The sequence below is a fragment of the Erythrolamprus reginae genome, chromosome 11 (genome assembly GCF_031021105.1).
Source record: "Erythrolamprus reginae isolate rEryReg1 chromosome 11, rEryReg1.hap1, whole genome shotgun sequence".
Classification (NCBI taxonomy): Eukaryota; Metazoa; Chordata; class Lepidosauria; order Squamata; family Dipsadidae; genus Erythrolamprus; species Erythrolamprus reginae.
In genome coordinates this window covers 8,546,483-8,606,432 of record NC_091960.1, presented here as the reverse complement: position 1 = coordinate 8,606,432, position 59,950 = coordinate 8,546,483, and the positions used below count along the sequence as shown (strand labels likewise).

The 59,950-nt window shown below is 41.0% G+C and overlaps 2 protein-coding genes across 5 annotated transcripts; one reads left to right on the top strand and one right to left on the bottom strand.

The window, feature by feature from the left end:
- The first annotated feature begins 17,141 nt into the window (after positions 1–17,141).
- LOC139174375 (hepcidin-1-like) lies at positions 17,142–22,408 on the top strand. The gene is made up of 3 exons (XM_070764692.1): positions 17,142–17,384; positions 19,810–19,872; positions 22,094–22,408. The coding sequence occupies exons 1-3, from the start codon at positions 17,307–17,309 to the stop codon at positions 22,196–22,198; spliced, it is 246 nt and encodes an 81-aa protein (XP_070620793.1). The 5' UTR covers positions 17,142–17,306; the 3' UTR covers positions 22,199–22,408.
- Positions 22,409–23,925: 1,517 nt separating this feature from the next.
- LOC139173975 (B-cell receptor CD22-like) lies at positions 23,926–58,509 on the bottom strand. Of its 4 annotated transcripts, none has more exons than XM_070763954.1 (9): positions 58,403–58,509; positions 44,949–45,087; positions 42,819–43,193; positions 39,782–40,075; positions 35,906–36,178; positions 34,547–34,837; positions 33,216–33,315; positions 28,544–28,724; positions 23,926–25,766 (listed from the first exon to the last, which is right to left on the bottom strand). In XM_070763954.1, the coding sequence occupies exons 2-9, from the start codon at positions 44,989–44,991 to the stop codon at positions 25,623–25,625; spliced, it is 1,701 nt and encodes a 566-aa protein (XP_070620055.1). In that variant the 5' UTR covers positions 44,992–45,087; positions 58,403–58,509; the 3' UTR covers positions 23,926–25,622. The 4 variants fall into 4 exon arrangements, with proteins under 4 accessions (XP_070620055.1, XP_070620054.1, XP_070620056.1 ...); XM_070763953.1 differs by lacking the exon at positions 58,403–58,509 and adding an exon at positions 57,285–57,432; XM_070763955.1 differs by lacking the exon at positions 58,403–58,509 and adding an exon at positions 57,285–57,420 and having other exon boundaries at positions 44,949–45,131.
- Between the last annotated feature and the right edge of the window lie 1,441 nt (positions 58,510–59,950).

The following is a 59,950-nucleotide window of genomic DNA, read 5'->3' as shown; positions in this document are numbered from 1 at the left end:
CCCCTTCACTCTATTTCTTTCTCCCTCTTTCTCTCCCTTCCTCTTTCTTTCTCCATCCCTCTTTCTTTCTCTTCCTTCCTCTCTTTTTTGCTCTCTTTCTCTCTCCCTCCCTACCTCCCTCTATGCCTTTCTCTCTCTCTCCTTCCCTCCCTCTCTTTCTCTTGCTTTCTTTCTCTCTCTTGCTCTCTCTCTCTTGTTTTCTCTCTCTCTTGCTTTCTTTCTCTTGTTCTCTTTCTCTTGCTTTCTCTCTCTCTCTTGCTTGCTTTCTCTTTCTCTTTCTCTCTCTCTTGCTTTCTTTCTCTCTGAGCTTCGCGGCACACCTGACCATGTCTCGCGGCACACTGGTTGAAAAACACTGCACTAGTGCATTGTATGGTTCCAAACATACGGTATATATTCCAATCACCTGGCCTTCCCTTTAAAAGGGGGGGGGGCGGATACCTTAAAACTAGCAGCTGAATTTGTACTATTTGATCCTGTGGACATCTCCGTCAATAGGAAGAGGGGGGGGGGGGAGAAGGCAAAATCAAGCAGGAGAAAAAATGTGTGTGTGTGTATGTGTATAAAATATATGAGAGTTGGCTTGCAGACTTTGTTGCAAAGTAGGAAATAATTCTGTTTATATATAAAAGGAAAAAAACTGCACAAAAAAAATTACTGCTATCGGATCATTGCTTGGGGTTGGTTGCGAGGGTGGAATGAAATTACTGCAGTGATCCACTTAACGGCGGTGGCAAGAAAGGTCATGAAATGGGGCAAAACTCGCCTAACACGGTTGCCAAGCAAATCCGGCTTCCCCATCGATTTTGCTTTAATGTCAGAAGGTTGCCAAAGAGGATCGCATGAGTCCGGGACAGTACAACTCACATAAATATGAACTCTCTGCCAAATGTCCAAATTCACGTGACTATAGAGCGGGGGTGGGCTACTGCCCGGATTGGGGAGGGGGGAACGCAGTGGGGTAGCGAAAATGGAGCTCCACCCCAGAGCACCCAATTTGCACTGAGATGTTGAAAGAAAATGCATGAGCCACGCCCACAGTGTGGCAGTAAAAATTTTGGTAGCCCTTCACTGCTATAGAGATACAGTGTTCCCTCGATTTTTGCGGGGGATGCGTTCCGAGACCGCCCGCGAAAGTCGAATTTCCGCGAAGTAGCGATGCGGAAGTAAATACACCATGTTTTGGCTATGGACAGTATCACAAGCCTTCCCTTAACACTTTAAACCCCTAAATTACCATTTCCTATTCCCTTAACAACCATTTACTCACCATTATTACTGGTACTCACCATTGAATAAGACACTTAGTGATCCTGATATTTATAAACATAGTTATTTATTAACAATATATATATATATATATTTGCAAAAATTATTAGTTTGGCGATGATGTATGATGTCATCAGGCGGGAAAAACCATGGTATAGAAAAAAAAACCCGTGAAGTGTTTTTTAATTAATATTTTTTGAAAAACCGTGGTATAGGCTATTCGCGAAGTTTGAACCCGCGAAAATCGAGGGAACACTGTATAATAACGGTGGTAAGCAGGTGGGTTTGCACTTACTGGCTGCTTCCGGTGAGCGCTAAGGGACTGTTGTGGGTGCACACACATCCAGCAGGCGCCTCGGTGCAAGATTTGGCTTTGCACCTGCACAGCAAGCAAAATCTCAGGCGACGACACTCATGCGTGAGAGATTTTGCCATTTTTGGGTGATTTCTTTGCTCCTGCACATGCGCAGAAGCAAACGCTGAAAAATCAGCGAAATCTCATACACGGGAGCATTCTGTTGCAAGATTTCTCTTGCTATGCATGCGCAGAAGCCAAATCTCACGTGTGCAATGCATCAGGTGCAGGGATTCATACGCATCTCAATTTCTGCTACCGGAACCCCGATCCCAGCCATACCGGCTGCAACCCTCTATTGGTGGTAAGCACAAAAAATGTCGTAAGTCTATTTTTTTTTCAATGCCATTGTAACTTTGGTTGCTAAGCAGAAGTGGTATTCCGCCAGTTTAAACAGTTCAGACAAACCAGTAGCGGTGACTGTAGATAAGCACAGACATAATGCCATCCTATTTAGCCACGTTTTTGTGGCTGTGTACATGCATGTGCGGGTAAAGCACATGTGTCGGAGGCATGCGTGGTTTCACATTTTTGAACCAGTAGGGAAGGTAAGTGATTACCAACTCTGTTGCTAACAGATGGTTCTAAATTGAGGGCTATCTGGCCAAATAAGACAACTGCATTTGATTTTAAATCCTGTAGATCGAAGTGGAACATCAACAGTACAGCAATGAAGCAATTATTATTCTGATTAGAAACAGCATTCAGTTTATATTCTCCGTTTCGTTCAGAGCTCATGCTGATGTATGTAACCATTCCTCACCACAACTATGATGCCAATCAGTTTTAGTGGCTGAAGTTGGAATAGTTTTTCCAGGTCAATATCATTTCCATTATGCCATACTGGAACTTGAGCTTGGAAGAATGGAATGGAATAGAATAAAATTCTTTATTGGCCAAGTGTGATTGGACACACAAGGAATTTGCCTTTGGTGCAGATGCTCTTATTTATTTATTTATTTATTTATTTATTTATTTATTTATTTATTTATTTATTTATTGTTAGAGTTGAAAGGGACCATGAAGGCCAAAAAGTTCAACCCCCTGCCCAAGCAGGAACCCTATAGCACACCAGTTCAATCTTCTCTTAAAAATGTCCAGAGTGTTGGAGTTCACAACGTCCACTGGTAGGTTGTTGCATTGGTTGACCGCTCTGACCATCAGGAAGTTCCTCCTTATCTCCGTGTTGAATCTCTCCTTGGTCAGCTTCCAGCCGTTGTTCCTCATCCAGCCCTCTGGTGCCCTGGAGAATAAAGTGATCCCCTCCTCTCTGTGACATCCCCACATATACTTGTAGACTGCTATCGTGTCCGCTCTGGCCCTCCTTTTCTCTAGGCTATCCATGCCCAGTTCCCTCAGTCTCTCTTCGTAAGTCTTGGTTTCCAGTCCCTTAATCATCTTGGTTGCTCTTTTTTGCACCTTCTCCAGAGTTTCAATATCTCTTTTGAAGTGTGACCAGAACTGAATACAGTACTCCAGGTGTGGTCGGACCAGGGCGTATGTTCCATTCATCAGCAGGGGCTGATGTCTAATGTCCCCAGGCCTGTCGGCATAAGTGGGTCTTCAAACTCTTGCAGAAGGCAAGGTGGAAGGAGGGAGGGGGAAGTACAAATCTCTGGGGGAGCTGGTTCCAGAGGACCGGAGCCCCCACAGAGAAGGCTCTTCCCCTAGGCCCCGCCAAGCGACATTGTCTAGTTGATGGAACATGGAGAAAGCCGACTAAGTGGGACCTGTCTGGTCGCTGGGACTCATGTGGCAGAAACTCTGTTGCTTGTATTTTTACTACCCCAGAAAATAGTATAAGGGCAGACTAGATGGACCATGAGGTCTTTTTCTGCCGTCAGACTTCTATGTTTCTATGTTTCTATTGTCATAGGGGTCAAATAAGCAATGAGGAAACAAGAATTGCAGGGAGCAACATCTGAAGACCACGGGTTGCTTATATCCTGAAAGGTGCTGTGTTATCACCCATTTGTGGACATGGCTTTCCTTGACCACTTGCAAAAGAATGTTTTGTGCTTTCTTTTACAACAACAACAACACTGTGAACTTTCTGGACACATTTACAAGGGTCTGCCCAGAATTGGGAGAGAGTGGAGGTAAATGTTGTGTTTTGCCCGTAGTAATGTTGCCCTTGAGCTGCTGTGACCAGGAGGTGACCATACCTGCCTCACCCCCACCCAACCAAGGACACTGGTGGCACCAGTTGGATAAACGAATGGTGGCGCTTAGAGGCGCCTTGGCCAGCCTGCCTGTCGCCTGTTCGTTTTTGTGCTCGGCGCCACCTGTAATCTGTGATCTTGTCTGTCCCTAACTGGGGAGGGAGCGAGAGAGAGAGATACACATACCGAGAGGTCAAAGAAGGTGAGGTTGCAAAGTTACTGGATTGTTTGTGGATGGAGCTCCACAGTATTGCGTCCTCTAATCTGTATTTTGGACCAAAAAAGACTCTTATACAAACTAGGAATTGCCGGGAAAGTTCAGATCAAGAAGTTGTGTGTGTATGTGTGTCTTCCTCAGTGGTGGGCAACAGTCGGTCGCTCAGGTGCTCCGTCCCAGTAGGAAATTATTATTATTATTATTATTATTATTATTATTATTATTATTATCATCATCATCATCATCATTATTATTATTATTATTATTATTATGTCAGTACAACACAGCAAACGAGATCACTATGCTGGATTTCGTATTTCATCACCAGTCGGGCGCTTCCCAAGCACCTAGGACTGCGTGATGTAGCGGCGAATTATGTTTGCCGATCCCAGTAAAGCGGCCTTTTGCAATTGACAGATGGAGATTTTGTCAACTCCGATGGTTTTCAAATGTCCACTGAGATCCATTGGTACTGTACCCAGCGTGCCAAGGACCACTGGGACCACTTTCACTGGCTTATGCCAGAGTCGTTGCAGCTCGATTTTTAGATCTTCGTATTTCACTAATTTCTCTAGCTGCTTCTCCTCAATTCTGCTGTCCCCTGGGATTGCGATGTCGATGATCCATACTTTCTTTTTCTCCACAATCAGGATGTCTGGTGTGTTATGCTTCAGAATTCGGTCAGTCTGAAGTCGGAAGTCCCACAGTAGTTTTGCTTGCTCATTTTCGACCCCTTTTTCGGTCTTATGATCCCACCAGTTCTTTGCCACTGGTAAATGGTAGTTCCGGCACAAGTTCCAGTGGATCATCTGTGCCACAGCATCATGTCTATGCTTGTAGTCAGTCTGTGCGATCTTTTTGCAGCAGCTGAGTATGTGATCGATTGTTTCATCTGTTTCTTTATTATTATTATTATTATTATTATTATTATTATTATCATTATTAATTAGATTTGTATGCCGCCCCTCTCCGAGGACTCAGAGCGGCTCTCAACAAGGAAAATAATACAATGAATACAAATCCAATATTTAAAAACAGTTTAAAAACCCTTATAAAAAACAATCATACAAACCATGCATAAACCTCAATAGCTAAAGCAACTGGACTTTCTTTGTTTTTCCTTCAAAACATTTAGCTTCTCCTCCAATAAGAAGAAAAGCTGAAGAAGATTCTTGAATGGGAAGTAAAACATCTTCAAGGGGAAAAACAAAAGTCCAGTTAACTTTTGAAAAAGCACCTTTGGCTTAATAAGTCAACCGGGTTTTGGGTTGCTTGGATGCTGTAGATCAGTGGTTTCCAAACTTGGCAACTTTATGATTTGAGGACTTCAACTCCCAGAATTCTCCAGCCAGCATAGCATAGCATAGCAGAGCTGGCTGGAGAATTCTGGGAGTTGAAGTCCACAAGTCTTAAATTTACCAAGTTTGGGAACCACTGCAAGATAATGGTACATCAAGAGCCACCTGCAAATATGGAGCGAGACAAAAGATGGCACCAATATGAAAACTTTTGTGAAATTATGAAAGAGTGCAAAAATCAGCTACTAAAGCCAGTGAAAGAAAGAAGGAAGAGGATTGACTGTGTTTTGGGGCAGGGTAGATTTGATTCAAATCAAGTCGATTGAAATCACGATTTAAATCACTAGTAAAAAGGCTCGATTTAAATCAACTCGATTTAAATCATAATTTTTAAAGACTGTCATTTCTGTCCTGCAGCCAACTCCTTCTTTGACCCTCTGTTGACTCACCGACCGTCCCAATATTGCAGAATGCACAGCCTCATGATAAATAACTAAGTTCCATTTCATGTTGAATAGATTAAATTATTAATGTAACTATCTTTGGATAGGTTTTTTTTTAATCCCAAAGCATTCTATTAAAATAAATTTGATAAAAAGGTTTTTTTTAAAAATCTTATTTAAATTTTTAAAAATTTAATTTTTTTTTTAATCCTTTAAAAAAAAAATTAAATCATGGATTTTTATCCACCCTGGTTTGACACCCTCCCGCAGCTGTTGACGTTATGGCTGCCAGTTATGGCACCCTGACACTCCACCCTTGGCCATCTTAGCTAGGTAATCTAGGAGTTGTAATAAGTTTGTATGCGTGAGTGAGTGTGTGCATGAGAGAGAGAGAGAAAGCAAGAGAGAGAGAGAAAGAAAGCAAGAGAGAGAAAGAAAGCAAGAGAAAGAGAGCAAGAGAAAGAAAGAAAGAAAGCGAGCGAGAGAGAGAAAGAAAGCGAGCGAGCGAGCGAGAGAAAGAAAGCGAGAGAAAGAAAGCGAGAGAGAGAAAGAAAGCAAGAGAGAGAGAAAGAAAGCGAGCGAGCGAGAGAAAGAAAGCGAGAGAGAGAAAGAAAGCGAGAGAGAGAGAAAGAAAGCGAGAGAGAGAGAAAGAAAGCAAGAGAGAGAGAGAAAGAAAGCGAGAGAGAGAAAGAAAGCGAGAGAGAGAGAAAGAAAGCGAGCGAGAGAGAGAGAGAAAGAAAGCGAGAGAGAGAAAGAAAGCGAGAGAGAGAAAGAAAGCGAGAGAGAGAGAGAGAAAGAAAGCGAGAGAGAGAAAGAAAGCGAGAGAGAGAGAAAGAGAGAGAGAGAAAGCGAGAGAGAGAAAGAAAGCGAGAGAGACAGAAGGAAAGCGAGCGAGCGAGAGAGAGAAAGAAAGCGAGAGAGAGAAAGAGAGCGAGAGAAAGAGAGAGAGAAAGAAAGAGAGAGAGAGAAAGAAAGCGAGCGAGAGAGAAAGAAAGCGAGCGAGTGAGAGAGAAAGAAAGTGAGCGACCGAGAGAGAGAAAGAAAGTGAGAGAGAGAAAGAAAGAGAGAGAGAGAGAAAGAAAGCAAGAGAAAGAGAGAGAGAGAAAGAAAGCGAGAGAGAGAAAGAAAGCGAGAGAGAGAGAAAGAAAGCGAGAGAGAGAAAGAAAGCGAGAGAGAGAAAGAAAGCGAGAGAGAGAGAAAGAAAGAGAAAGAGCAAGAGAGAGAGAGAAAGAAAGCGAGAGAGAGAGGGAAAGAAAGTGTGTGTGTGAGAGAGAGAGAGAAAGAAAGCAAGAGAAAGAGAGAGAGCAAGAGAGAGAGAGAGAAAGAAATCAAGAGAGAGAGAGAAAGAGAGTGAGAGAGAAACAAAGAAATAAGGTATATGCAGTGTGCATAGGAATCTGTTCATAAGGTTTTTTTATAGTCCGGCCCTCCAACCTAAATTGAATGGGGTGAGTAGGTATGAGGTGTTCATCTACTGCAGTTTGGCATTTGCAACAAAAGATAGGATGTAATTCAGCTAAAATATCCTACTTCTTTGGGCAATTTCATCTCTGCTTGTTAACCACTGCTGATTTAGTCGCCTCTTCCTTGGAGAACCTTGGGACTTCTTTCTCCAGTCCAATCCTGCCAGTTCCTGCTGGGGCACCGATGGTTCCTTTTCACATGAGAAGCATTCCTGGGACAGGATTTCTTTCTTTCTTTCTTTCTTTCTTTCTTTCTTTCTTTCTTTCTTTCTTTCTTTCTTTCTTTCCTTTCTTTCTTTCTTTCTTTCTTTCTTTCCTTCTTTCTTTCCTTCCTTCTTCCTTTCTGTTTCTCTATTCCTTCCTCTTTTCTTTCTCTCTCTCTCTCTTTCTTTCTTTCTTTCAACTTCTATGATGCCCAGTCTCGAAGGATTCAGGACAGCTTGCAAATTACAAAAACAATAAAAAGTTGATATAGAATCTAAATTATAAAACCTTAATTAAAAAGCCATTATAAGCTAACACATCAACATACGTACGTGACATTTATACAATTTGGCCGTGATCGTTGTAGATTCATGGCCCCCAGGCCTGCTGCCAAATCCAGGTCTTCGTGGCCTTACGGAAAGCCAATAGGGTGAGAGCAGTATGGACATCGGGGTGGGAGGGTGTTGATTCCACAGAGCTGGGGCTGCAACAGAGAAGGCCCTCCCCTGCAGCCTTGCCAACCTGCATTGCTTAGTCGACGGGACCTGGAGGAGGCCAACTCTGTGTGTTTTCTGGGAGGTATGCAGAATGAGATGATCCCATAAATAGTCTGGCCCTAGGCTCTGTAGGGCTTTTAGGTAATAACCAACACCTTGAATTGTGCCCGGAGACTAATAAGAAGCCAATGCAGCAAGGAGACAGATCTCATTGGCTGCCTTGAACATTATGGACTTCTTGCCTTCAGAAGTCTAGACCAAATTCTCATAATATTTATTTATTTATTTATTGTTAGAGTTGAAAGGGACCATGAAGGCCATCGAGTTCAACCCCCTGCCCAAGCAGGAACCCTATAGTACGCCAGTCAAGTGGCAGTTCAATCTTCTCTTTAAAATGTCCAGAGTGTTGGAGTTCACAACGTCCGCTGGTAGGTTGTTCCATTGGTTGATCGCTCTGACCGTCAGGAAGTTCCTCCTTATCTCCATGTTGAATCTCTCCTTGGTCAGCTTCCAGCCGTTGTTCCTTGTCTGGCCCTCTGGTGCCCTGGAGAATAAAGTGATCCCCTCCTCTCTGTGACATCCCCTCGTATACTTGTAGACTGCTATCATGTCCGCTCTGGCCCTCCTTTTCTCTAGGCTATCCATGCCCAGTTCCCTCAGTTTCTCTTCGTAAGTCTTGGTTTCCAATCCCTTAATCATCTTGGTTGCTCTTTTTTGCACCTTCTCCAGAGTTTCAATGTCTCTTTTGAAGTGTGGTGACCAGAACTGAATACAATTCTGGTCACCACACTTGAAAGGTTTTTGGTTCCGCATTTTTGGAAAGAAGGTAAAAGAAAAAGACAGCTTATCTCCCTCCCCTGTTGGGTATTTGACCTTATGTGGGTGTTATGATTTTGGCTGATTGTTGCTTTAGGTGATTTTGATGTTCTTCTAATTTATTTAGAACTTGGGAGGTTGGATTCCTGAATTTTCATAATAATGAATTATTGTAGGTTGGGTGTCCGGGAAGAGACGCAGATTCTTTTCAGTAAATCAGGAATAGGTCAATAAAGAATGGGCACAATTCAGAAGTGGGACTGGTCCCTTCATCCAGGAAACTGGGATCACATTGGCTTGTCCTCAGAGGAGAGGACCGCCTGGAACTGATGCATCCAAGGTCACTGATCCTGGACAGAGGGCATGGAAGGAAAGGTGTCCTGCCTGGCGCCTGTGGGTCTGTGCTTGGCCCGCCAGAGAGGAGCCATGGGTCTGCTGGAAAACAGCCAAATCCCATCAGGGATGCAAGCAGAATGGAGAAACAGCAAACAAACAGATTTGCTTGGTGCTCTGAACAAATAGATTCCCCGAAACGGGGAAATCTTGTTAGCAGAAGACAGCTGCTCTCTGACTGGGAAGGGGAGTTTCTCACGTCACTCAGAGGTCAGGAAAAGGGTTCCCCCCCCTAACCCCCGGAATATGCCCACTAGCCAGGTTCAAGCAAGCAAAATATGGATCCCTTGCCTGGGCAGAATTGAATTTTATCACTACAAGTTGAGAAGTATGGTTGATGCTTAAGACTATGAAGGTTGTTCTTTTGATGATAGATGTTTGGTAGAAGAGAAAGGAGATTGATGATAGACAGACAGACAGATGATAGATGGATAGATAGATAGATAGATAGATAGATAGATAGATAGATAGACAGACAGACAGACAGACAGACAGACAGATAGATAGACACATAGATACATAGATAGACACATAGATACACAGACAGACAGACAGATACTGTAGATAGATAGATAGATAGATAGATAGATAGATAGATAGATAGATAGATAGATAGATAGATAGATAGATAGATAGATAGATGGATGATAGGTAGGTAGGTAGGTAGATAGATACATAGATACATAGATACATAGATACATAGATACATACATAGACACATAGATAGATACACAGACAGAAAGACAGATACTGTAGATAGATAGATAGATAGATAGATAGATAGATAGAGAGAGAGAGAGAGAGAGAGATACATAGATACATACATAGATACATAGATACATAGATAGACACATAGATACACAGACAGACAGACAGATACTGTAGATAGATGGATGGATGGATGGATGGATGGATGGATGGATGGATGGATGGATGGATGGATGGATAGATGGATAGATAATAGATAGGATAGATGATAGACAGACAGCCAAGTTTTTATCCAAAATTTAAGAGAGGCATGTAGCACATACACTTTTTCAATTTCTCACTATATCCAAGCTGACAGGTCGAAAGAATAGGGGTGGCCTCACAGACAAAAAAGACGCCTAGTGAATTTTCACTGCAAGGGGTGAATTTTAGCCCATCTTTTCCAGGGCTTAGTTCAGCAATGTAATAACTATAAATACATTAATGTCCATATGCGCTGAAAATCCAGCCAGTTCTGACTGGTTTAATACTGAAGCAATCCATGGGAAAGCACATTGGTTGGACACAGCCATACCCTGGTCCTTTTCCTAGAGATGAAAGGAAGAAAGAAATGTCATCTTTTCGGTCATGACATAATGGTAAATATGGCATGGTTTGCATTATTTGTGCAGTGGTGTCATGTCATATATGATGTCTTTGTAGCTCATATTCAGTGTCTATGGAAATTCTCAGTCAACCAGGTCATAGTTGTCCCAAAGGTGCTTTTTCAAGAGGCAACTGGCAACTTTCTGCTTTTTTCTTTGAAGACGTTTTGTTTCTCATCCAAGCTCAGAGAGAAGAAGACTTCTTCAGTTGAAGAAGCTTCTTGGGTTGAGAAGCGAAACGTCTTCAAAGGTGGTGAACTCCCCAACTCTGGACACCTTCAAGAGGAGATTGGACTTCCATTTGGCTGGGGTGCTGTAGGGTTTCCTGCTCAGGCAGGGGGTTGGACTCGATGACCTAACGGTCCCTTTCAACTCTATTAATAAAATAAAATTAAAAAATTAAAAAAAAAACCAGAAAGTCAGTTGTATCTTGAAAAAGCAACTTTGGGACTCATACTCAATTAGTTGGGGGAAAGATCAAAAGCAACAGGAGAAAATATTATTTTCCTGAAAGAGTAGTAGATCCTTGGAACAAACTTCCAGCAGACGTGGTTGATAAATCCACAGTAACTGAATTTAAACATGCCTGGGATAAACATAGATCCATCCTAAGATAAAATACAGGAAATAGTATAAGGGCAGACTAGATGGATGATGAGGTCTTTTTCTGCCGTCAATCTTCTATGTTTCTTTGTTTCTATGTTTCTATGTTTCTATGTTTCTATGTTTCTATATTTCTATGTTTTTTGTTTCTATGTTTCTATGTTTCTATGCTTACATCTACCATTGTTGCGTATTCAATGTACATTTTATATATTAAAAACCTCTCATTTTTGATGATGATGATGTAGCCAAAATGGCATCATTCTGATATAACAGAAAAATAATAGGTTTAGGCCAGGAGTCGGCAACCTTAAACACTCAAAGAGCTATTTGGACCCGTTTCCCACAGAAAAGAAAACACCAGGAGCCACAAAACCCTTTTGATACCTGAGATTAAGATAACATCCCTGATATAATGCTTTACCTTTATGACATCTATTAAAAAAACCTATAGTATTTTGCATTTATGAAATCAATGATCTGCTGCTGAGAAAACACATTTTTATTTCTGCACGCAATAAAAAAGCTCAATAAATCACATACCGGCGGATGTTGCACAGTGGCGGTTATAATGCATATATACAAGGATATAATGGGAGAATTGATAGAAATTGTTGGCTCTTATTTTCAACAACAGAATACTGTACTTCTATTTGTAGGATCAGGGGTGAAGGACAACTATAAAAAGATTTTTTTGTGAAAGATTTGCAAACATTGTATAAGCTTATGTAATATTTTCTTCCAGAATGATAAAAAAGCAACTGGTTTTGGGGGGTCTTGAATTTATATTTGTTTAACATTAACTAAGGAGTTTCCTAAAAAAAAAACCCATTTAATTAGTACTAATAAATCTCAATGAGATGTTTAGCATTTTAATCTTGTTTTTGACAATTGCCTAATTCTTTTTGCACATTTGATGGAGATCATTACAGATTTTCTATTTTCTGATCCCAAACTTTTCAGAAATGAAATGTGTACTGTCAGAGGTTAGTCTTGATAATTCTCTGGAGCGCAAAAGGGAAGTCAACAACCTTTATAAACTTTATTCCATATTTTAACAAAGAGCAACATGTTGATCAACTTTGAGTCGGACATGTACGATGTGCTGGAGGAAAAAAAACCTTAGTTTATTGTTTTAAAAATATGTTTACATTAGGACAGCCAGGTTACAGCCCACATATTCAAAGTTTGTAGAAGGAGTATTAGAATTAAAAAGAAAAGAATTAGAACAATTCACAAAATTTAATAGTTTTCCTTTTATTTAAGAAAATTATTCAAGGAAAGTATTCAGTTGGATAAAAACTAAATGAGTGTTAAAATACTGTAAAATGCATTTGTATAAGAATTCTTAGAAATGACCCAAAAGGGGACTTTTTTCTGGTTTTATTTTTCTACATTTCATTTGCTTTAAAACAACCACCATCACCACCAAAAATGTAGAGTTGTGTTGTATGCTGTTATGTTTTTCTTCCTTTTGTTAGTTTATACTTTATAATAATATATTATTTTTAAAAAGAAAAAAATATGAAATACAGACACACACACACACCAGATTTCAAGATATGGGAGATTTCTTTTTAATTTTAAAATACATTAATTTTGTTATAGTATAGCTTATTGGTATTTGTAGGGAAAACGTAACTCCATTCTAATCCCAGGATAATTTAGAACATATTTTAAATAACTATTAATATGATTCAATAATTTGATAAGGACAGCAAATAAGCTTTTTTCAGGGAAGTATTCACAAGTCATATTTCAGATCATATAATAAAGCAATGATCATTACTCTTAATTCAATTTACAGAGTTTAAAAATCGTTGGTTTTGCTTGCGATACAATTCAGTACTTCGGATATCTTACTGTACCCTAAAACTAAGGGCTACACTTGGTGATTGTATTTGCTTGTATATTAATTCACTTATTTTGTACATTTTTAGCACAATTGTCTGTGCCCATCAAATATGGCCATAAATGGCCACATATACCGTCCTAATTAATATATAAGTCTTGCTTCCTTTTTATAGCCATTTAAGGGACTGGATTAAAAATATTTTTAAAAGCCAAATGTAATGAATACTGTTAAAGTTTAAATGTGTTTTTTTTAATCTCTTCAACAACTTTTTGAAGAAACTCTTCTCAATAGGCATTTGATTTATAATCTATTTGAAATCATATTGTTCATCTGACTTTTTTTCTTTTAAAAAAGATCTAAATTCTGGTAATTGAAAATTCTAAATATTGATCACATTGCGGCTATTAATATTATTGGGTTCAGTAAAAATAATTGATAATAGCTAAGTGATATAAATATACAGACTTTCAAAATACCAAAGAATTCCCAGTACAGTAGTAGGAATAATAGTAATATTAATAAGCTACTTTTTGTACAGATAATTACAGATAATTTTCATACATATAATAGAACTCTTATATTTCTCTTTTCAAAGCTCTACAAAGTACATTAAGTGTTGTATTAAGTAACTTTTCTCTTTAATTTATCTTCAGTCTTTAATTATTTTCTTTTTATCTATATAAATATACAATACGTACACAATACTGTGTATGTATATACAATACATGCACAATACTTGTATTTGCAATCTCAGTACTGTCAAGTATTTACCTTTTACATGGATTTGTTGCTAAATGAATCATAGACAGGAAGTCTTATTTGTCTTTTAAATGAATTGCAATTTCAAAAATACTTACATGTGGAAAAAAGAGAACAGAGTGTTCCAAATCCAGCTTTACTAAGCAAACTGGTCTATCTATCTGTCTATGTCTCTCTCTCTCTCTTAAGAATTCTAGAAAAATGTCGGTTTTAGATTTATTTATATAAATACATTGAAAAGAATGGGTCTCACAATAGTGATAGTAATTGTAAAAAATGTATTACAAAATTGTATTTTGGGACAAGATACTCTAGGCATTCTAGTTTACTATAAGTATAGACCACTTGATATTTTATTCATTGGAATTTATGATTGTTAAAGATTTCACCAAACTTTCTCTAGTCTGCTCAAAATTTATTTTATTTTATTTATTTATTGGATTTGAATGCCGCCCCTCTCCGTGGACTCGTGTTATGAGTGCTTGCAAAAGTCATTTCTCATCCACTGGGTGAGCAGTGTGGTCGGGCGGTAGGAAAAGCAAGTAGGATGCTTGGCTGCATAGCTAGAGGTATAACAAGCAGGAAGAGGGAGATTGTGATCCCCTTATATAGAGCGCTGGTGAGACCACATTTGGAGTACTGTGTTCAGTTCTGGAGACCTCACCTACAAAAAGATATTGACAAAATTGAACGGGTCCAAAGACAGGCTACAAGAATGGTGGAAGGTCTTAAGCATAAAACGTATCAGGAAAGACTTCATGAACTCAATCTGTATAGTCTGGAGGACAGAAGGAAAAGGGGGGACATGATCGAAACATTTAAATATGTTAAAGGGTTAAATGAGGTCCAGGAGGGAAGTGTTTTTAATAGGAAAGTGAACACAAGAACAAGGGGACACAATCTGAGGTTAGTTGGGGGAAAGATCAAAGGCAACATGAGAAAATATTATTTTACTGAAAGAGTAGTAGATCCTTGGAACAAACTTCCAGCAGACGTGGTTGGTAAATCCACAGTAACTGAATTTAAACATGCCTGGGATAAACATATATCCATTGTAAGATAAAATACAGGAAATAGTATAAGGGCAGACTAGATGGACCATGAGGTCTTTTTCTGCCGTCAGTCTTCTATGTTTCTAGGTTTCTATCCATTGAACTTTCTTTTTCCCCCTAGAAAATAAATGGAAGTTTTATGTTGAAGTTTTTCACGATATCCAGAGAAGAAAACACTAATTTTAAGAATGTAATTCAGAAAATAAATTCAAAAATAAGCTGTAAATTATGCAATATAAATGTCTACATAGTTAACTCAATCTCCCTGCATTCAGCAGAATCAATTTCCAAGAAAATGTGGACCTGCATAGAATTTTATGGTGATAATGAATAGAATAGAATAGAATTTTATTGGCCAAGTGTGATTGGACACACAAGGAATTTGTCTTGGTGCATATCCTTTTACTTGGTGCATTTACCTATTACTTTAATAGTGATAATGAAATTTAACCATCACAACTTTTCAGTTTAAATTGAAATTCAATCTATATGTAAATTTGATGTAATTCCTTATAATTATCCACTCAAACATTTATTATAATTTGAGCCAACTAGCCAACGAATCTCTACTTAAAAGAACTCTAGTATTCTTTACCAGAATATAACTCTGAGACCAAGCACCTAACTGACAATACTTCCAATCCAGTGGGGACATTTTAACTCCCTGGAACATTCTACTATTTACCACAATATAGCAAAAAGAACAGGCAAAACCAGGTTTTATTATGAAGTAGCATTAATTAAAAGCATTAACTCCATTTACTCCTAGATTAAAGCGAGACTCACACTTCATGTGTTAACTAATTCTTCATTTCTGTGTTGTACTTTTTCTAATGGTCCTTTTTAGTAATCCCTCCTTCACAAATCTTTTTTCCTTTTCTCCCACTTAAAAAGCCAGTTTTATGTCTAGTCTTTTTTTTTTAAGATTGTGGTCTGTGCAACTATTAAAATGATCTGTGATCCACAATAACTTAGGTGATCAAGAAATGTAACAATAATAGCAACAACAGGGTTGGAAGGGACCTTCCTTGGAGGTTTCTAGGAAACCCTACACTACTTCAGACATCTTCTTAAAAACTTCCAGTGTTGGAGCATTCACAACTTCTTGTGGCAAGCTGTTCCACTGGTTCATTGTGATGTACTTTTTAAAAGATCAGTTAATTCATCGCCTGATCAACACATATTTAAATGATTGCATCTGACTTAATCCAAAAGAGCCAGGGTGGCACAGCAGGTAGAGTGCTGTACTACAGGCCACTGAAGCTGATTGTAGATCTGTAGGTTAGCGGTTCAAATCTCATCACCGGCTCAAGGTTGACTCAGCCTTCCATCCTTCCGAGGTGGGTAAAATGAGGACCCGGATTGTGGGGGCAATAGCTGGCTCTGTTAAAAAGTGCTATTGCTAACATGTTGTAAGCTGCCCTGAGTTTAAAGAGAAGGACAGCATAAAAATTGAGTACATAAATAAATAAATAAACTCCTGTATATCTCTGATAAAAGACAGGTATGTTCTGACCTATTGAGTATTGAATCCAGGTTGAATTAGAACCCGTGGAAGTCAAGACCAGGGGAAGAGCCTTCTCCGTGGTGGCTCCGACCCTCTGGAACCAGCTCCCCCCAGATATTAGGATTGCCCCCACCCTCCTTGCCTTTCGGAAACTCCTTAAAACCCACCTCTGCCATCAGGCATGGGGGAATTGAAACATCTCCCCCTTGCCCATGTAGTTTCTGTGTATGATTCAACTGTTTTTTTATATATTGGGGTTTCTTTTGGATGTTTTAACCTAAAACTGTAATTTAGATGGCTAAATATTAGATTTGTTACTATGCATTGTTTTTTACCATTGTTGTGAGCCGCCCCGAGTCTACGGAGAGGGGCGGCATATAAATCCAATTAATCTAATCTAATCTAGATCTGTTTTCAAAACTCTTCTGCAAATTCCCAAACTTCCCAAAGTTGGGACATCATCTCTTTCTCTGCTGACGTTTCTTCACGGGTTCTTCACATCTGTTTTGCTGACTGGCAGGAGACACGTTGCAAAACGTGGTGAAGGAACGGCTTGTTTCACATCTTGGTTTCCTTATTTTGGATGTGTGCTGATTTGACTGTTTTATTTTTGAATCTCAGCGAAGAAAATGACAGTAAATCTACTGCAATAGTTAGGAAAATCCCAGAAAAGATTAAAGATGGAGCAGAATATACTACCAGTAATAGTTTCTTAACACCGGCCTTGGTTTATTCAGTTTTCTGCACATATAGATGGAACTGACCCAAGGATGTTACGTCAGTTGGGAAATTTGTCTCATTTTCCAGTAGGTCTGAGAGATGTATGTTACCGTTCAAATGTGATAAGTTCTATTGACTTATTTGCTGGCCGTTATCTTTCTTGGAACACAGATCATTGGCTGATCCCAACTAGGGGAGGGATCCTGTGGTCCTTAAAAGTTGCTCCTCTGCTCACTTGCCCACAAAGCAATCTTGGTTTATCCCAGAGAGAGAACGAACAAGGTAGATTTTTATTTAAAAAAATAATAATCGAAGAACACAGCCGTGCTCAAGAAAGAAAGATGAAACTTCAAGTTCTCTGCCTGCTCTTCGTTTTACTTACTGCTGCTACCAGAAACACCTGCGCATTCACCATTCAGGTAAGGACAAAATGGTTAATATTGTGCAAAGATTGGCTTTAACTTATGTTATGACTGTAACTTGTTGCGTATATCCTAAGATTTTTATTAATATTGCTTCTTCATTGCTTATTTGACCCCTATGACAATCATTAAGTGTCGTACCACATGATTCTTGACAAATGTATATTTTATTTTATGTACGCTGAGAGCATATGCACCAAGACAAATTCCTTGTGTGTCCAATCACACTTGGCCAATAAAATTCTATTCTATTCTATTCTATTCTTTTCAATTTCTTGAACGTTTTCTTCCCCTGCTGAAGTAGCTGCTGTTTCGCCCCTTTCACTGTGGCTTCAGTTTTAATATCTTCTCAATATCTTCTCATTATCTCCTTTGGCTTCCTTACCTGGGCTTGAGCTTCTTCTTCTTTTTTTAAATATATTTTTTAAAAAGACAAACAAGGACATACAACATTAAACGCTCAAGGAGCTGCCATTACTCCGCTTATCTTAGACGTCTACTACAAAAAGCAAAAACCTAACTGTGATCAGATCAATACAGAAATAGCACACATTTATATTAAATCCTTGTTGAATTTAACTCTATATTCTTATGTTAATTAAATTTCATTATCTATAAAATACTTATTCAAAAAATATAGAAACATAGAAACAGAAGTCTGATGGCAGAAAAAGACCTCATGGTCCATCTAGTCTGCCCTTATACTATTTTCTGTGTTTTATCTTAGGATGGATCTATGTTTATCCCAGGCATGTTTAAATTCAGTGACTGTGGATTTATCTACCACGTCTGCTGGAAGTTTGCTCCAAGGATCTACTACTCTTTCAGTCAAATAATATTTTCTCATGTTGGTTTTGATCTTTCCCCCAACTAACCTCAGATTGTGTCCCCTTGTTCTTGTGTTCACTTTCCTATTAAAAACACTTCCCTCCTGGACCTTATTTAACCCTTTAATATATTTAAATGTTTCGATCATGTCCCCCCTTTTCCTTCTGTCCTCCAGACTATACAGATTGAGTTCATTAAGTCTTTCCTGATACGTTTTATGCTTAAGACCTTCCACCATTCTTGTAGCCCGTCTTTGGACCCCTTCAATTTTGTCAATATCTTTTTGTAGGTGAGGTCTCCAGAACTGAACACAGTATTCCAAATGTGGTCTCACTAGCATTCTATATAGCGGGATCATAATCTCCCTCTTCTTGCTTGTTATACCTCTAGCTATGCAGCCAAGCATCCTACTTGCTTTCCCTACCGCCTGACTGCACTATAATATAATGAATAGCACATCTAACTTTATCATACTCTAAACATTTTAAAACTGTTTTACTCTATCTTATAAAATTTCAAAACAATAAGCTCAAATGGTTCAAATGGGCTTGAGCTTCTTTCTGGTCAATTAAAGCTGTGTTTTCCCGTTCTCCGCTTTTCTCTGACTTTCCATCCTTTTGTAAACTTGCTGGCAGTCCTTGTTCCCTCCTCTGAGAAAGCCTATGGAAAGCAATATCTCTGGAGATCTTCCTCTAGTATTTATAAGAAGCCAAGAAGGCTGAAGGCTGCTGTAGAGAGGAGGGTTGTAATAAAACTCAGGATGTTTACATCTCTCAGATGCCTCATAATTAATGGACTACCCTTCTAGTGATTCATGGATAATCATTCTAAGTTTTTTCAAAAGCAGAAAGGGGTAGAGGAAGATGCATCTGGTCCCAGTGACTTCTAAAAGAGTTTTGGAGTTGCAGTATTGGGCCAAAATTGGGGAACATTGATTTTTATGACTTCAGTTGATTGTGGAGGCCACCAGATGATTTTGGGGGTCATCACGTAGGGTGGGAGGAAAGATACCATCTTCCACATAGTTATAGCGATAGCATTTAGACTTATATACCATTTCACAATGCTTGACAATGCTCTCTAAGCGGTTTAGATCAAGGCTGGACAGTCTGCAGTTTAATTTCAAAATCTTTCAGACTATTTGTCTGTGATATATCTATTTCTAAGGAGATCAAGAAAAGAGGGAAGGCTAAAAGAAGGTTCCTTCCTTCTTTCTTTCTTTTTTCTTTCCTTCCTTTCTTCCTATTTCTTTCTTTCTTTCTTTCTCCCTTCCTTCCCTTCCTTCCTTCCTTCCTTCTTCACCCTGTCCCATTGCTGATTCAAATTCTTCTAGGGGAATGTGACCCTACACCTTGCTTCATCTTCAACTCACAAAAACTTGACAAAGTCGCACGACATACAATGTCTAAACAAAGTGATTTTAGGTTCATAATCTAAGAGAGTGGCTCATTCTCCAACAGGAAGCTGAACCACAAGCCAGCCAACTTCATTTTAGCTGAGTCTACGATATTCTGCGAACGTATTTTGAAATTTTCTTTTCCTCTTTGAAAATAGAAGACTTGAAAGAAGTGTTTTTGTTTTCTCTTTGTTACAGAGGGATGTCCAGAAAGACTCAGCCAGTTTGGATAACTACAAAACAGAAGCCATGGGACTGCAGGTAAGGCCACAGTAATGCTTGTAATATTCCATAAGCGAGCAGAATGGAGAAGGCATATTATTATTATTATTATTATTATTATTATTATTATTATTATTATTATTATTATTATTATTAATTGGATTTGTATGCCGCCCCTCTCCGGAGACTCGGGGCAGCTAACAGCAATAACAAGACAGTATACAATAATCCAATACTAAAAACAATTAAAAACCCATTATTATAAAAACCAAACATACATACAGACATACCATGCATAAAATTGTAACGGCCTAGGGGGAAAGAGTATCTCAGTTCCCCCATGCCTGGCGGCAGAGGTGGGTTTTAAGTAGCTTACAAAAGGCAAGGAGGGTGGGGGCAATTCTAATCTCTGGGGGGAGTTGGTTCCAGAGGGCCGGGGCCACCACAGAGAAGGCTCTTCCCCTGGGTCCCGCCAAGCGGCACCTAGCTATATGTGCAATTCATTCAAAATACAAATTTGCAGTCGTACGTTCTGAACTTTGCAACTATAGGGAGACGCAAATAAAAGTCCCAGTTGCAACTTCTGTTCTACTTTTGTTTTGGTTTCTTTCATAATTATAGATCTTAAAAAATATATCCAAATCCAATAAGATTAATCTAGACCAGTGATGGCTAACCTATGGCATGGGTGCCACAGGTGGCAAGTGAAGCCATATCTGCTGGCACTCAAGATGTTGCCCTACCTCAGCTCCAATGTGCATGTGTATGTCAGCCAGGTGATTTTTGGCTCGCACAGAGGCTATGGGAGGCCATTCTTGGCTTCCAGAGAGCCTCCAGGAGGATGGGGGAGGGTGTTTTTACTCTCATGTCATCCCTTGTCTTTCTTTTCATTATACTAGATGTACCCAATTCTAGCAACCCTTCTTCGTATGTTTTAGCTTTCAGTCCTCTAGTTGTCAACTAGGTGTGATTTTGAAGTTCATAGGTTTTTTTCCTGAAGGATATGGTCTTCTTCAAAGTACCATTTCCCAGTCACTTATGCCCTCAACACCTCGAGGCTTGACTACTGTAATGCTCTCTACATGGGGCTACCTTTAAAAAGTGTTTGGAAACTTCAGGTCGTGCAGAATGCAGCTGCGAGAGCAATCGTGGGCTTCCCCAAATATGCCCATGTTACACCAACACTCCGCAGTCTGCATTGGTTGCCGATCAGTTTCCGGTCACAAATTCAAAAGTGTTGGTTATGACCTATAAAGCCCTTCATGGCACTGGACTAGATTATCTCAGGGCCCGCCTTCTGCTGCACAAATGCCAGCGACCAGTTAGGTCCCACAGAGTGGGTCTTCTCCGGGTCCCGTCAACTAAACAATGTCGCTTGGCGGGACCCAGGGGAAGAGCCTCCTCTGTGGCGGCCCCGGCCCTCTGGAACCAACTCCCCCCAGAGATTAAAATTGCCCCCACCCTCCTCACCTTTCGTAAGCTTCTTAAAACCCACTTCTACCACCAGGCATGGGGGAACTGAGATACTCTTTCCCCTTAGGCCTTTACAATTTTATGCATGGTATGTCTGTATGTATGTTTGATTTTTATAATAAGGGGTTTTAAACTGTTTTAATATTGGATTGTTATATGCTGTTTTTATTACTGTTGTTAGCCGCCCCGAGTCTACAGAGAGGGGCGGCATACAAATCCAATAAATAAGTAAGTAAGTAAGTAAGTAAGTAAGTAAGTAAGTAAGTAAGTAAGTAATTAAGTAAGTAAGTAAGTAAGTAAGTAAGTAAGTAAGAAAATAAATAAGTAAATAAGTAAATAAATAAATAAATGAATGAATGAATAAATAAATAAGTAAATAAGTAAGTAAGTAAGAAAGAAAATAAATAAATAAATAAATGAATAAATAAGTAAGTAAATAAGTAAGTAAGTAAGAAAGAAAATAAATAAATAAATGAATGAATGAATAAACAAACAAACAGACAAACAAACAAACTAGTGTTTAAGGCTTGGCAGTTAGGAGACACCCATTGCTTGGCTGATCTTCTACTCAAGCCTGTATCAAGCCTTGATTAGAAATGTTCAAATCAGGTGTCAAGAAAAATTAAATAAGAAGAAAAGGGATCGATTGGCAGCCATTTGCCACAGCTACTGGTAGCTAATTCTACGTTCTAGTTACGTTCCATTCTGGTCTCATTGTAAACCCTCCTTCTGAAATCCAAACGTGTTGCGTACCCAGAGAGCAAATTCTTTTTATTTCTCTCCACAGGCATTGCTAGGAAGAGCCAAGCGCCACGTCAGCCACATTGCTCTCTGTAGATATTGCTGGGACTGTTGCGGAAACAAGGGTTTTGGCTACTGCTGTCACACATGAAGAAGACAACGTCCACGAGAGATGACAACTCTGCTATGGAGATGACCCTCTCCTTGGTAGAAACGACCACCTCCCAAAAACACACCTCCTCACATTGGTCTCCAGGTCTCCTGACACATTCTCCTTATTTATTAGTTCGACAATATTTGGTGTTTTTGTTTTGCTTGATGTATTTGTCAGTTCTTGAGAATTAAACGTATTTTTATCTCATATGTGCGCTTATGGATTTGTGATGCTCTACCTCTGGGTGATATTTTCCTGGCTAAGATCTTGCCTTCCCAAACATGGCAAACCACAAATCACTTGATTATCCTTGGTCTTAAGGGTTGCAATGAACAGAAATGCATTTTTTAAAAATCCATATACTGTATTTTTTGGAGTACAGTGATACCTTGTCTTACGAACTTAATTGGTTCCAGGACGAGGTTCGTAAGGTGAAAAGTTTGTAAGACGAAACAATGTTTCCCATAGGAATCAATGGAAAAGTGATTAATGCGTGCAAGCCCAAAATTCACCCCTTTTGCTAACCAAAGCGCCCATTTTCGTGCTGGTGGGATTCCCCTGAGGCTCCCCTCCATGGGAAACCCCACCTCCGGACTTCCGTTGCCAGCAAAGCGCCCGTTTTTGAGATGCTGGAATTCCCCTGCTGGGATTCCCCTGCAGCATCGCAAAAGCGTGGAAGACCGGAGGTAGGGTTTCCCATGGAGGGGAGCCTCAGGGGAATCCCACCAGTGCGAAAAACGGCGCTTCGACCTGGCAATGGAAGTCAGCAGGTTTGTAAGCTGAAAATAGTTCGGAAGAAGAGGCAAAAAAAATCTTAAACCCTGGGTTCGTATCTCGAAAAGTTTGTATGACGAGGGGTTCGTAAGATGAGGTATCACTGTATAAGACATATCGGAGTATAAGATGCACCGAGTCTACAGAGAGGGGCGGCATACAAATCCAATAAATTATTATTATTATTATTATTATTATTATTATTATTATTATTATTATTATTATTATTATTTATTTTGGGGAGAAAAATAGGGAAAAGAATCTGCCTACTAGGTATTCATCTGGCTAGTGTCCTTAGTCTGGTCAGCTTCAGTACATTATTTTATCCCCTGGTTAGGGCTTAAAAAACCTTATTTGGAACAAGAAACAATGAAAAAAAGCCTGCAAAAACTTAGGGCTGGACAAAACCTAATTCAGAGGGAATAACAATGAAAAAAAGTCTGCAAAGACTTAGGGCTAGAAAAAAAATTATTCAGACGGAGTAGCAATGAAAAAGACTGCAAGCCAGGAAGAGTGTTATCGTTTCATTAGGGCTGGTGGGAAAAAACTTCAAAAAAGCTGCATTTAGAGTATAAGACACACCCAAATTTTCAGCTTCTTTGGGGAGGGTGGAGATGCATCTTATACTCTGAAAAATACGGTAATTTTGAATCAAGCCATGGAATACACTCAGCCGACAAGGATATACTGTAGGCCCTCTACCTTATCTATTCCTTTTTGTCCTGCAACTCTGCTTTAAACATCTGCATGTAAGGCAAATGCGGTGCAGATTTTATGTGTCGTGTAGGATCAATTAGCTCTTCAAGACCTAGGGACCCCGAGAGGTGAGGGTCATCACCTAAGATCGGCATTTTTAAAACTGGAATAATGATGCAATCATCCATGAAAATCTCCAGAGGATTTCCCCCACCATCTCCAAATCCAGACAGAAAAAGCATCAGGAATATACGTTAAGTACAAAAATTTATATTTTTGGTACCTGCGAGTCAAGTCCACTAATTCATTTGGTTCAGAACAGAAGGAACGTTTTTGAGTTTCGGAAGACAAAAAAGAAGAAAGTTGTAGTAGTGGTGAAAGAGTTACAATTTCCTAAGTTTCAACAAGTACACCCTGTAGCTACTTTGGGTGATCAATAATATTTTCCCCAGGAAGATGACAGGAAAGGAGCTAATGTTATCAATATTTCCATTAAAGCCTTGGGAATTCAGCCCTAATCAGGCAACATGCCTTTTCTTTCAAATACTGGTTAGTCCTCACTTAACAACCATACCTGGGACATGTAATGACAGCTATGGTAACAACAGTAGTAATTAGCACCCATTGCTATGGTTAAGTGACTTTCCTATGGTTATTATGCGCAATGAAATGTGAACGCCATTGAGTTCCTGCTGGCTCCCCCATTGATTTACGTGTAACCTGTGGGCATGTTGCGAAATCCAGAACTTAAAGGACTAGTCACTAGTCCCACTTATCAAGTGCGCTTGTAACTTCACATAGTCACTGAAGGAGTCATTAAGTGAGGACTACTTCTAGCAAGAAGGTTCCTGGTAGCAAGGAGAATTTACAACAACAATAATACTCCCCGGGGACTTTAAAGAGATATTCCTTGATAAAAGGATTCACACAAATGTCTTCGTTTCAATATTCTAATTGCAGTTTGGACCGGGAGTCATTGCTCACAGTCACTCATGCCCTCATCACCTCGAGGCTCGACTACTGTAACGCTCTCTACATGGGGCTACCTTTGAAAAGTGTTCGGAAACTTCAGATCGTGCAGAATGCAGCTGCGAGAGCAATTATGGGCTTCTCTAAGTATGCCCATATTACTCCAACACGCCGCAGTCTGCATTGGTTGCCGATCAGTTTCCGGTCACAATTCAAAGTGTTGGTTATGACCTATAAAGCCCTTCATGGCACCGGACCAGAATACCTTCGGGACCGCCTTCTGCCGCACGAATCCCAGCGACCGGTTCGGTCCCACAGAGTTGGCCTTCTCCGGGTCCCGTCGACTAAACAATGCCGTCTGGCGGGACCCAGGGGAAGAGCCTTCTCTGTGGCGGCTCTGACCCTCTGGAACCAGCTCCCCCCTGAGATTAGGATTGCCCCCACCCTCCTTGCCTTTCGCAAACTCCTTAAAACCCACCTCTGCCGTCAGGCATGGGGGAACTGAAACATCTCCCCCTTGCCCATGTTGTTTTGGTGTTAGATTGATTGTGTGCTTGTTTTTTTAATATTCTGGGGTTGTTTTTTTATGAATTTTTTAGCTTAAATTGTAATTGGATTGGTGGGTATTGGATTTGTTATTATGTATTGTTTTTACCTTGTTGTGAGCCGCCCTGAGTTTGCGGAGAGGGGCGGCATATAAATCAAATAAATCTAATCTAATCTATACTTTGTGAGGTCTTCTACCTAATCACTGTCTGCGGAGGAGATGCTGGTTGGGTGTGAGTCCCAAGAGAGTCCACAACCATGTTGCTGGATTATACCTTCCCCACAATTCTAACCTATGACCATGTTGGTTAGACTTCTGGGAGTTGTAGTTCAGAGGTATTTGTGAAAGGGTCAGAGGTTCCCCCCCATGCATTTAGCAAGGGTAGCATAAGCACTTGTTACACAGGAGCTCTCAAGATCTTTTGCCCATGTTGGATCAGATGTTGGAGTAGAGTTGATCCGAGTCAAAAGGAAACTGCCAGTCGCTTATCCCAAAATATCCAGTGTTCCTTTCTGTTGGTACATTCTCATATTCTTCTGGCATCTCCATATTCTCATAGGCTTTGCAGGTGCTTAATTCCTTTAAAAATGTAGAAGAAACCAAAGGAAAGTCTTGAGTTCAAATGACTTAGTAAAAATAATTAAACTTCATGTTTTAAGGGCTTCACACAATCTGCAAGGGTCTGCAGGAAGGAATGATGGCAAATTCTGAAATATTGTCTCATATACCACAACACTTGGACCCCAATAGGAAAGGCCAAGGTTTGCATCGTGGTGTTGTGGTAATGATGCAAATCTTTGCTCATTTTTGTATCATTCCTGTTCGTACTAGACTCCTGTGGAAGAGGGATTAAACCAACATTTATTCTTTGAGTAAATTTTGAGTACAACGTAGCTGTAAAAGCTTATAATTTCAAACCATCGTTTGTGACAATACTAGGATTGGTCCACAAAGTAAATGCCAAAGCAAACAAATGATTTGGATGACGTATTGTTAGATTAACAAATCTCTTTAGACTGTTGGCAAACTTTTAGGCTTTCACAAATAATTAGATTTTGTGCACCCTCCTGCTTAAGAGCACCGTGTTGCTGATTTCAGGTTATGTTGGGATGGTGATGATGTGATAGTCTCCATAAACATTTTTCAAAACTGGAAACATTAAGATGTGTAAACTTTAATTCCCCAAGTGCATTTATTTACTTTGTCGTCTTTAAGAACTGCCCATGGAGTGGTGTGGTGGTCTAGAGGTGGAACGTTAGGGGGGGGGGGGTCGTTAATGAAGCTGATGATGTTGATTTAAGAACTGCCCATCTCCCTATCTTACAAGTTAGCAAAATTCTGGGAGTTGAACCCTGCACATCTTCATAGAAACATAGAAGTCCGACGGCAGAAAAAGACCTCATGGTCCATCTAGTCTGCCCTTATACTATTTTCTGTGTTTTATCTTAGGATGGATATATGTTTATCCCAGGCTTGTTTAAATTCAGTTACTGTGGATTTATCTACCACGTCTGCTGGAAGTTTGTTCCAAGGATCTACTACTCTTTCAGTAAAATAATATTTTCTCATGTTGCTTTTGATCTTTCCCCCAACTAACTTCAGATTGTGTCCCCTTGTTCTTGTGTTCACTTTCCTATTAAAGTGAACACAAGTTGTTCCCAAATTTGAAAAACACAGATCTACATATGGAGAAGAAGGATGGGAACCCCTGGATCAATTCACCAAGAGTTTGCCACCTGAATCCCTGCAGATGTTGCTGAACTTTCATCATTGACTATGGTGTCTTGGGGTTCTGGGAAAGTCCACCTATCTGGATACCATTCTGTAACTTAACAGGTATGGTTGGGGACTTCCCAGGAGAATCCGTGGAGAACATCGAGAGGCAGGAGGACTTAAATAAAGCTCCGCTGTTTCTGGCTCCAGATGGCACTAGATATGTTGTGGCTCCTGCCAGATACCTTAGACAGCTGGAATCAGCAAGCCACTGAAAGGCATTTGCTCTTATATGGTGCCGTGCGCTTCCTTCCCCCGTTTTGTACGGCAAGTACAAAAGAATACCATCCACTGAAAGATTTTGCCCTTGTGGCTCAGGAGAGGTGGAGACTGAGGGACACATGCTCCTGAGATACTCCTTTTATACAGACATTAGGAAAAAACATATTTTACCACTAATTGCAAGGTATCCTGGCCACTCGGACATTACCTATCTCCAGTGGCTGCTTAAAGATGAACAGGCCATAATTGCAGCACAGGGGCCCAGATTCTGTGCAGCAGCAGTGGGGATTCGTCGCAAATATGGGCCTTCATCATAGCGAGCTATGTACATCTCTTGTATATTTACAATGGGTCAATTTGGGTTGCTCAGCCAAAAGTCATGAATTGTGCAAGTCATTTGTCTCCAGATGTCCAAGAACCTCAACACCTAGCATGTCTATGTTGACCAACTTTGGATGGTCAACGAACTGTTGTAAGTCAAGGACTTCAACACCTAGCACGTCTATGTTGACTTGGGTGACGACCAACTTTGGATGGTCAACGAACTGTTGTAAGTCAAAGACTTCAACACCTAGCACATCTATATTGACTTGGGTGACGACCAACTTTGGATGGTCAATGAACTGTTGTAAGTCAAGGACTTCAACACCTAGCACGTCTATGTTGACTTGAGTGACGACCAACTTTGGATGGTCAACGAACTGTTGTAAGTCAAGGACTTCAACACCTAGCACGTCTATGTTGACTTGGGTGACGACCAACTTTGGATGGTCAACGAACTGTTGTAAGTCAAGGACTTCAACACCTAGCACGTCTATGTTGACTTGGGTGACGACCAACTTTGGATGGTCAACGAACTGTTGTAAGTCAAGGACATCAACACCTAGCATGTCTATGTTGACTTGGGTGACGACCAACTTTGGATGGTCAATGAACTGTTGTAAGTCAAGGACTACATTTATCACCCAAGAATCTGCTACTATGATCAAAGAGATACTAAAATGTCTAGATTCTAAGAATCTGAAACAGTTCTTGGATGTTCTGTTCTTCTGTTTTTTTCTTGGTTTTTTGAAAAATTATTATTAATATTATATTGATGGTCTTTGTAATAAAGGTCTATATATATATAACAGGTATGGTTGGGGATTTCCCAGGAGAATCCGTGGCCACCTAGATGTTGTTGGATTGTCCCTCCCTATAACTCTAACCTATGGCTGTGTTGGTTGGGCTTCTGGGAGTTGTAGTTCAAGGGTATTTGTAAGTGGGTCAGTGGTTACTCCATGCACCTAGCAAGTGTTATGTAAGCACTTGTTTCACAGGAGAATGCTGCTATTCTCAGTTGCCCCAAGATTGCTTCATACATTATCAGCAGCTTGGCTTCCTGGAACATTGGGTTTGTTGCAGGTGTTGAGTTGCTCCTCTTCGTTATCTTTAGATGGCTTTTTTGTGTTAAGGTAAATAATTTCTTCTCCATTGCCATGTATCCGGGGATTTTCTACTTGTTCTTCCTCTTGTTCCTCTTGTTTCTTCTCCTTTTTCCGACTGGAAAGGTAGAAGGAAATGACAATCATTATCAGACTCAATAGTGTCAACCCCTAACCCCTGTTGTGGTTAGCTCTGCCCCAGTTCCTGCCCCAAGGACTGTGGATGTGGGGGAGACATCCACATGCTGCAGGCCTGTTTTGCCCCCAGTGGAATCTGCTGATGAAGGCTCCTCTGACCAAGAAGACATGAGTGACAGGGAGGAGGAGAGTGGGGCAGACAGCTCAGAAGGAGATCAATTATCTAGCTCCTCCTTGGATTCAGAACAAGAGTTAATGATACAGCCACGCATGCGGAGAGTGATGCATAGGCAGCAACAACTGAGAGATTATTATCAAAGAAAACGAGGCCACCTGTGGTTGGGTGGGGCTGTGGTCATTAGTGAGGCTGCTATAAATAGCAGCCTGTGGGTTTGGCCATTGTGGAGGATTATCTGATCGTTGTATTTCGTGCCTGCTTTGCTGACTTTGACCTTTTGTGTGCTGATTTTCCCCCGCTTTGAAACTAAACCAGAGCAAAGTGTGTTTCACTTTGTGAAAGAAGAAGGACTGTGAATTGCCTCACAGCTGCAAGCTAAGTATCACAGAACTGATACGGGACTTGTACAAATTACCAGTTTGTTTGGAGATGAGTGCTCTTTGCTATACCAAAAGAGGGCTTAGTTTATGTGACTTTTCATTATAAAGAACATTGTTTTGAATTTTCAAATGTGTGTGTGTGTCTGAAATTTGTACCTGTGAATTTTTGGGAGAAGTCTACCAGAGAGCCCGACAGAACAACCCCCAGCATTTCTCCCTTAGACTATCCACGATTGACCTCTCCAGGTTCCTAAGAGGTCAGTAAGGGGTGTATATAAGTGCACTAGTGAGCCTTTCGTCCCCTGTCCAATTGTCTCTCCTTTATCTTTTCTTCCTTTCATATCTCTTCTCCTCTATTTTTGTATCTTTTCTTCTATCCTTTTGTTTATATATATTACTACATGTCTATTCTCTTCAATATGTATTGTGTATCGGACAAAATAAATAAATAAAAATAAATAAATAATAAGATAAAAGACAACGAAGGATAAATATATCTAGCCAAATATGGCAGGTAAAAACATTCCTGAGAAGATCAGTAGCAAAAGTACAGGTGGAAAAACCAGTAAAAAAGATGGACAAACTTTTGGAAAATTATCTTAAAATTTGAAGGCACAAACTAGATAAATCGAAAGCAACTTTGGGTTGGTTTGATTGAGTCCGTTTCTCCATGAAGCGACTTATAGCATTTTGTACCAAAACAGAATATCACAGAGGGAAGGGATCTTGGAGATCTTCAAGTCCTGTGGTGGCAAACCTATGGCACGTGTGCCGCAAATAGCACATGGAGCCATATCTGTAATGCTCTCTACATGGGGCTACCATTGAAGAATGTTCGGAAACTTCAAATCGTGCAGAATGCAGCTGCGAGAGCAATCATGGGCTTCCCCAAATATGCCCATGTTACTCCAACACTCCGCAGTCTGCATTGGTTGCCGATCAGTTTCCGGTCACAATTCAAAGTGTTGGTTATGACCTATAAAGCCCTTCATGGCACTGGACCAGATTATCTCCGGGACCGCCTTCTGCCGCACGAATCCCAGTGACCAGTTAGGTCCCACAGAGTTGGTCTTCTCCGGGTCCCGTCGACTAAACAATGCCGTCTGGCGGGACCCAGGAGGAGAGCCTTCTCTGTGGCGGCCCCGACCCTCTGGAATCAGCTCCCCCTGGAGATTAGGATTGCCCCCACCCTCCTCGCCTTTTGTAAACTCCTCAAAACCCATCTTTGTTGTCAAGCGTGGGGGAACTGAGACATCTTCCCCTTGCCTATGTAGTTTCTGTGCACAACATGACTGTGTGTATGTTCTTATTTACTGGGTTTTTTAAAGATTTTTTATATGTATAATTGCTATTTTAGATTTTAATTATTAGATTTGTCTCTATGTACCATTTTTTATCACTGTTGTGAGCCGCCCCAAGTCTACGGAGAGGGGCGGCATACAAATCTAATAAATACAAATACAAATATCGCGGGCACACGAGCTCAGGACCGGCATGTCAGCTGATTTTCAGACCTTCTGGGTCCACTAGGAGTCGGGAAACAACCTGTTTTCAGCCCCTGGAGGGCGTGGGGAAGGCCCGTTTTTAAAATTCGTCCCAACCTCTCTAGAGCATTAGTTCTCAACCTTTCTAATGCCGCGAACCCTTAATACAGTTCCTCATGTTGTGGTGACCCCCAACCATAAGTCTGGTGCCAATTCTCCCAACAGAGCTTTAAGCTGATTGGCAGGAAGTGCATAGGGACACCCCCATTGTAAACACCTGATTGGTTGGATTGTAAAAATACGTTCCAAGACGTCAGAATAAAAGCTTTCCTTTTCTTTTCCCATGATCTTAGCCGACCCCTGCGAAATGGTTGTTCGACCCCCAAAGGGGTCCTGACCCCCAGGTTGAGAACTACTAGTTTATATGGATATAATTATTTGATGTATGGTGGAGAAAAATTTAAAAAAATGTTTTTTTTAAAGAATATGTTGCAGTTCAGGTGTCAGGGTTCCAAATAACAACCCCAACGAAAGAAAATTCAGAGGCTTGAATATCCTCAAAGTTGCATTTTATTAGAGATGTCATATTAGCACATCAAAGAAAACCTGATTGTCTTTTCTCATGGTCTTAGGCGACCCCTATTTCATTTCATTTTATTGGATTGGTATGCCGCCCCTCTCCGTAGACTCGGGGTGGCTAACAACAGTGGTAAAAACAACATGCGACAATCCAATACTAAAGAAGCTAAAAACCCTTATTTTAAAACCAATCATACATACAAACGTACCATGCATAAATTGTAGAAGCCTAGGGGGAAAGAATATCTTAATTCCCCCATGCCTGACGACAGAGGTGGGTTTTAAGAAGCTTGCGAAAGGCAAGAAGGGTGGGGGCTATTCTAATCTCTGGGGGGAGTTGGTTCCAGAGGTCCGGTGCCGTCACAGAGAAGGCTCTTTATTTATTTATTTATTTATTTATTATTTAGATTTGTATGCCGCCCCTCTCCGTGAACTCGGGAGGGGCGGCATACAAATCTAAATAATAAATAAATAATAAATAAATAAATAAATAAATAAATAAATAAATAAATAACTAGATAAATAAAGAGCCTTCTCTGTGATGGCACCGGCCCTCTGGAACCAACTCCCCCCAGAGATTAGAATAGCCCCCACCCTTCTTGCCTTGCGGCTCAAAACAGGCATAAACAAATCGTACAAATCCAAATAGTTTCAAATAAATTTAAATATTTTTAAAAAGTTTAAAAAAGAACCCCGATATACTAACAAGCACACACACAAAAATACCATACATAAATTGTACGTGCCCGGGGGAGATGTTTCAGTTCCCCCATGCCTGACGACAAAGGTGGGTTTTAAGAACTTTACGGAAGGCAGGGAGAGTAGGGGCAGTTCTAATCTCCGGGGGGAGTTGGTTCCAGAGAGTCGGGGCCGCCACAGAGAAGGCTCTTCCCCTGGGTCCCGCCAAACGACATTGTTTAGTTGACGGGCCCCGGAGAAGGCCAACTCTGTGGGACCTAATTGGTCGTGGGATTCATGCGGCAGAAGACGGTCCTGGAGATAACCTGGTCCGATGCCATGAAGGGCTTTATAGGTCATAACCAACACTTTGAATTGTGACCAGAAACTGATCGGCAACCAATGCAGACTGCGGAGTGTTGGTGTGACATGTTGGTGTGAAACCATTGTTCGATCTTCAAAGGGGTCCCGACTACCAGGTTGAGAACCACTGCTCTAGAGCCTTTCTAGGAGCCTTGGGTGGGGGAAAATGGTCTTCCAACCCTCCCACCCCCAGGCTCCTTCGGAGGCTGGAAATGTTCCATTTCCAAACTTGAAACAGAAGCCATTTCTGACCTCCAGAGGGCCTCCAGGGGTGGGGGAGGCCATTTTTGTCCTCCCCAGGCTCGTAGAAAGGCTCTGGAGCTTGGGGAGAACAAAAAAAACCCAGAACCTCCGGTTGAGCCAGGGTGGCGCAGCAAGTAGAGTGCTGTACTGCAGGCCACTGATGCTGACTGTAGATCTGAAGGTCAGCGGTTCAAATCTCATCACCGGCTCAAGGTTGACTCAGCCTTCCATCCTTCCGAGGTGGGTAAAATGAGGACCCGGATTGTGGGGGCAATAGCCTAGCTCTGTTAAAAAAGTGCTATTGCTAACATGTTGTAAGCCGCCCTGAGTCTAAGGAGAAGGGCGGCATAAAAATCGAATAAATAAATAAGTCAGGAAATGGACCACTTTCTGCCTGCAAAGGTGATGTGAAGAAGCCCATTTTCGCCCTTTCCAGGCTCCTAGAAAGATTCTGAAGCTTGGGGAGAGCGAAAAACAGCCGTGTCGCCTGTTGCTTGAAGGAAACCTTTGCCTGAAGGACTGAGAATCTTCATTGAGGGATTCGATCGATCCTTTAGGTTTCTTACCTGCTTGCTATCACTTTGTAAACCAAAATCCCCAGCAAGGTGAAGACGACGACCCCGGCAATAGCTCCGCCCAATCCGATGAGCAAAAGGGTGAGGTCCCCTGCAAAAAGAGACACACTGGCAAGGAAGTGGTCGAAACAGGGAGTGTGGGGTCAGACGTACCTTAAACAACCAGAAATGATGTTTGCACATCTTTCCCTATCGAGTGCCTATCTATGGTACAGTGGGTTGGACTGCACACTTTCTGGTAGAGCTACCAACAATGACATCGCTATGTGGCATCCTTGAATCCCTGGGCAGATCCTCTAGTTCTAGTGTTTCTCAACCTTGGCAAATTTAAGACGTGTGATCTTCAGCTCCCGGTATGATAGCTAGGGAATTCGGGGAGTTGAAAGTCTTAAAAGTGACCAAGTTTGAGAAATGCTGTTCTATCCTTGTGAAAACGATTATGAGTATTTTTCAAGGCAGAATTGCAAATAGGAGAGGGAGAGAGAGGGAAGGAGAGAGGGAGGGAGAGAGGGGGGAAGAAGGAGAGAGAAGAGAGAGAAGGAGAGAGGGAAGAAGAGGGAGAGGGAAGGAGAGAGGGAGAGAGAGGGAAGGAGAGGGAGAGAGAGGGAAGGAGAGAGGGAGGGAGAGGGGGGAAGAAGGAGAGAGAAGAGAGAGAAGGAGAGAGGGAAGGAGAGGGGGAGAGAGGAAAGGAGATAGGGGGAGAGGGAGGGACAGGGGGGAAGAAGGAGAGAGGAGAGAGGGAAGGAGAGAGGGAAGGAGAGAGGGAAGGAGAGGGAGAGAGGGAAGGAGAGAGGGAGAGAGGGAGGGAGAGATGGGGGAAGAAGGAGAGAGAAGAGAGAGAAGGAGAGAGGGAAGGAGAGGGAGAGAGAGGGAAGGAGAGAGGGGGAGAGGGAGGGAGAGGGGGAAGAAGGAGAGAGAAGGAGAGAGAGAAGGAGAGAGGGAAGGAGAGAGAGAGAGAGGGAAGGAGTGAAGGAAGTGAAGGGAGGGGGAGGGAGAGAGAAAGAGGGAGGGGGAGAGAGGGAGAGAGAGGGAAAGAGAGAGGGAGGGAGGGAGAGAGGGGGGAAGAAGGAGAGAGAAAAGAGAGAAGGAGAGAGAAAAGGAGAGAGTGAAGGAGAGGGAGAGAGAGGGAAGGAGAGAGGGAGAGAGGGAGGAAGAGAGAGAGAGAGGGAGAGAGAGCATCTTAAGCATTGCACTACTCAGGCTCTTAAATGTCCCTATACTGTAGTTTTCTTTGGAACAGTAAGGAAACTGTTGCCCATTGCTTTCTAGTCCACCTCTACCATCTCCGCAGATATCTCTGGTTTAACCTTCCTTAGCCTTACCTGCCTTGATGGTGGGCAAGGTGACGTAGCTGATCCCATGCTGATTGGTAGCCTTGCAAGATATCTGGGTAAAGTTAGATCCGGGCACCCTCAGGATGCCAACAATGGTTTGTTCCCAAGAGTTCAAGTCTGCTTGCAGTTCGGAGCTATTGAATTCTCCAGGAATGGTCAGGTTCAGAAGGTTCCATTCAATTCTCGGAGGGGGGTTTCCCTCTGCCACACAGTAACAGGTGATAATCTCTTCGGTTCTTGAGATAGTACAGTTGCTTTCAGGCCAAATCACTGGTTTGTCTTTTTTTAAAAAAAAAAATACACAGAAGGATTTGTTGCAGAATCATTGTCTAGAACTGAACTTTTATAGCAATGAAAGAAAATTGAGCTACCTGCCTAATCTGTTATCGTACTGAACCTTGTGGGTTTAGGACAAAACCTTAAAATTTTACTGTGCTCGTCTATAAATAATACTGTCTATCATTTGTCCTTTTTATGGCTATTCAAACAATGTGACTCCATCAACTGAAAAAGAGTCCAAGCCCCTATTTGAAAACTTATCTTGGTTGGTAAGCCACTCCCACCCAGTCACGTGACCTTTAACCCACCCCCAGTCACATGGTTGCCAAGCCACCCTCACCTGATCACATGGCCAGCAAGCCACTCCCACCTGGTTACATGGCCACTGTTAGTACAAGGTACATGGTTGTTAGGGATTGCCATTGTAAACTGCATATTGTACACTTGTATCAAACTTGTACTTAAAGAGTTAATGTGCACTCAAAGAGTTAACTTGTACTTGAAGAGTTAAAATTCAAGGCTGTTTCGTCACTTCCTCATTGAAGCTATAAAAGGGTTTACGCTTCGTGTTTACGCTTCGTGCTTGTATAAGCTTTGTGCTTATTATCTATATTGTATTTTGCTTTGTGCTTCTATCTTGCAATTGCTCAGTGCTTATTATTCTGTATTTGCTTCGTGCTTATTCTGGATTGTTTATATGTAAATAATACTTATTTAACTAAGTCTATGTCTTGGCTTTATCACACATCCACACTCTGTTAAAATTCTCTGTGCGGTATTGTCGAAGGTTTCATAGCTAACCGAGACAAGCCAACAGCCACCAAGCCACACCCACAAAATAAGCCACGCCCACAGTGTAGCAGTAAAAATTGGGCAGCCCATCGCTGTATACAAGTGAGCGTAACGGTTAAAGATGAAGGAAATAACTTCGATGGAAGAAAAGGTACAACTGCGCCCGGCAACCCAGTGCGATGCGCTTGAAGGGTCACCTTTTCTAAGCTCTCAGAAGAGACTAAACGAGAAACCCGCAAAGGCCCCGAAAGAGAAAACATTAAATTGTCCTCTCACACTCCACACTTAGGTAAGTAGGTGGCGAGTCCTCCCCCATGCCAACGTCATTCTGTGCCGCACAATGATAGGGCTCCAAGTCCCTCCGGATGTCCTTCAGCTTCACCTCTGGTCCACCACCTGCTACCTTCAGCGGTGCCTTTTGCGGCCCAAAGAACCAGTGGTAGGCGATGGGCGGTGGATTTCCACGGCTCTCGCATCTCAGGGTGGCCTCGTCTCCTTCTTTCAGCCTTTTATTCCCGATGATCAAGATAGTTGCGTTTTTGGGAGGATCTGAAAGGGGAAAATCAGAAGGCAAAGAGGTTTGTATAGGCTGGGGCTCATCGTACCTGCAAACATTGCTGTCTTCTCCACAGAGTTGGCCTTCTTCAGGTCCCGTCGACTAGCAATGTCGTTTGGCGGGACCCAGGAGAAGAGCCTTCTCTGTGGTGGCCCCGACCCTCTGGAGCCAGCTCCCTCCAGATATCAGAGTTGCCCCCACCCTCCTTGCCTTTCGCAAGCTCCTTAAAACCCACCTCTGTCGTCAGGCATGGGGGAATTGAAATTTCCCTTCCCCTTAGGCTTATAAAATTTATGCATGGTATGTCTATATGTATGAGTGGTTCTTTAAATTGGGGGTTTTAAGATTATTTTTAATATTAGATTTGTTTACATTGTCTTTTTATATTGTTGTTAGCCGCCCCGAGTCTTCGAAGAGGGGCGGCATACAGCTCTAATAAATACAAATACAAATCTCTTTCCCTGCCCCCAGATCAAATGTAGGATTCAATGTATAATATTATACTTATTTGTCTTGGGGAAAGATGAGATATGAAGATTGAATTAAATATTGTTAGCCAGATGGCAAGATAAGAATTGGTGGGAGCCCTATATATACATGATATGACACAAATTCATTTATTAATAAGAATTTAAAAATATAGAATTTTCTAATATAGTTTATGTGATATATGATAAGAAGTACTTTTCTCTATTTTAGATATATATATAGAACCCCTAGTAATTATTGGATAAGTTGGTATTTAATTAATAAATTTAAAGTTTGAATTAAGATGGGTACAATATAGAGTTTGATATTGTTTATACTGATGTAATATAATTTTTCAATGTAAGCTGGGAAAAAAGATTGTTGTTTTTTGAGGTTTTCTTTATTTTGATAATATTACATCACGAATCCCAGCAACCGGTTAGGTCCCACAGAGTTGGCCTTCTCTGGGTCCCGTCGACTAAAAAATGTCATCTGGCGGGACCCAGGGGAAGAGCCTTCTCTGTGGTGGCCCCGACTCTCTGAAACCAGCTCCCCCCGGAGATTAGAATTGCCCCCACCCTCCTTGTCTTTCGTAAACTTCTTAAAACCCACCTCTGCTGCCAGGCATGGAGGAACTGAGACATCTCCCCCGGGCCTATACAGTTTATGCATGGTATGTTATGTGTATGTTTTCTTTTTAATAGGGGGTTTTAGTGACTTTTAATTATTAGATTTGTCATATACTGTGTTATTATTGTTGTGAGCCGCCCCGAGTCTTTGGAGAAGGGCAGCATTCAAGTCAAATAAATAAATAAATAAATAAGTAAGTAAGTAAGTAAGTAAGTAAGTAAGTAAGTAAGTAAATAAATAAATAAATAAATAATAAAATAAGTTCTATAGTATGTTCTTTATAGAAACATAGAAACATAGAAGTCTGACGGCAGAAAAAGGCCTCATGCTCCATCTAGTCTGCCCTTATACTATTTTCTGTATTTTATCTTAGGATGGATATATGTTTATCCCAGGCATGTTTAAATTCAGTTACTGTGGATTTATCTACCACGTCTGCTGGAAGTTTGTTCCAAGGATCTACTACTCTTTCAGTAAAATAATATTTTCTCATGTTGCTTTTGATCTTTCCCCCAACTAACTTCAGATTGTGTCCCCTTGTTCTTGTGTTCACTTTCCTATTAAAAACACTTCCCTCCTGGACCTTATTTAACCCTTTAACATATTTAAATGTTTCGATCATGTCCCCCCTTTTCCTTCTGTCCTCCAGACAATACAGATTGAGTTCATTAAGTCTTTCCTGATACGTTTTATGCTTAAGACCTCCCACCATTTTTGTAGCCCGTCTTTGGACCCGTTCAATTTTGTCAATATCTTTTTGTAGGTGAGGTCTCCAGAACTGAACACAGTATTCCAAATGTGGTCTCACCAGTGCTCTATATATTAACAAATTAGATTTGTATACATATTGTTTTGCATTTATCCTGTGAGCCGCCCCTAGTCTTCGGAGAAGGGCAGCATTCAAGTCTAATAAATAAATAAATATAATAAATAAGTTCTATAGAATGTTCTTTATAATGGAAGAAAACAAGCTTCCACTGAACGATTAATAGAAAAAGAAAAAAAAATGTTATATATGTTTTACTTTAAGCATGGTTTTAGTGTTTGTACGTATGTATTGTTTTTTATTCTATGAGAAAAATAAAAATTCTATTTGGGAAAAAAAAAGGATTTAATGTCAACCGAGGCATTGCCTTCTAAATGTGGTTGACCTTCAACTACCAGCAGCTGCAGTTGGTGAGGCCAATAAAGATTGGGAGTTGTGGCACATACTATCAGTTGACTAGCTTTGCCCTATATATTACTGAATCGATAAGGTGGAGCCTTTGCAAAAACTCATTAAGGGGTTGCAATCATTTTCTCTCCTGCTCTATGGAGCGGAGAGCTGGGTCTCTGGACAGAAAGCCACTTGAAGCATTTGAAATGTGGATTTACAGGCAGCTGTTACGCATAAGCTCGGTTGACAAAATCAGAAATGCGGAGGGGATAAACCGCTTGAGAAAGCCAAGGGAAATCATCAAAACAAAAGCTAATAGGATTTAGGGGTAGTCATTTCTGACAGTCTCCAAATGGGTGAGCAGTGTGGTCGGGCAGTAGGGAAAGCAAGTAGGATGCTTGGCTGCATAGCTAGAGGTATAACAAGCAGGAAGAGGGAGATTGTGATCCCCTTATATAGAGCGCTGGTGAGACCACATTTGGAGTAATACTGTGTTCAGTTCTGGAGACCTCACCTACAAAAAGATATTGACAAAATTGAACGGGTCCAAAGACGGGCTACAAGAATGGTGGAAGGTCTTAAGCATAAAACATATCAGGAAAGACTTAATGAACTCAATCTGTATTGTCTGGAGGACAGAAGGAAAAGGGGGGACATGATCGAAACATTTAAATATGTTAAAGGGTTAAATAAGGTTCAGGAGGGAAGTGTTTTTAATAGGAAAGTGAACACACGGACAAAGGGACACAATCTGAAGTTAGTTGGGGGAAAGATCAAAAGCAACGTGAGAAAATATTATTTCACTGAAAGAGTAGTAGATCCTTGGAACAAACTTCCAGCAGACGTGGTTGGTAAATCCACAGTAACTGAATTTAAACATGCCTGGGATAAACATAGATCCATTGTAAGATAAAATACAGGAAATAGTATAAGGGCAGACTAGATGGACCATGAGGTCTTTTTCTGCCGTCAGACTTCTATGTTTCTATGTTTCTAATATTTTTGAACTTTAGCAATAGAGTAATCAATGCCTGGAATGTACTGCCTGACTCTGTGGTTTCTACTCCTAACCCCTAAACCTTTAACCTTAGATTATCTACAATTGACCTCTCCCCCTTTCTAAAAGGTCTGTAAGGGCCGTGCATAAGCGCACAATTGTGCCTACCATCTCTGTCCTACAGTCCTATTGTCTTTTATCATTACTTTTTATCATTACTTTTCTAATGTGATGTTTATACAAATTACCATCCTGCAATTGTTTATTAAATAAATCACAGGCATTTCAGAATTTTAAAACAAGACCAGATCAGGTGCCATTTCAATGCCGATCTGGGACACTTACACAGAATATTCAGGTTGATCCCACTGTAAACCTGTTGCTTGTTTGGAAATGTCGCAGTACATTGCAAGTATCTGCCATGGTCTTTGTGGGAAGGGATGTAGTTAAAACTCGATTCTGTCCTCCAGGATCCACCTGTCAAATATTCTTGGACTGTGGCAGCCTTGTTTCCGTCTAGGTTCCAGGTGAGGATCGGTGGAGACAAAGGGCAGGTGTGCAGGACTGAACAAGACACTTGGGTGGGATCTCCTTCCATCACTAGTCCCAGATCGCTCAATTCCAGCTGGTTAGGGACATCTGAGAAGGCATCAAAAGAGAGCAGTTATAGGATGAGTGGAGACAATTACCATTCAGCCAGAATTACTACATCAATTATGGGTAAATGCTCCATCCCTTTATTTCTTTGTTGGGAAAACATAAATTCAACGCTATGACCACTTGTTTAGCTGCTGTTTCAAAGTTACAATGATGCTGAATAAAAGAAACAAAAAGAAGAAGGAGAAGAAGAAGAAGGAGAAGAAGAAGAAAGAGAAGGAGAAGGAGAAGGAGAAGGTGAAGGAGAAGGAGGAGAAGGTGAAGGTGAAGGAGAAGATGAAGGAGAAGGAGAAGGTGAAGGAGGAGAAGGTGAATGTGAAGGAGAAGATGAAGGAGAAGGAGAAGGAGGAGAAGGTCATGGAGAAGGAGAAGAAGGAGAAGGAGAAGGTGGAGGAGGAGGAGGAGGAGGAGGAGGAGAAGAAGAAGAAGAAGAAGAAGAAGAAGAAGAAGAAGAAGAAGAAGAAGAAGAAGAAGAAGAAGAAGACAATCAGTTGCAACTCTTTTAATAACCACTCCGCTTAGCAACAGATGGTCTGGTCCCAACTGTAATCATAAGTTGAGGACTTCCTGTAGGAAGAGGAGTTTTAGAACATAATCCTAGGGAGTTGAACAAATTAAACCAATAATAAACATTGGGCTAAAAATTATTGGTTTTAGTACTCTTTATTTATTTATTTTTTAAAAGGAAAGGTGTAAAAATAATTCAGGCAATGGTTATAATTTACAGTATTATCATCATCTTTTAATGACCCCATGATCCTTTGTGGAGTCTGGGCAACTGAATGGAGCCGAGTGTTTACTGGCCCATTGCCATTCCTGTTGCCAATGCAGAGTTTTGTTCAACAAATATATTCTCATGGAGCCCAGAGAGAGAAATATCTTCTAACTAGGATCTTCTACCTAGGAAATATCTTCTACCTAGGATCGAACTCACAGCCTCCTGATTCTAAGGTGAGAGTTCCACCTCTAGGCAAAATCCAGCTACTGTATTTTTCAGAGTGTAAGATGGACCTTTTTCCTCCCTAAAAGAGGCTGAAAATTTGGGTGTGTCTTATACTCTAAATGTAACTTTTTTAAAAAAGCTTTTTTTCCCCAGCCCTAACTAGGCGCTAACGATTTTCCGAGCTCTTACCTTGCAGGTTCTTTCATTGTTACTCTCTGTGAAGAATGTTTTTCCAGCCCTAAGTCTTTGCAGGGTGTTTTTTTTTTCATTTCTCTACTTGCTCCGAATGTTTCTTTCCAGCCCTAACCAGGTGCTAATGATTTTCCCAGCTCTTACTGGCTTGCAAGCTCATTCATTGTTACTCTCTCTGAATAGCTTTTTTTTAAAGCCTTGACCAGGGGATAAAATAATGTGCTGAAGCTGACCAGACTAAAGACGCTAGCCAGATGAACATCTGGTAAGCAGATTCTTTTCCCTATTTTCCTCCCCAAAAGCTAAGATGCATCGTATATTACGATTTATTTTATTTTATTTTATTTTATTTTATTTTATTTTATTTTATTTTATTTTATTTTATTTTATTTTATTTTATTTTATTTTATTTTATTTTATTTTATTTTATTTTATTTTATTTTATTTTATTTTATTTTATTTTATTTTATTTTATTTTATTTTATTTTATTTTATTTTATTTTATTTTATTTTATTTTATTTTATTTTATTTTATTTTATTTTATTTTATTTTATTTTATTTTATTTTATTTTATTATTTTATTTATTTTATTTTATTATTTTATTTATTTTATTTTATTATTTTTATTTTATTTTATTTTATTTTATTTTATTTTATTTTATTTTATTTTATTTTATTTTATTTTATTTTATTTTATTTTATTTTATTTTATTTTATTTTATTTTATTTTATTTTATTTTATTTTATTTTATTTTATTTTATTTTATTTTATTTTATTTTATTTTATTTTATTTTATTTTATTTTATTTTATTTTATTTTATTTTATTTTATTTTATTTTATTTTATTTTATTTTATTTTATTTTATTTTATTTTATTTTATTTTATTTTATTTTATTTTATTTTATTTTATTTTATTTTATTTTATTTTATTTTATTTTATTTTATTTTATTTTATTTTATTTTATTTTATTTTATTTTATTTTATTTTATTTTATTTTTTGTTCCTTCCTTCCTTCCTTCCTTCCTTCCTTCATTCATTCATTCATTCATTCATTTATTAGATTTGTACGCTGCCCCTCTCCGAAGACTTGGGGCGGCTCACAACAACAATAAAACAGCATACAATAAACAAATCTAATATTTAAAAAATATCTAAAACCCCATATATTTTTTTTAAAAAAAGAAACATACAGCACAAGCATACCATGCATAAAACTATATAGGCCTGGGGGAGATGTCTCAGTTCCTCGATGCCTGACGGCAGAGGTGAGCTTTAAGAAGTTTGCAAAAGGCAAGGAGGGTGGGGACAATCCTAATCTCCGGGGGGAGCTGCTTACAGAGGGTCGGGGCCGCCACAGAGAAGGCTCTTCCCCTGGATCCTGCTAGACAACATTGTTTAGTCGACGGGATCCGGAGAAGGCCAACTCTGTGGGACCTTATCGGTCACTGGGATTCGTGAGGCAGAAGGCGGTCTCGGAGATATTCTGGTCCGATGCCATAAAGGGCTTTATACAGTATTTATGCAACATTCCAACCAGGAGAAGATTTCCAAGCTCAGAGGAGATCTTGACCCAAAGATGCACTAACCTGTTACCTCTACCTGCACAGTGACATCATGGAAGGGGTGATTGACCAAGCCAGGGTTGATCCAGACGTAATATCTCATGGCATCCTCCATCTCTACTGGATTGATGCTGAGAGTACAGTTGCCTTTTTGCAAGCTTCCCACCACTTCCGTCCGTCCCTGGTAGGCCGGAAGGACATTCTTTAGCGTTTTGCTGTTGTAGATTTCAGGGTAGCTCCAGAAATGATACTGGTACCAAGCCACGCTGCTGTCCCAAGAATCCCATGAATCTGGGAAGGTGAAGGTACATGGGATGACCACGCAGGATCCTTTTAAGGCTTGGATGGAGCTCGGCAGGACGGAACTCCAGGTGGCAGAGGCAGGGCTGTCAAAGAGAACTGGAGAAAAGTTGGGGAGGGGAGGTTAAAAAAAAGGAGAGGGGCTTCAACTGGAGCTAAGCTTGGAGAACAGCCCTCAATATCTGAAGGGAACCAGTTGTGATGTAGAAACATAGAAACATAGAAGATTGATGGCAGAAAAAGACCTCATGGTCCATCTAGTCTGCCCTTGTACTATTTCCTGTATTTTATCTTAGGATGGATATATGTTTATCCCAGGCATGTTTCAATTCAGTTCCTGTGGATTTACCAACCATGTCTGCTGGAGGTTTGTTCCAAGCATCTACGATTCTTCCAGTAAAATAATATTTTCTCATGTTGCTTCTGATCTTTTCCTCCAACTAACCTCGGATTGTGCCCCCTTGTTCTTGTGTTCACTTTCCTACTAAAAACACTTTCCTCCTAAACCTTATTTAATCAATGAACATATTTAAATGTTTTGATCATGTCCCCCCTTTCCCTTCTGTCCTCCAGATTATACAAATGGAGTTCATGAAGTCTTTCCTGATATGTTTTATGCTTAAGACCTTCCACCATTCTTGTAGCCCGTCTTTGGACCCGTTCAATTTTGTCAATATCTTTTTGTAGGTGAAGTCTCCGGAACTGAACACAGTATTCCAAATGTGGTCTCACCAGCGCTCTATACAGTGGGATCACAATCTCCCTCTTCCTGCTTGTTATACCTCTAGCTATGCAGCCAAGCATTCTGATGTATCTTAGTTCTTCTGATTCTAGACAATTTGGGGAAGGGGAGATGCATACAGGGGCAGATTCCTATTACTGCTGCTACTGGTGCGCTGCGCACGCAGCTTTGGTTAGCTTGCATGCACGCATGTCCAAGTGTGTTTTTGCTTCTCTCTGTGTGTAGGAAGCAAATTCTCATGAGGGGATGTGCATGAGAGATTTCGCCAATTTGTTTGCTTCCACGCATGCACAGAAGCAAATAATGGCCAAAATCTCTCTCTCTTTCTCTTGCGCGTCCTCTTGTGAAATTTTCCTTCCTGTGCAAAGAAGAAAGGAGAAGAAATAGGGAAGGAAAAGAAGGAAAGGAAAGGAGAAAGGAAGGAAGGAAAAGAAGAAAAGGAAAGGAAGGAAGGAAGGAAGGAAGGAAGGAAAGGAGGAAGGAAGGAAGGAAGGATGGAAAGAAGGAAGGAAGGAAGGATGGAAAGAAGGAAGGAAGGAAAGGAGGAAGGAAGGAAGGATGGATGGAAAGAAGGAAGGAAGGATGGAAAGAAGGAAGGAAGGAAAGGAGGAAGGAAGGATGGAAAGAAGGAAGGAAGGAAGGATGGAAAGAAGGAAGGAAGGAAAGGAGGAAGGAAGGAAGGAAGGATGGATGGAAAGAAGGAAGGAAGGATGGAAAGAAGGAAGGAAGGATGGAAAGAAGGAAGGAAGGAAGGAAGGAAGGAAAGAAGGAAGGAAGGACATTATAATGAGAGCGAGGGAGGGTCTCAGGGAAGTCCTACCTTAGCACTTTGCCCCCATAGATGTCCCCCACATGAGTGACATCAAACTGACCACGCCCATCATGACTACACCCACACCCCAACCCTCAGAGGTCAAACACAAACCTAATGCGCCCCTCAATGAAATTGAGTTAGACACTCCTGATCTATCTAGTCCACCATTCAGTTGACACAATAGTCAATTACTTGTTTATGGAATCCTTCAAGCAAGACCTAAACCTGATGGCCACTTATGTTCCCCAGCAACCAAATCAAAGACCACTTTGTCCTGATGCTTCATTACATAACTTACCTAGGAGAAATGTCAGAGGGAGATATTCAATGGACGGTTTCATGTTGCAAAATGTCTTTGAGGTTGCAACGTGGATATTGCCCCAAGGGTGGAGAATAGCAACTCCTTGTTCTGGTCTTCTCTGTCATGCACAATCAAACTGTCCAATGAGAAAAATTGATTGGAAGAGATAAGATTGAAAAGCTGAAGGAGAGGAATAAGAAACCAAAATTGAGACTTTAGTAGAAGATTTTTTCAAATATTGATCATGACCAAATACTGGGGAAAAAATTGCTTATTGATACTCTATGACAGTCATTAAGTGTTGTACCTCATGATTCTTGACAAATGTATCTTTTTCATGTGTGTGTGTACATTGAGAACTTATCCACCCCGGAGATAAATTTATTATTTATTATTTTATTAATTGGATTTCTATTTATTTATTTATTGGATTCGTATGCCGCCACTCTCCGAGGATTTGGGGCGGCTCACAACATATAATACTCAGTATTCAAAATCTTGAATCCAATTAATTAATTAAGAATCTAACCCCCCCCCCCAAAGCCTTAAAAACAATCATTCCATTCACTCAATGTTCTCTCAACACATTCATTGGCCAGGGGGCAAAGATCTAATGGCCCCAGGCCTGGTGGCAAAAATGAGTCTTCAGACACTTATGGAAGGCAAGGAGGGTGGGGGCAGTACGAATCTCCATGGGGAGCTGATTCCAGAGGACTGGGGCCACCACAGAGAAGGCTCTTCCTCTAGGCCCCAACAAACAACATTGTCTAGTTGATGGAACCCGGAGAAGGCCGACTGTGGGACCTGACTGTTCGCTGGGATTCTTGCGGCAGAAGGCGGTCTCGGAGGTATTCTGGTCCCATGCCATGTAGGACTTTATAGGTCATAACCAACACTTTGAATTGAATCCTGAAACCAATTGGCAGCCAATGCAGACCGCGGAGTGTTGGAGAGATATGCAAGTGTTGGAGAGATATGCAAGCGGCTGCATTTTGCACAATTTGTAGTTTCTGGATGCTTTTCAAAGGTAGCCCCATGTAGAGAGCATTACAGTAGTCCTTGTGTGTCCAATCACACTTGGCCAATAAAGAATTCTATTCTATTCTATTCTATTCTATTCTATTCCATTCCATTCCATTCCATTCCACTCCACTCCACTCCACTCCACTCCACTCTACACTACTCTACTCTGCTCTACTTTATATTCTGTTCTACTCTACTCTACTCTATATTCTATTCTATGTTCTATTCTATTCTTTCTGAAAGATATTGTAGATGGTGTGTGGGCAGGGGATCTGCTCTCTGAAAATTGTATAACTGTCAAGGCTTGAACCACCAACAGAAGGACTAAGTGTCCACACAGGGAAGGCAGGGTTGAGTGAACAAGCTTTGTCTGTTGGGTTTCTGCCACATCAAGAGTGTTGAAAGCCTCCGTCATCTCTGCCACACAAAAAGAAAGTCTCATTTCACTTTTGTTGCTTAAACATATATTAGTGTCGAAACACCATCAAGCTCCTGGCAGTGGTTCTTCTAAATGTGACGAAAGTGGGAGAAAGGATTCTTGCAAGAAATGGCGAGAGACTGACCCCATCCCGCTTCTCCAAGCCAACCCAGCCTCTTTGATGGGAAGCAAAAGCGATCAAGGAATCACTTGATCAGGCAACGAAAAATGCTGAGACAAATTGTACCTCCACTAATGTCTCTCTGGTGTTCTACCCGTGATGTCCTTCTAGGGCAGTGATGGCGAACCTATGGCATGAGTGCCACAGGTGGCACGCAGAGCCATATCTGCTGGCACATGAGTCGTTGCCCTAGCTCAGCTCCAATGTGCAGGTGTGTGCCGGCCAGCTGATTTTTGGCTTGCACAGAGGCTCTGGGAGGGCATTTTTGGCTTCCAGAGAGCCTCCAGGGAGTTGGGGGAGGTTGTTTTTACCCTCCCCTGGCTCCAGGGAAGCCTTTGGAGCCTGGGGAGGGCGAAACACAAGTCTACTGGGCCCACCAATCAATCAATTCAATTTTATTTGATTAAGTCAATTGACCATGTCAAAGTGAAAATAGTGACTGCATCGGTCATCATAAAACTGCGACTTATCATAAAAACTGTACAATAGTGTAAACTGGTTAAAATACAATCAAATCAGATAAAATAAAGAGAATATAAATAAATGCATTAGAATGCAGTGTAATAATGCACTTCAGATCGTGCAGAATGCAGCTGTGAGAGCAATCATGGGCTTCCCTAAATATGCCCATCTTACACCAACACTCCGCAGTCTGCATTGGTTGCCGATCAGTTTCCGGTCACAATTCAAAGTGTTGGTTATGACCTATAAAGTCTTTCATGGCACCGGACCAGAATATCTCAGGGACCGCCTTCTGCCGCATGAATCCCAGCGACCAGTTAGGTCCCACAGAGTGGGCCTTCTCCGGGTCCCGTCAACTAGACAATGTCGGTTGGCGGGGCCCAGGGGAAGAGCCTTCTCTGTGGCGGCCCCGACCCTCTGGAACCAACTCCCCCCAGAGATTAGAATAGCCCCCACCCTCCTTGCCTTTCGTAAGCTCCTCAAAACCCACCTCTGCCATCAGGCATGGGGGAATTAAGATAATCTTTCCCCCTAGGCTTCTACAATGTATGCATGGTATGTTTGTATGTATGATTGGTTTTATAACAAGGGTTTTTAGCTGTTGTAGTATTGGATTTTTACATTCTGTTTTTTGTCACTGTTGTTAGCCACCCCGAGTCCAAGGAAAGGGGCGGCATACAAATCCAATTAATAATAATAATAATAATAATAATAATAATAATAATAATAATAATAATAATAATAATAATAAGCTAAAATTAAGTAGTAAAACAGGAAAATAAAACTCGTGCAAAGGTTACAACTGTAAGATCCTGGGCCCATCAGAAATTGGGAAACAGCCACCTCCTGCCTCCAGAGGGTCTCCGGGGGGTTGGGAAAGCTATTTTCGCCCTCCCCAGGCATTGAATTATGGAAGTGGGCACTCGGACATATGCGATACCGCGTGCGCGCACTCTTTCGGCACCTATGGGAAAAAAGGTTTGCCATCACTGTTCTAGGGATTCCTGGCCAACGAATGCGAGGGATGATTAACCTCTTTTCTGGAACATGATTATTCTCACAATGCTCACCAGTTCCAGCATTGATTGACTTCAGAGGTGGGATTCAGGCGCTTTGGACCGATTCGGGCAAATTGGTAGCGGCGACCTGCAGGTGGGCACTATGTCATTCCATTTAGGTTTACTTTGAAGCCACATGCATGCGTGCAAGGCACATGAGTGAGCACACAAATGCACAGAAGGCCATACCCGTGTGTCCGCATTCACATTTGTGAACTTGCAGGGAAAGTAAGCAAATACTACCTCTGATTGACTTGCTATGGATTCCCACCTAAACCAGTGATAGTGAACCTTTTTTTGCTTGGTGCCAAAAGGGTGCATGTGCATGTGAGAATATCCATACCCATAATGCAATGCCCTCCCCTCCGCGCATGCACATAGACCTCACTGAATCCTCCGGACTTCCTGAAGCCTGGGGAAGCCTCCTAAAGCCGGGTGAAGGTGAAAAACAGCCCAATGGGCCTACCGGAAGTTCGTTTCCAAACTTGTGCTAGGCCCATTGAGTCCATTTTTCACCATCCGCAGTCTCCAGAGGTTTCCTGAAGCCTGGTAAGGGCAAAAATGACATTCTCCTGCCCTTTGTAAGGCTGAAAATCAGCTAGCCAGTGGACACATGTGCCACTGGAGTTGACATAGTGATGGTGAACCTTTTTTTCCGAAAGAGCATGGGCATGCACTAACATGCATGCACGAATGCTCACACCCATAATTCAATGCCTAGGGAGAGCGAAAACAGCTTCCCTTGTCCACCAGAGGCCCTCTGGAGGCCAGAAACAGCCTATTTCCCAACTTCTGGTGGGTCCAGTAGGCTCGTGTTTCACCCCCCCTCCAGACACCGAAGGCTTCCCTGGAGCTGGGGGAGCATTATTATTATTATTATTATTATTATTATTATTATTATTATTATTATTATTATTATTAATTGGATTTGTATGCCGCCCCTCTCCGCAGACTCGGGGCGCCTAACAACAGCAGTAAAACAGTATGACAAAATCCAATACTAAAAACAGTTAAAAACCCATTATATAAAAACCAATCATACATACAAACATACCATGCATAAAATTGTAAAGGCCTAGGGGGAAAGTGTATCTTAGTTCCCCCATGCCTGGCGGCAGAGGTGGGTTTTAAGCAGCTTACGAAAGGCAAGGAGGGTGGGGGCAATTCTAGTCTCTGGGGGGAGTTGGTTCCAGAGGGTTGGGGCCACCACAGAGAAGGCTCTTCCTCTGGGTCCCGCCAAGCGACATTGTTTGGTTGACGGGACCCGGGGAAGATCCACTCTGTGGGACCTAACTGGTCGCTGGGATTCGTGCAGCAGAAGGCGGTCCCTGAGGTAATCTGGTCCGGTGCCATGAAGGACTTTATAGGTCATAACCAACACTTTGAATTGTGACCGGAAACTGATCGGCAACCAATGCATTCTGGCTCTCTGGAAACCAAAAACACCCTCCCAGAACCTCTGTGCAAGCCAAACATCAGCTGGCTACCAAACCCATGCCTGTTGGAGTTGACCTGGGACACCTGTTTCATAGATTCGCCATTACTGACATAGGGCAACACTTTGCGTGCCCTCAGATATGTATCTGAGTGCCACCTGTTGCACGCGTACCATAGTTTCACCATCATGGACCCAAACTGTCCTGAGATATTTGGCCACCTAAGTTCACATTTAAGGTGATACTCTGTCCCTTCCATTGCTAGAATGCAAAGGGATCACACCATCTGAACCAAAGGATTTATTCATTCAGGATGTGGTGGTGACTCATTAGGAGAACTGCATGTAGTTAAAGGTCATTTGCTCCCCTGTGCACGGAAAGTGGACTATAGTCATTAGAAGTATTTTCCTTTAGCTAAGGAGTACTTTGTCCTTTAGCTAAGGCTGCTAGACAAGTAATTAGTCTAACCTGGGGGTGAAAAACTGCAGACTTGTCTTGAGAAGGGAGCAACGAACAGTTACTGCAACGCTCTCTACATGGGGCTACCTTTGAAAAGTGTTCGGAAACTTCAGATCGTGCAGAACGCAGCCGTGAGAGCCATCGTGGGGCTTCCAAGATTTGCCCATGTTTCCTCAACACTCCATTGCTTGCATTGGCTGCCGATCAATTTCCGGTCACAATTCAAAGTGTTGGTCATGACCTTTAAAGCCCTACATGGCTTTGGACCAGACTACCTCTGGAACCGCCTGCTACCGCACGAATCCCAGCGAGAGTTGGCCTTCTCCGGGTCCCATCGACTAAACAATGTCGTTTGGCGGGCCCCAGGGGAAGAGCCTTCTCTGTGGTGGCCCCGGCCCTCTGGAACCAACTTCCCCCGGATATTAGAAATGCCCCCACCCTCTCTGTTGTTCGTAAACTACTCAAGACTCATTTATACCGCCAGGCATGGGGGAGTTGAGATATTCCTTCCCCCTAGGCCATTACAAGTTATGCATGGTATGTTTGTGTGTATGTTTGGTTTTATAATAAAGGTTTTTAGTTGTTTTATTATTGGATTGTCACATGCTGTTTTTATCATTATTGTTAGCCGCCCCGAGTCTACGGAGAGGGGCGGCATACAAATCCAATAAATTATTATTAATTATTATTATTAAACACAGTTCATAGACTGCATTAACAGAGGGATAGAATCAAGATCACGTGAAGTGTTCATACCACTTTATAAGGCCTTGGTAAGGACACACTTGGAATAGTGCACTCAGTTTTGGTCGCCACCATGCAAAAAGGATATTGAAGCTCAAGAAAAAATGAAGAGAAGAGCAACAAAAATGATTAGGGGACTGGAGACTAAAACATATGAAGAACGGTTGCAGGAACTGGGCATGGCTAGTTTAATGAAAAGAAGGACCAGGGGAGACATGATAGCAGTGTTCCAATATCTCAGGGGTTGCCACAAAGAAAGGGAGTCAAACTTTTCTCCAAAGCACCTGAGGGTAGAACAAGAAGCAATGGGTGGAAACTAAACAAGGAGAGAAACAACCTAGAACTAAGGAGAAATTTCCTGACAGTCAGAACAGTTGACCAGTGGAACAGCTTGCCTCCAGAAGTTGTGAATGCCCCAACACTGGAGGTTTTAAAGCAGATGTTGGATAACCATCTGTCTGAAGTAGTGTAGGGCTTCCTGCCTAAGCAGGGGGTTGGACTAGAAGACCTCCAAGGTACCTCCCAACTCCATTGTTGTTGTTGTTGTTGTTTGTTTGTTGTTGTTATTATGATTATGATCACGATTACAATTACGATTACAATTACGATTACAATTACGATTACAATTACGATTACGATTACAATTACAATTACTATTGCTGTTGTTGTTTATTATTATTATTATTATTATTATTATTATTATTATTATTATTATTATTATTATAAAACGAGGAGGAAAGATCAGCTGGCAATTGTAAATTTCTCACTTAGCAACACAAAATCTGGGTCAATTGTGATTGCAAGTCGAGGACTACCTATAATCTAGTCTCTTGCCACTGCATGTCCATCGCTTACCTGTAAATCACAAGTTTCACCTGAAGAAAAAGCTTCACCTTATAACAAAGTCTCTATTTTCAACTGCTAGGCATAGTCACCAACTTCCAGCCTGCACTGCAGGGATAACATTTCTCTCTGCCTTTGAGACTCATTTGACTGTTATTCTCTCCTAGCCTAAAGGATCTTGACTTGATGTGTCATTTCAGACCACATCATCCTTTACCTCGTTTGACCATCACTATTTAAAACAAGGGGACTGAAGTATTGTCCTGCATAAAACATGGTCAACAAAAATAGGTTGCAAAGATCCAAATGACCACAACATAACGCACACATTTTGGCTGTCAGGTTTTTTTTTGAAGGGCATTTGTCATGTTGTTTGCTTTGCGTTAGCTCAGGGTCTGTAGTATCATCACCAACCCCCCCAAACTTTACCTTTAGACCAGTGTTTCCCAACTGTGGCAACTTGAAAATATCTGGACTTCAACTCCCAGAATCCCCCAGCCAGCATTTGCTGGCTGGGGAATTCTTTATTTATTTTTATTTATTCATTTGTCCAATACACAAGTACATAGGAAGAAAACAGACATTTGATAATATAAAAGGGTGAAAGTGGGCTTAGAGGAGAGGATATATGAAATGAAGAGAATATATATGATAGGTGAAAGAAAGGAAAGACAATTGGACAGGGGACAAAAGGCACACCAGTGCACTTATGTATTCCCTCTACTGGCCTCTTAGGAACCCGGAGAGGTCAATCGTGGAGAGTCTGAGGGAGAAGTGTTGGGGGTTAGGGGTTGACACAATTGAGTCCGGTAATGAGTTCCACGCTTCGATAACTCGATTGTTGAAATCATATTTTTTACAGTCAAGTTTGGCGCGGTTCGTATTGAGTTTGAATTTGTTGCGTGCTCTTGTGTTATTGCGGTTGAAGCTGAAGTAGACTGGTAGGACACTGCAGCATATGATCTTGTGGGCAATACTCAGATCATGTTTTAGACACCGTAGTTCTAGGCTTTCTAGGCCTAGGATTGTAAGCCTATTTTCGTAGGACATTCTGTTTCGAGTGGAGGAGTGAAGGGCTCTTCTGGTGAAATATCTTTGGACATTTTCAAGGGTGTTAATGTCTGAGATGTGGTATGGGTTCCAGACAGATGAGCAGTAGTCTAAGATGGGTCTGGCAAAAGTTTTGTAGGCTCTTGTGAGTAGTGTGAGATTGCCTGAGCAGAAGCTACGTAGGATCAGGTTAACAACTCTAGAGGCTTTTTTGGCGATATTGTTGCAGTGGGCTTTAGCACTTAGGTCATTCGATATTAGTATTCCAAGGTCTTTAACAGAATGTGGGTTAGCCGTGAGAGGTTGTTTATTCAGTTTGTATGTGCGGTTAGGATTCTTTTTGGCAATGTGGAGGGTAGAGCATTTGTTGGTTGATATTCTGGGAGTTGAAGTCCAAATATCTTCCAGTTGCCAAGGTTGGGAAACACTACCTTAGACTATCCAGTGTTGACCTCTCCCGATTCCTAAGAGGTCAGTAAGGGGCGTGCATAAGTGCCCCAGAGTGCCTTCCATCCCCTGTCCTAATGTTTCTCTTTTACTGGTATCCTGCATATAAATATTATTATATCTTTGTATACCACCAGTACACACTTGACAAAACAAACAAACAAATTAATTAATTAATATGCTTAGTTTGGGGACGATGGCAGGGAAGAGTCTTCGGAGAGGGGCGGCATACAAATCTAAGTAATAAATAATAATAAATAAATAAGATGGTTGGTTGCAAAATTCAGTTCCTGGGGTTACTTTTAAGGAGTGCGTTTGGCAAAGGCTTTTTCCCTCTCCAAAAACCGAAATGAATGAACAAACAAACAGCAGCAGCAGCAACAATAATAATTTGGCTTTCAAATGCGACACATTTCAAATGCACGTGAAATTTTGTTTCGGCTCCAGGCTCTGGACACAATTGTCAATTTGCTAATGATCATTGTGCATGGAAATTGCTTGCAGCGTAAATGTTGAGCCTTTGCGCGCTCTCTCTCTCTTTCTCCCCTCTTCCCTCCCCTGCTCTCTTTTTCACACACACACAAACACACAAGTAAAACCATAAACTGGGCAGCTGTAGTTATTGCTAGTGTCATCTCCTGTCCTTTTTTTTTTCTATTTCTATCACATTTCAGAGAGCATCTTCACAGCCTTCCTCCCTCCTGGAGCCCTAGGAAGGAAGCAATGGCAAAGCACTTCTGAAAACCAAGCAGTTTCTGAGAATTTGTCACAATTGAACAGGATAAAAAAGAGGGTACAATGATTGCCTGGGCGAAAAACGTTGGCCACAATATATATATAGAGAGGAATGGGAACAGATTTGGGAGAGAAATATTAAATTAACAAAATCCACAATATACAAGGAAAACCAATATAAAATGCTATACCGTTGGCATCTTCCACCCAAAAGACTAGCTAAAATGCACAAAAATTACAGCCCTACATGTTGGAAATGTAAAAACACTCAAGGCACCTTCTTTCACCTATGGTGGTTATGTCCAGAGACAAGAAAATACTGGAAAAAAAAATAAATAATTGGTTGTGTCAAATAACAAATACAAAAATAGAATAGAATTTTTTCTATTGGGTGTTATGAGAGGTACCTATTCTAAAAATGTAAAATGTTTAAGGTTGCATATTACAACAGCTGCAAGGATTGTATTTGCACAGAACTGGAAAAATCCGCAAATACCTGAAGACAATGAGATCATCAAGAAAATATACGACTGTGCAGAGATGGACAGATTGACAATGGAACTTAATAATCGAAAAGAATCGGACTATTATGAAACCTGGACAAAATGGTACCAATGGACAAAAAAAAGAAACTTAAAAGAAGTTGGAATAAAACATCAAGAAATCTAAAAGTAATTAGAAGACAATGTCGATAGGAATGTATATACGATGTAGATTCATCTGTAAATATGATTATGTACTTTTTAAAAAATGGGAAAATTTAATAAATATATATTTAAAAAGAAAAATAAAATAAAAAAGAGGGATGATGGGGGAACCCACCTCTTTAGATCATTCTTCCTCAACATGCACCCATAAAACACAACCGTTGCTCATTGCTCTGTAAGCATTCCTGCACGTCTAATTTAGATGGGTATCCCTAACACTCTCCATCCCTATTTTTCTGCCGTTTTTTCATTTCAGCCAAGGTGCCAGTAGTAGCCAGTCACACAATCACATTCTTTCCAAGAGCCCAACAGCGTGGATGGAAGAACAACACTTTAAGAGGGCTCATTTCCAGCATTTTCCACCCCTGTAAGTTTCGTCATTGCTTTAAGGTTCAGTACGAGTTGTTTTCCTTTGACTCGGTGGGTTCTTTGAATCCAGCCACTGTAGTTTGTAAATTAAGGATTCAAGAATCCAACCACTGTGATTTATCAATGAATCTGTCATTAACTGTATAGTTAAATGAGGCATAGTTGAGCATAATAATAATAATAATAATAATAATAATAATTATTATTATTATTATTATTATTATAATATTTATTTATTTATTTATTCATTCATTCATTCATTCATTTATTAAATTTGTATGCTGCCCCTCTCTGCAGACTTGGGGCGGCTCACAGCAGTAATAGAAAAACAATGTACAATACAAATCTAATAATTAAAACTAAAACCCCATCATTTAAAAAACATGCACACAACATGCCATACATAAACAATATAGGCCTGGGGAAGTTGTCTCAGTTCCCCCATGCCTGATGGCAGAGGTGGGTTTTAAGGAGTTTACGAAAGGCAAGGAGGGTGGGGGCAGTTCTAATCTCAGGGGGGAGCTGGTTCTAGAGGGTTGGGGCCACCAAAGAGAAGGCTCTTCCCCTGGGACCCACCGAACGACATTGTTTAGTCGATGGAACCCGGAGAAGGCCAACTCTGTGGGACCTAATCGGTCGGTGGGATTCATGCGGCAGAAGGCGGTCCCGGAGATATAATAATAATAATAATAATAATAATAATAATAATAATAATAATAACAACAACAACAACTACTACTACTACTACTACAACAACAACAACAACAACAACAGGGTTGGAGGGGACCTTGGAGGTCTTCTAGTCCAACCCCTTGCTTCGGCAGGAAACCCTACCCTACTTCAGATAGATGGTTATCTTCTTAAAAACGCCCAGTGTTGGGGCATTCACAACTTCTGGAGGCAAGCTGTTCCACGGATTAATTGTTCTAACTGTCAGGAAATTTCTCCTTGGTTCTAAGTTGCTTCTCTGCTTGTTTAGTTTCCACCCACTGCTTCTTGTTCTACCCTCAGGTGCTTTGGAGAATAGGTTGACTCCTTCTTTGTGGCAACCCCTGAGATATTGAAACACTGCTATCATGTCTCCACTAGTCCTTCTCTTCATTAAACTATCCGTGCCCAGTTCCTGCAACCGTTCTTCACATGTTTTAGCCTTCAGTCCCCCAATCATAGAAACATAGAAACATAGAAGCTTGACGGCAGAAAAAGACCTCATGGTCCATCTAGTCTTCCCTTACACTATTTCCCGTATTTTATCTTAGGATGGACATATGTTTATCCCAGGCATGTTTAAATTCATTTCCTGTGGATTTACCAACCACGTCTGCTGGAGGTTTTTTCCAAGCATTTACTACTCTTTCAGTCAAATAATATTTTCTCACGTTGCTTCTGATCTTTCCCCCAACTAACCTCAGATTGTGCCCCCTTGTTCTTGTGTTCACTTTCCTATTAAAAACACTTCCCTCCTGAACCTTATTTAACCCTTTAACATATTTAAATGTTTCAATCATGTCCCCCCTTTTCCTTCTGTCCTCCAGACTATACAGATTGAGTTCATGAAGTCTTTCCTGATACGTTTTATGCTTAAGAAATTCAACCATTTTTGTAGAAATCATCTTTGTTGCTGTTCTCTGCTCTTTGCAGAAACCCTGCAATCGGTTCAGATTTGTGGGTATGGCTCTGTGCCCCAATTATTAATAATAATAATAATAATAATAATAATAATAATAATAATAATAATGTGAACACGAGAACAAGGGGACACAATCTGAAGTTAGTTGGGGGGAAAGATCAAAAGCAACATGAGAATATATTATTTTGCTGAAAGAGTAGTAGATGCTTGGAACAAACTTCCAGCAGACATGGTTGGTCAATCCACAGTCACTGAATTTAAACATGCCTGGGATAAACATAGATCCATCCTAAGATAAAATACAGGAAATAGTATAAGGGCAGACTAGATGGATCACGAGGTCTTTTTCTGCCGTCAGTCTTCTATGTTCCTAATTATTATAATAGTAATAGTAATAGTAATAGTAATAGTAATAGTAATAGTAATAGTAATAGTAATAGTAATAGTAATAGTAATAGTAATAGTAATAGTAATAGTAATAGTAATAGTAATAGTAATAAATAAATAAATAAAATCACCCCTCTTAGGGAGAGACGCCTCCTGCTGAAATAGGATGGTGGGAAATTCAAAGCAGCCCCCCCACAGCCCCCCACAGCCCCCCACAGCCCAAACCTCTTCTCTCCCCCCTTCCCAATTCATCTCTCAGCTATGAGATAACTAATAGTATTTTCTGGCTTCCCCTCTTGGCTCTATTCTCTGCCTCTCTCTCTCTCTCTCTCTCCCTACTCCCAGACCCTCTTCCTCTCCCCAAGCTCCCCCGGAGGGGCTCACCTGTCACAAGCCGGGGGAACCCCAGCTGTTCCCCCCCATCAGCACCTGCACCGGGACCAGCCGCTTCTTCATGCTCTATTTCTTCGGCTCTCTGACAGCCTGTTTACAGCTTCATCCCGCCCTCGTCGCTCTCCCCCGTCCTCTCCCCGGGCTTGTCAACTATAAATAAATCCTCTCTTGCGCTCGGCCGGGGACTTGCCAAGTTTTGCTGTTCTCAGCTTCATCTCAGCTTCAGTTGGAATCCCAGCCCTGCTACCACTTTGTCCGATACCTGCTGCTTCGGAAGTTGAAAGTTGAAATAGGACTTTCCTGCCTCTTTGCTTGCATTCTTGAATGGCCGGGGTTTTTTTAATATTTATTTATGTATTTATCATGCTTATGTGGCTGCCCATTTCACAAAAAAGTGACACTGGGTGGCATTCCTCCTGTTCTTAGGACAGCTTTCTTAGGATACCTGGATCAAATCTTAGGATAGCTGTCTTAGGATACCTGGATCAAATCTTAGGATAGCTGTCTTAGGATACCTGGATCAAATCTCCATCCTGCAACATGGGATTTGATCTGTTCCGTCCCTAGATTGGTAGAGGATGGAGGATGGAGGATGGAGGTTGGAGGATGGAGGATGCAGGATGGAGGTTGGAGGTTGGAGGATGGAGGATGGACGATGGACGATGGACGATGGACGATGGAGGATAGGGGAGGGAGAGGGGGAGGGGGGAGGAGGAAAAGGGGAGGAGTGGGAGAAGAAGAAGAAGAAGAGGAGGAGGAGGAGGAGGAGGAGGGGAGAAGGGAAAGAGGAGGAGGGAGAGGAGGGGAAGAGGGGGAGGAGAAGAAGGAGGAGGAGGGGAAGAGGAAGAGGAAGAAGAAGAAGGAGGAGGAGGAAGAAGAAGAGGAAGGAGAAGAAGAGGAGGAGGAGGTTAGAAGAAGAAGAAGAAGAAGAAGAAGAAGAAGAAGAAGAAGAAGAAGAAGAAGAAGAAATTGAGAACAAGACAGACAGATAATAGAAATAATGGGTAGAGAGAGAGGGGGGATAAATATTATTTCTATGTCCATCCGCCTATCTATTTTGGCAATCACAACATTTACGGAGATTCTTACCCTACTCTCAAAGGTCTTACCTTAATCTTGAGTTCCTTTTGGTGATATTTCCAACTTTCCTTTGTTGAAGGAGATGGCAAAGGGGATCCTTCTACTATTGTTTCTGGAAGAGTGCCTTCTTCTCTTCAGATTTAAGAGAAGATTGGGGAGTCCACGAGACTTGGCTGGAGGGAGGGAGGGTCATAGAGTAAAAGGCAGGATATTTGTACATGTTTCTTAACTTGCACATCACTCCTAAGTGCAAGAGTAATCCCCCCCCTACTACCCACAATGAGTTCTCTGAAACCCCCTCCCAGCAAGCAGTTTCTTCCATCATACTGAAAGAACATTGCTTCATTTATCCCCTCCCCAACTCCCACTTTCTCTCTTGTTCATTTCTCAATTCTCTTTCTTCATTTTCGACTGCTTTTTTTGAACCGATGCCCACTGGGCTCAAGACTTGATTTCTCAAGCAAAGTAGAGCCAATAAGAAGCAGATTCCTCCTTATCCCCCCATGAGTTACATCAGAGGGCTTTAAATTCCCATTGTTTAAATTATGATTAATGAATTGATTAATGGGGGGGAAATCCCCATTGATTAATGTGGTGTGGGTTTAATTTTCCTTGAACCCACACCACATTTCGGACATAAACACTTTAGAAAACATCCAGAGATACTTTACTGGAGGAGCCGTCCACTCCACTTGCAACAGAATGCCCTACACAATCCTAGGTTTAGAAAGCTTAGAACTACGTCGCCTTAAACACGACCCAAGCATAGCCCATAAAATCACCTGCTACAATGTCCTTTCTGTCAATTACTACTTCAGCTTCAACCACAACAACACATGAGCACACAACAGATACAAACTTAAAGTAAACATACAAATAAATAAATAAACATAGACTGCTGGAAATACAGATTTAGTAACCCAGTAGTTGATGCATGAAGCTCGCTACTAGACTATAATATCATTACCTAACCCCCAAAACTTTACCCTTACACTGTCCACTGTTGACCTCACCCTATTCCTAAGAGGTCAGTAAAGGCATGTATAAATGCAGCAGTGTGCCTTCCATCCCCTGTCCTTATGTTTCTGTCTTACTACTACTACTACTACTACTACTACTACTTCAGCTTCAACCACAACAATACAAGAGCACGCAACAGATTCAAACTTAATATTAACCGCTACAAACTTGATTGTAAAAAAATATGACTTTAACAATCGAGTTGTCGAAGCGTGGAACTCATTACCAGACTCAATAGTGTCAACCCCTAACCCCCAACTTTTCTTCCTTAGACTATCCATGATTGACGTCTCCAGGTTCCTAAGAGGTCAGTAAGTGGTGTACATAAGTGCACTAGTGTGCCTTTCGTCTCCTGTCCAATTGTCTTTCCTTTATCTCATATATCATATATATTTTCTTCCTTTCATTTATCTTCTCCTCTATTTTTATATTTTTCTTTATATATATTACCTCATGTCTATTCTCTTCTATATGTATTGTGTATTGGACAAAATAAATAAATAAATAAATAGTAGTATCAGATATATAAACATTGTTATATCTAATGGTCTTGGTAT

Bases quoted from the DNA above. Each gene is read 5' to 3' on its own strand.
- LOC139173975 (XM_070763954.1), bottom strand. From the start codon at position 44,991: ATGAAACCGTCCATTGAATATCTCCCTCTGACATTTCTCCTAG. The intron at 40,076-42,818 runs GTTAGTGCATCT...ATGCCTTCTCAG, and splicing joins TGTGCAGGTAGAGGTAACAG to ATGTCCCTAACCAGCTGGAA. The intron at 36,179-39,781 runs GTAAGTGTCCCA...TTCCCCTTTCAG, and splicing joins GATCAACCTGAATATTCTGT to ATCCTCCCAAAAACGCAACT.
- LOC139174375 (XM_070764692.1), top strand. From the start codon at position 17,307: ATGAAACTTCAAGTTCTCTGCCTGCTCTTCGTTTTACTTACTGCTGCT. The intron at 17,385-19,809 runs GTAAGGACAAAA...TCTTTGTTACAG, and splicing joins CCTGCGCATTCACCATTCAG to AGGGATGTCCAGAAAGACTC. The intron at 19,873-22,093 runs GTAAGGCCACAG...TTCTCTCCACAG, and splicing joins CAGAAGCCATGGGACTGCAG to GCATTGCTAGGAAGAGCCAA.